The 70,929-nt window shown below is 50.8% G+C and overlaps 3 protein-coding genes and 1 non-coding gene across 4 annotated transcripts; 2 read left to right on the top strand and 2 right to left on the bottom strand.

The window, feature by feature from the left end:
* Positions 1 to 16,583: 16,583 nt before the first annotated feature.
* On the bottom strand, positions 16,584 to 16,656 carry Trnaf-gaa (transfer RNA phenylalanine (anticodon GAA)). The gene has a single exon. It is a non-coding gene; the product is annotated as a tRNA-Phe (tRNA).
* A 7,001-nt stretch (positions 16,657 to 23,657) lies between these two features.
* Positions 23,658 to 24,520, top strand: LOC128268173 (protein lethal(2)k10201). The gene is made up of 3 exons (XM_053005198.1): positions 23,658 to 23,827; positions 23,890 to 24,091; positions 24,161 to 24,520. Exons 1-3 carry the CDS (start codon positions 23,658 to 23,660, stop codon positions 24,518 to 24,520), a joined length of 732 nt encoding a protein of 243 aa, XP_052861158.1.
* Positions 24,521 to 24,634: 114 nt separating this feature from the next.
* Positions 24,635 to 26,752, bottom strand: LOC128268120 (delta-like protein 1). Its single transcript, XM_053005140.1, has 4 exons — positions 26,639 to 26,752; positions 25,304 to 25,793; positions 25,045 to 25,236; positions 24,635 to 24,984 (listed from the first exon to the last, which is right to left on the bottom strand). The coding sequence occupies exons 1-4, from the start codon at positions 26,750 to 26,752 to the stop codon at positions 24,635 to 24,637; spliced, it is 1,146 nt and encodes a 381-aa protein (XP_052861100.1).
* A 1,051-nt stretch (positions 26,753 to 27,803) lies between these two features.
* On the top strand, positions 27,804 to 41,229 carry LOC128269491 (autophagy protein 5). The gene is made up of 7 exons (XM_053006971.1): positions 27,804 to 27,968; positions 28,037 to 28,136; positions 28,199 to 28,304; positions 28,370 to 28,494; positions 28,559 to 28,656; positions 29,183 to 29,288; positions 40,732 to 41,229. Exons 1-7 carry the CDS (start codon positions 27,819 to 27,821, stop codon positions 40,842 to 40,844), a joined length of 798 nt encoding a protein of 265 aa, XP_052862931.1. The 5' UTR covers positions 27,804 to 27,818; the 3' UTR covers positions 40,845 to 41,229.
* Positions 41,230 to 70,929: the final 29,700 nt, after the last annotated feature.

Below are 70,929 nucleotides of genomic sequence, written 5' to 3'. Positions count from 1 at the left end.
CGGATCCCGGATTCATCCGCGGACAAAAAAGAAACAAAAAGCAATACACTCACAGACCAACCTTGACATAAGAAGCGCACGCACGCCAAGTGCCAACATCCGGCCAATAATTACTCTCGCAATAAATTAGTGGAGGCCTTTTAGGGTCCGGGTTTGTTTTTTTTTCGTGTGTAGCCGCACTACGCTTCCCGGTTGCCGCGTGAACCGCCGCATGGGGTCCGCGAAACATACGCACTCACTTACTAAGCTAAACAGCGGTAAGAAGCCTCGGGCCGGGCCGGAGACGGGAAATGTGCTCAGCTTCAGAAGTGCGATCGTTATGGGCCTCTCGGCGAATGTGTTTCCCCCTTACGGTTTCTTCCTTTTTTTTTTCTTGGGCCTCATGGGTCGATAGGGGCCCATCACTGACGCGATCAGCTAAAAATACTCTGCGACTTGTCGCTGCGCAAAGGGCCCGGGCCGAGAAACGTGGTGCTCGCTTTGCAGGAGGCCTCGGCACGGCCAACGACCACGTGTTCGAGTTGCTGCTTGGTTGGGAAAAAGGATTTTCCAGCAACCGGGACCGGGACCGCGGGAACACCATTCATGGGAAAATGGTTACGCGCACTGCGCATGGAAAATTCCTTCCAACGTCGGGTCTTCGAGGGAGCCGCAAGAGCCGAGAGCACAGCATTCCTGGAGAGGAGGGGACCCGTAAATATGTTTACAAACAGCTTCGGTGCTTAGCGGTGATAATCGACTGGGGCCCTGGGGAGTGAAGTACGGTGTTTATGATTTGTTTTAAAAATTCGGACCAGATTGGGTCATTTGTAGTCGAATTGTGTAAACATATTTATCTTAGCTCTTTCGTGGTTCTATTTTCAAAATAATATTTTTCCTCTTCTCAAGTGATTTGTGAGTTCATTTTCCTCCTTAAGGACACTCCAGGAATCGTATCTTGATCGACGGAGAACTACTTTCAAAGTGCATTTCCGTCGTCCAATTCCATCCAGAACCTCAACCGCAACTCGAGGGCTGTCGAGAAGTCACTTCCGGTTCCGGGGAATAAAGAAAAGGGTGCGTGGCGATGGCGAAGTCCTCAGCGAATCCCGTGGACCACAGGTACCCTACGGGACGACCCGCGTGACCGCAGCGCACACGTCTCGCGGCAGCCCAGCAACTGACGGACGCCGGTAAATTATGGACACCGCGCTGACCTTCTCCTGACGGGGGTCAAAGGTAAAGGAAGAAATCCGAAACCTTCCGCCTGTGCGATCTGTGACCTTCGATAAGAACCAACTGACCCACTCGCCTCGACCACTGTTCCGTCCGAAAATCTGCTAACCAAAAAACGGGGGAAAAAAGCAGAAAATTATTAACGCCGCCGTAGGATCCGTAGACCCCTGCAGGGAACCGTATGGAACCACCACGCCAGACGCCGGAACGAAGCCGGGGGCCGTAAAGAGGCTTTCTATGTTCTGGCACCAAGATTTATGGTGATGATGTTCGGAGGAGATAAAACGGTGAAGTCTCGGCGGCCTCCAGCAGCCAACCAGGGGACCATGGGACCAATAGGCGCACCCGCAGCAGCAGCAGCAGGCCGGAGCGACGGCCTGACGCTCCGAGAAGAGAGGCCAAATCGACACCGAAAAACCCGCCGACACACATGCCGTGGTGCGCTGTGCATGTGTAATTTGCAATTTCCTGGCGTCAGTTTTTGTTCCCCGGCCCGAAGAATGATCACTGTTTGGCGGATCCCCGTCGGTGTCGGTTCTTCCTTCCATAATTCGGGGTTCGGGCTTTGCTCTGTGTTTATGTTTGGCCCGGCGGAGTTCCAGTTTTTATGCTCACGCCGGCTTCGGTCTGGCCTTCGCCGTCTGATGCCCTTTTTCCGGTTTATGCTAAATTCTGTCATAAATGGGAACACAGCGACCGAGACCGAGAGAAGAGAATTTGGCAGGCAACCCGGGCCAACTCGTGGCCAACATATTTGAACCATATGTGGGATGCAAATTTTTGCGCTTTGCCTTTCGGGGTTGCTCCGGGGTCTTTATCGGAGACCGCAGCAGATGTGGGAGCATCGGTAGGCATCAAGGAAAAAGGCGCAACTTCTCGGAAACATGCATCGGATGTTTTGTTCAGCAAATTGCCTCGAAACATGCAAAGCGACCAAAGTGACGGCTAGAAGATACTATTTGGGAGTGGCTCGAGCCATTGACACATGGTTCTCATGGTCAGTCAGTCAGTTCAATACTCATTAATGGCCAACCTTCGGATTTCCAAAACTGTGCATTCAGCATTGTAATTGAGGTTGGCCAGGAACGATCACTGGATCTTGAACTCAACAGCTGGCTAGGATGAGTCAAAGGCGAAGCCACCGGAGGGAATTACCGGGAGGACCATCGAGTTTTATTCTACCCAAACCAGTCAGTTATTTCAATAAATCTCTATCAAACGAATTACGTCTCTACCGTTATAGGCAATTGTGCAGTTATTAGGCTGGTCTATCTAGTGTTTGACAAACATTCACTTGTTTTAGGTGCATTGGCTTCGCTTGCACGGCGTGTGTGTTTTCCTTACCCCAAATACGACAGCTTGGAAATAAGTTTATCCCAATTTTCTGCAAGCGTTTAGACATCTCATTTCGTAAATGTCAAAGTTTGTACTAAATATTTACAATTTCCAGAATGAAGTTGAATGTTTGGCTTTTAAAGCCAAGCAATCGGTCGTTTAAAATCCAAACACTAGATGGATCACCCTAATAACAAGAGCTACCTTTTTCTCAGTAATGCCAGGCAGTTAGCGGCCATTTTCACACCATTAAGCCACCCGTTTGCGGTATCTAAATTTCGCCACATAAAACACCTTCCGCCGCTTGTCTTCGCGGCCAGAAAGTGAATTCAATTTGAATATGTGATGATTTCTGCTCTCTTTGTGCCCGACAGGCCACCGTCAGGGCATTAACAAAGATTTGGGGGCTGAAGCTGCTACCGCAAAAGTGAAAGACCGTTTATTCCCACCAAAACGCTGCCAACGCACCGGACCGTTTTGTACCGAAAAGTGCCAAAAGGTTAATCAACAAAAAGAAGCACAAATTACCCTCTCGGAGTGCCCGCCGGAGTGTTACGACATCGCGTAATGAGGGGCCAAGGAGATGGAGCGTAAAAAAACCTAGTGCCAGAGTGCGACTTGAGAAGCGAAAGGAACTAGGCATGCGTTCACCCGCGCTTAATCGGTAAGTGAAAATCGCGGACAATACAAATTTGCCAGCCCGAAATCGGAATTGTTTACACAAGACCGATCTTTTGCTTGAACGAACGTAAAAACGACGAACCCGACGACGGCACGTTGCCCGCTGAGGTGTGGCTGAGCTAAATTACGCCCCCAAACACTCGCCTTCAACGAGTGGCCACGGGCGCGGGTTTCGATCACTGGCATTTACCAAAAAACAACCTAAAATAATGGATGCAACTTTGGAAGTGTCCACCTAATGTCGTTTCGCGTGCTCTACCGGCCGTTGAAGTCTTTCGTTTGGCCCAAGTGGCGGGCATGCGCCCAACCGGCTGTGGGCGTGGGCGACACAAGTACAGACACCATTGGAAGCGAACCAATCGTTCGCAGCTTCCACGGCGCGGATGCTACCGTGGGTCGAGCCGGCAGCAACTTCATCTCCGGTGATAGTGTCATCTTCTAAAAATAACGCCGAGGGCGACCCCTTTTCGGGAGCGCACCGGCACTTCGGGCAACCGGGAAAGAACGGAACGTATGTTTTCTAATTAGGAGCTGATTGGTTTATCACTGTCTACGGGTCCGAGCGGCGCGACCGGTGTCAGTTATGAAGTGGTGCGCGCCGACAGTTCGGCGCAACGGCGCGAAGATGAAATAAACATCTGTTTTTGTAGTGGGCCCGTGGGAACCAATGACGCTTCCTCCTCGCGACTGCCTTTCGTATGGTCGGTGGGATCGGTTGCATCAGGTTGACGGGGGGCCAGTGCAGTGCACGGATTAACATATCATGTTTAGAGTTGGGGAGTCTTTGGTTGAAAAGTGATAGCTTAACTACTTATTGTCCCATGGATTTTTTTCAGATTTATTATCAAACTTTACAAAATGTTTGAACCTTCCTCATCCATTTTAACTTATTGTTTTATTTTATCAACAGGATATAAATCAATTGTCGAGCGATGCCGGAAATGACGTCCGAAAAACCGTACCGCAATTACTTTGGTCCTTGCAGAGTCAAGGACTGATGGCTGACGGTCGCTGGCCGCTGATTGGCGAGGCCACGGTGAACCTTCGCGCAAGTATCCTTCTCTCGACCTCCTCGACCAGCACTCGTTACAGCTGCACAGAATGCACCCGAAAGAGAGATGAGCAATGAGCGGAGAGAGGACCCGGGAAAAATCTTACGTTCCGGGACGGCCACATGTTCGGCTTCAAATGGAAACGCTGGTCTCGCTCTTCCCCTCGCCACCAGCCGCACTTGCCCATGACGCCCGCCGCATCTGTACGTGAGGCGGCCGAGCGATGCGTGGGAATTTCAACATGTGCAAGATATTAAGGGGTCTCCCGGGGGCCCGGGGCGCATAAAGGAGAGCATAAAAAGCAGGCGAAGAAGAACCAAACCAAAGGAAAAAAACCAACCAAGGGAACGTCCTCCGTCCTGTTGCTGAATAGAGATTTCGGCGTCCTCCGAAGCCATCCTTTCAGTTGCCGTGTTATTGTTGTGATGGCACAATCCTTCGTCCTGCGAAGCGTTATGAATCCTCAGACTCAGACATTGCCGGACGCCTTTTTGCTTTGTCGTCGTCTACGAGGGCTCGTTAATGCAGCCTTTTTATTCCACACACACACACACGCACACACCGAGAGTGATTTTAATTGAGAACCACCGACCGGGGCTCGGGATCAAATCGGGCTGGCAAGGAATTGGCTTGGTTGTTCAAGGTTAAGGCCCGGCGAGAGCAATTCAATAAGTTTCGGATTTTACGAGGCTCCTTCTGCCGCAAGACCGTTGACTTGCATTTTTTATTCGTTGGTTTCTGTCCATTCTGGCTTCTCTTTCTAACAGCTTTATCTTGCCTCAAATGGCTGCTGATTGCTCTTTGCTTTAAACCGGTGGCATTTATAATATCATAATTAAAAGCCAAAGTCGTGATTGGGGACCTTTCAAAGGATGTATAGACAAAATGGATCCGATTTGCGTTAGGCGCAACAGGCATCAGGAATGAATCATTTTGAAAATAAGTCCATCCCCGTGACTTCGTCGTATAAGTAATATTCTAATTTAAGTTGCTTTCAGTTAGCTTAACTTTAAGTTCTATGGCGGGGATCTTCATCTTGAGGCTCAGTATGATTACAAACTTCACCACAATGCTGACAAAATCCACAGCCAACGGAAGTAAAACTTAATACGCTTCCGGGTTATGCTCCAGAGCTAACCTGCCCCCCAAAGACACGCACACACACCCAGACATAACGTTCCAGTGCGTCCCACTGGAAACGAGAGTGAAATCATGCTCAGCGTTCAGCCGCGGGTCCGAAAAGCGAAAAGAAATGGTCCGAAAACAGCAAAACGCATCCGGGGCGATGGCGGGGGGCTGTGGAAACATAGTCACGGACATGGTCCGATCAAGACATGATTGGATAATCGCCAATAAATTGATCACCCTCATCCCCATCGGGACCCCTTGCAGATCCTCGAACTTGTGGAGTGCGTTAACGCGGAGTGCGTGGCTCTCTCTCTCCCTCTCTGTGCGCCGCGTTCCCGGGGTCCACTAGAACCGCGAAGGGAGGGGCTGGAGCTGGACATTGTGGGGGCCCAATGCAAATTTGCAATCCGCCCAAGATTTTACGGCCGGATAAAACTCGCCGGGCTCGGCGAACTCCAGATGCAGTGGGCCCGGACTCCGGGAGTGAAAGGTACGAACGCACTTCGGCGCGAAGGTGAAAGGGGTCCACACCCAGGGACTCCCTCCCTCCCACCACCAACAGCCGGGCCGCGAGGAGAACGATAAAACGGCATGCAATAAAGCGACAGCCCTTAATAAGCCCCTCGTATCATTAACGCCATTGATTTACGGTTTAATTTCATCAACCATCATCATCATCATCATCATCAGCAGCAGCAGCAGCATGATCATCGCTGGGCGACCTGGGGGCCATGTTGGCTTCTGTGTAACGCTCCATCTCGTAGCTCTCGTCCCACCAAGGGAGGTCGCGCCACGGGACGGGACTCTTGGCGCCACTTGTCACTGATTCATGTCCGACAACGGCGGGGCTGTCCAGGATCCAGGCGTGATCGACGACCAGGACCGGTTCCCGGACCGGACCAAGACTCTTATACAATGATAATTATAATATCTCGGGCTCTCCATCTGTTTATTTGGAGCCAGCTTTCGCCGCAGTTCGCGGGGCTGGCCGTCCGGCCGTCCGGAGGGCGGCTTCCGGTCCGGTCGGTGGGCGATAAGCAAATGGCGCCAACCGGGCCAGCCTGGGCAAATTCGATTTAGCGAGAGAGCCCCACAGGACAGGACCCGCCCGCCGAAGAAACTTTCTTTTTGCCCCCCCCACCCCCCCCGCGCACTCGAACGTGTCCCGATCGAGAGATCGATCGATCGATAATCGTTAATTCGTTTGCCGGCCGGGTAGTCCAGGCTCCATGGGGAGAGCCTTCGTGGCAGAGAGGATCTGCCCCCATGCGTAGCCTGCGTGGTATCGTGCTATCTATCATCCGCCGAAGAACGGTCCGTCCGATGGCTTCCGAGCCGGCCCCCTGTCCGTTCCATTTGGGGTGATTTATGAAGAGATGTTTGTTTGCTGAAAAACGGCCACAGAAGGCCACCGATCGCTGGGGAACACGCTCCGTTAGATCGTGTTGTGTAAAAGGTTTGCGAAACAAAGTTAACTTAGCTACGGAAACTTTACCTTCCGTCATTCTCATGACATGACCGGCCCACCGAAGCCTGGCGAGGGGAGCGTTACGTCAGTTTTGGTTAGAGCCCATGCCTTAGATGCGTCTGATAAGCCTAAGTTTCATTGGAGAGCGAACGACCTATAATGTCTATGACATTATCAAAGGCCAGGATCTGTTTGAAGGAAATGGTCCTTGAAGTTACCACTCCAGAGTCCATCTGATCATCTGATCATAATTCCAACATTTTTGTCAGCCATGTATTTATCTATACCTTCCTCCAAAGATGATAGGAAGAAGCGTTACAATGGATGAATGATACCCGATGTTGGGTAATGGTCACGTGTAACCAACTCAAACGACGACCAAAAGTAGGTGATTAGGACACACCGATCGAGGGTGTTTGCCCTGCTGATCGACACCACCTGGCGCACTCGGTCATCCCTTGGGAAACTTGATTGCGTCACACGGATCATTCATTTGTAGGCCACCCTACAAATCGAGCGGCCCATTTTCGGGACCCCCAAAAGCGAATGTAAATCAAGTCGAGTCGTCCGCCCTGTCTCTCTTCCTCTCTTTCTAATCGCACCTGACATGCATAAGTCGGGCCCCACCGTCGGGAAGGTTAATTCATTTCAATTCGTGTCATTCATCGTCCATTCGGGATGGGGGATCCTCCTTCGGTGCGGTCAACTCTCACGATCGAACGGGGCGCGTAACGCCGCACGCGCACGTGCCAATTACAAAAGCAGAAGCGCAACAGCCCCTTTGACACACCAAAAGCCCCGATTTGATCCACTTATTGGTCGTTGCATCACACGAGTCGTCCGGCCGGTGTCGCGTGTCACAAAATCTAGTTCATCCCCGCCCCGGCCATCATAACCTCAACATGCACGCGTGTGTGTCGTGACAACTGCACGCGCCATAAATTGCGCGCCCGATCGGATGGATGGACGGACAGCGACAGAAGTGTAATTTCTGTGCGTCGGAAATTGCAATTTCGCGATCGGTCGGACTCAATCGCCATTTTAATTGACATTTCTGTTTTGTTTTTCCACCCCGGGCCGCGGCCACCTTTGATTGACAGCGCGGGTGTGGGTGTGGGCTGTGAATAAACAAATCGAACTGGCCAATGTGAAGCAAAAATTACGTTTCAATTGGAATCAGATCAGGCCCAACCGCACCCGACACACCGGAGCGAAAGTGAAATGAAAGCAAAAACTCGAACTTTGTCACAATTGTGGGCAGAAAATTAAAACGAGAGAAAAAAAACCCCGACACACGCACAAGGAAGGGATCGCGGATCGATCTAATCCTTTGATCGGTCACGGGCCTCACTCGGGGAGCTTGCAACACGCGGGGAATCGAATTAATACAGGCTAAAAACGCAAGGCAAAGGCAAGTCGGAGCTCCTTGGCCGAAGCATCTAAGCTGGACGCCGTTAGTCGCAATAAAGCGTTCATCAAAACGCCTTATGAAATTGCTCCGCAGGAGTGATCGACTGTTCAGCGTGACAACCGTAAAGGGGTTCCACCGCGACCGCTTACGGTGGGAGCTTTCACGGGCCCACGGGGCCGAGATGCGGAAATTTCTGCGGACCATATTGCGGCCCACGCCAGAGCGTCGCACGCGTGTGACACAACCTAGCCACGGTTTGCGCAATCCGCAATCGGCGCCTCCGTAAAGCCTCAAGTGCGGGGGCTCAATTGCTGACCATCGTTTGGTGGTGCATTTGGAAAGTGCATATGTTCGCTTCGATGCGCTGCGCTTTCCGTTTGGCGTAATGGGAGCGCGTGAGCGTCTGATGTTTCGAGCAGTGGGCTAAGGGCACTCGAGAAAAATCCCATTTACTTTCGCTGTTTTGAGAAAACAGCGACTGGAATTGTAAAGCCTAGCCCAACACACAGAACGTTCCTATTTTAAAGCGTGACAGATTTAGCTAATGGAAATAGATTTGTAATGACATCGATTGTTTGGAAGAAACGAATAAAGTCACTTCGATTTGGATACTACAGGGTTTTTTATTGTTAAGTTTAAAAAAAGAACACATGAAAAATTAAGTTTCTAAAACAATTTTCATTTTATTACAATGTTTGATTATGCGTGAAACACAATTCCGTTATTGTCGCTTCGGAATCAAAGGTAACAGTCGATTCTGATAAGATAATTTTCGATTACCTTTAATGTACATTTCGGGTACGGTACCTTGGCAATTAATTGGCCGAATGTTTTTTTCGGTTTCGGTAAAAGTTGACGGTGTAAATCGCATGATCTTAGTCGTCAATTGACGTTCAGTAGATTCGTAGATTCAATTAGTTTCAGTAGATTATGTGGCTCGTTGACTCGTCTTGCTGAAACCACATAGCTTCTAAGTCCATATCTTCAATTCCAGGCCAAAACAAATTTGTTATCATCTGGTGATAGTGCCCGGAATTGACGGTAGTGGTTCTCTCTACGGTCTGCCCTTTTTGTAGTAAGTCTTCATAATTTTAACACGTTGTTCTGTTGTTAGTCGTTTAATTTACAAAATGGCAGAATTCAACTAAAACTAAAAGACACTTGGATTACCAGATACATTCAGAAAATGTAAAGTTCCAGCCCTTTATCTACTCGGTGTCTATGCTGATCATTTCACCGTTTCTTCTACTTCAACGATCAGTCCTGTTTCTCTAGTATCATCCAATTATCAATAGAAACGTAAGCCCAATGGTGACAATCCCAAAAATCGATGGTGGCCCCAGGAAGAAACATTCCTGGCCAATTGAATTCTTCTTGTTTTTTGATGTGTTATGGTGTTTAAATTAGTTCAATTAATGTATATTTTTCTATTCCCCAATATTGTACTGCTAGACTGCTGCGGCAAGCCGATGGCGGAATGTGGATGTGGGTGCATTGGACCCCTCGGACCAGCCAGACACAGGGCCACTTGTTTCTGGCTACCTTCGGGGTGACAGGACACTCTTCGCCGGTTGTCGCGCCGAAGCCTTGGGCACGGAGAAAGACCCGAAGCCGGCTTGCTGTGCACACTTTCTGCGCGCACAATGGTGCAAACAACGGCGGCGGCGAACGGCCAACGGCCGCCCTCCAAGATGCGACAACGTCCTTTGGCGCGCAGTTTCCGCTGCTTGCACAGCGCAGCGAGGTGCACAAACATATCGCACACACTCGCACCCATCGGTTGATTGTTGTGTGTTTACCCACAACAGTGGGCGAAAAGATTGCACACCTACACACACACACACACAAGCTCTGTCACTGTCAGTGTCAACCCTTGACGGTCGCCAGACCCAGACCGAACCGAGCCGCGAACCGATTGTCTTACGCGATGCACATGCAGCCTTAGGCCGCTGCATCCATAATTGCAGGCTGCCGCAGGCAGGTCTACGGGCAGGGCGGCCACGGTTCATTCTCCCCGTGTGCGTGCGTGCGTGTGTTGGCGTTTACCGTTTTTATTAACACCATCGTCTGGTCCGCGTCGCTGCGTGTGTTTGCTCATTTGTTTGTTTATTTGTTCGCGAGCCGCGTCGATGCCCGCCAGAGCCGGAGCGCGGTGGCGTGGAGATCTGCGGCGAACGGCGACGCTTTCTGGTCGATGCCATTTCACATCTTTCGATGAGAATTTGCTAAGTTCAATGGCATTTGCGCGGCTCAAGACGGTCGGTCTACACACGCACACTTTGCGCTTCTTGGGCGTTAGGAACTTTGCATTGGATGTTTTGAGATCTTCTGGTTCTGGAAACGGTTGCATTGTTTAAGCCGCTCCAGCGAAGGTTTATGCTTTAATTCTGTGCATAATTTTAGATTAACATACGGCCCACGTTTCCGAATAGCATTCTGGAAGTATTTAAGCAGAGACTCTTTCAGGTTCATAGTCGAATAAATAGAACGAAGACACGAAGAGTACCGAGGTTAGGGCTACAAACGGTTTATTAAGTCAAGGTTAAGAGAGTAGTGGTTGGGAGTTACGTTAGTTTGAATTAAAATGAGTTGTAAAATAGGATAGGAATATATTTTTTTGGCAAAATCGATGAACAGTGAGTTTTGAAAAATGATTGATGATAATGATGATGATTTGAAATGATCGGTCTACTGTTGTCGGATCCCGGACCACTACAGTTGTAGCCCTAAACGGTGACCCAGGAGCGAACTATCGGCCTTTTTTGTTTCCTTTTTTTCAAACTTCAAACCATTTCGTGCGAGGAACCCTTCCCTAACTTCCGCCAAACGCAACAACTCTTGGCTAACGTGCGGTAAAAATTCTGATTTTCTGCCTTTGATTGCTTTCTCTCGGCGGCCTCATCGACGTGAAGATCGATCACCAGCAGTACCACCGTTCAATTCGGTTCTGGTTTTCTTATTTTTTCTGAAGATCGCTGCTATTATTCTACCGAATCCCGTGCAGGTGTTCCGTCTGTGTTGTCAGATTAGACTGGAGCCCGGAGAAAACGGAACGGAAACAGGTAAGGACCGCTCGGACTCGGGAAAAACTGAAACCTGAAAAGTGGAAAACAGGGTGACGCAGGAAGGTCGAAACGGGCGAACCAACGGTTGATTTATACTGCACACACACAGCACGAGGGACAAACAAATCTCCGAAAGGATCGTCCGCAGCACGGACCGAGAACGTCGAATACGATGCGATACGGACCCCCGTTGGACCAATTTACCGGCACCAGTTTTCTCACTTCTTGCGCCCGATCGTTCGGTGCAGGTTAATAAATTCGACCCAGCCCAACACCAGCGACGGTCGATCCCTAAAAAGCGACGACGATCCTCCGAGAGTGGGTTCCGAGGGTCCTTCTACTTACTTGCCGTTCGCCCGTAACCTGACAGCGCACAGAAACTTGTGATGTTTCGCCCTTTTAATTCTGCTCCTGATTTATCCTGCCCAAAAGAAGGAAGCGAGAACGGGACGAAGCCCACAGCACAATCGAAATCGATCGGAACAGATCGGGGCACAGAGCGATGGACAGAGTGGACAGATAGAGAGAGGGAGAGTGATCGAGCAAGGAATTAGGGTGTCCCTCGGGGTGCGGGAACCCAACAATCGACCCGACCCGATCCCGACGCAGAGGTCACCAATTTAAAAACCTCCAAAAGGCCCCGTGCCCGTGGCGAGGGTTTTAATTACGGCCTCCGTGGCAGCAATAAAAAAAGAATTAAAAGCGATCGTGATCGAGCCGGGTCGTCCCAATTTCGTCAAAAATCTGTGAAAAGGATACCCCCCGGACCTGGGGCCCAGGATGATCTGTCGAACGGTGAAGGATATAGGGTTTCCTGGCCCGACCCCCGAACTTTTTGGGGTTGTCTCAGCGCTTGTGTGTGTCGGAGCGCGTAACGGAGATTGATGAAGATTGATGCCGTGCGTCCTACTTGATAATGATTGAAGTTTGATTTTCTTCGGGATTTTGGACATGGGATTTTTAAGCTGCCAACCAAAAATGACGCCATGCATGGAGTCAAAACCGAAAGCCGAAGGCAGTTAATATTTTCGCACTCCCCTCATAGTGTGCCGTCCCCACGCTCGATCGCACGGGATCGCTAAAACGGTGCATCCCGCGGTGCTGCGGGACGTAGAATAAAATCCCATATTCATTGGCCGCGGTGTGCGCGAACCCAGCAACTCACCTCAGGCAAACGGTCCGATCCGGCAGCGCCCGGGCACTGTTGATAGTCAATCGAAGGAAATGGAATAAATAAAAATCTTGCGATCCGCTCGCCCCCTGGGCAGGTCAGCTGTGAGCTGGCTTGACCGCTCCCAGGCCCCGGGTGCTGATGATAATGGTAAATAAATAAACCAGACACGTCATAACATCGCCATCGCCGTGCGCCGTGCGCATCCTGTTCCATGTGCCAGAGATTGCCCGCCCGGCCGAAGGTGCCATTCACTGGAATATCAACATCTCTCGGGCTGGGCTGGGCTCGGGTTGTTGTTGAGCCACACAAACACCCATTCATACACACACACACACACGCAGCGGCGTGGAGTTGAATTCAATTAACAATTTAAATTACACATTAACGAGTCGCAAGCCATCAAAAACCGCTCCGCTCGCACCGCGATCGTTCCGCGGCCGGTGTATGCGTAGAATGTAACACGCTTGTCACGCGTCACTCGACGACTCGACGACTTTACAAATGCACAACATGTTGTGAACATTACCGGGATGAGCAATGGGGCCCGGGAATGGCCAGCTAGTGCCTCAAGAACGGGCATTTCTCTCCCGGTTCCTCTGGTGAATAGTCTAATGAACCTATAAGAATTCTGTTGGACCTCCGTTGGAGTCCGTGGAAATGGCGTGTCCCGAACGGGGAGGCTTCTTCGGAAAAGGGCTGACCAGAATCGTAAACGATGCGAACGTGCCCGGGTGGCGTGGCTTGGCGGTGATATTATTGCTTGCAGTGAATTTGATTACGGTTTTTTTTTTTCGGTTGGCGGGGTGATTCTGATGGGCGGAAAGAATGTTGACTGCAAACCGAACCTTGGAGTTCGCCGGTCCGGTATGTTAATGGGCGATGTGATTCATCCTCGCGATTAGGGGCTTGCGGATCTTGCCAGCGCTCTTGTGGACCATTTTTCTTTGCAGAATTGGATTCGAGTATTCGATTCCAAATCGGGCGAAAGCTGTTGACCGTAGTAAACTACACTAAATGATTAAATCAAAAACATGGTCGAAGGAATAGAATGAATCATTAGTTAGGAATTCGACCGTTTAGTTTGTAGTGAATTCCGTATTCTTGTTTTCTTTGGCTTGAAACATTTTTTAGTAAATAAATGGGATAATCTATGGAAAGGCTGACCAAAATACATTATTTATGAGACTTCTAATAAAAGACGGTCCCAAACAAAAGTTTGGGTTAAAAGAAATCCTTTATTTTTGCGTTAGTTTGAAAACATTGTTCAAGATGCTTCTCAAGAACTCTAGAAATCGATCCCAATATCTTATCACTCAGTATTTAACCGGTATTTAACAAAGAAACATAGATGACAGTAACATGGACGAAACATTTACTAAGAAGACATGAAAGCAAAAATATCATGACACTGATCAAGGAACATATTAAAGTAAAGAAATGACGAGAAACTGTTATACGTACGACCTAGAATTAAAATATTCTAAGAACACTTCAAAACATAATTATTCAATTATGAATCAATAAAACTAATTATTTCAAGATGCAAGCCCTAAGTGCATGATTGCATTTTTAAACCAAATTCTCCATTACTTCCGTAGGCTTGGTACCAGCTATCGTTGTTTAATTGAAACGGCCCCTTTATCCGGAACGAAATTCAACCTGCCATTCAGCGGCATGTACCGGTCGCAAAACGGTACCGCTCGACCCGTGGAATTAAACCATTCAGTGCCGAGGCCGGACACGGAATCGTGTGCGAAACATCGAAGCACGGTTTGCATACGCACGCCCGTTCACTTCCGACGACGTCGTGTCGGTGCTGCCGGAATTCCAACAAACTTTTGCCACCCGTCAGCCCGTCAGCTAAGTGGTCGACGAGGCTTACGTCGGGGCACTTGGCAAAGATCTTGCCAGCCAAGCCTGTGAGCCAATTCTCTGCCAGCGGTCGTGGGATGGACCTTTCTATGCGGAACGGTCTGATCGTTGGTGGGAGGTAGGTTAGGACCGGCAAAGGCGACAGTTGGCAGTCGGGTGTCTCGCGGGCACAAAACAGGAAACGTGGCACGACAGATTTGCTGCCGGCCGCCCGGCCGGTGGTCAGTTCCTTTCTAAACCGATCTAAGCTGATTCAAGCCGAGCGAGCCGTGCAAGGCAGCTCGAAGTGATCCAGGAACGAGAACGAGTGATTTGCTTACGGCCAATACACGGGTGGGAGTGCTGCAACAAGCTGTGGAGTCGATCAAACGAGGCCTATCGAGGAAATGAATGTTAAAAGTGAGTCAAAGTTAAACATTATGCCCTCCAAACTCCCCAGCTGATCAGTTTTCCCAAGTCTTCAGTTTTTTCGGCCGAATTGAAAACGAAAGCCCTCACGAAACCAATCGAAAGATCGGCGTCAGAAATAAAAACAGCGCTCCGAACCTTACATTACGCCACACGACGATGGCGCGTGTACGTGAGAAAGTAGCACCGCGTCAAGGACCACGATCAGGCACGTTACTTGAAGCACCGAAGGAACACCAACCCAGACAAGTTGATTGTGAGAAACTCCGAGATTGACACGCCAAACAACGCGCCCCGTCGCCGAGACCCTTGCGCGACCTTTGCGGGTAGGTGTTGTGTCAAGATGGGCTTAACTATTGTTTGTCCCATTACGCCTGGGGACCCTGGCGGAAACCGAGCGATTCGCGGGAGTTGTTATGAAGAATTTTCGTGAATCTCTGCGCCAGCCAATCCGAGATTGACTTTGAGGGACTTTGGTACGAAAACAAACCGAAAGACCAACAGAGTCCAACAAACAGTCAACAAACATGAGCCGCGCTTATGCTAACTTTTGGCGGATTTGCCAACAACCTGTTTGGTGAACCTCCCCCCCGCCAAGAGAGAACCATTCTCGAGTGGGGCCCAACAGACCTGACAGAAAAAAAACAGCAAGTCCAACAACCTCAAACACCGATGACGTCACACGCGAACAAGATCCGGGTCCGGGCGTCGCGTGTCACGATGGCGTGACACGCACACGAAAAACTGGCTCACCGGCAGCCAGCCAGCACCACATTTGTTGTTGAATCAGCTGTTGGCCCGGCGGGGCCGGAAAAAACACATTCCGTTCAGCGCCAGCCCCAGCGAGGAAGTTCCGTCTCGCCCCGCATGGCGGCGCTTCCATTTATCGTCCACCGTTTTTTTGTTTCGAATTTGAAACGTGAAAATGTGCCATTGTTGTGGGCCCCACACGACACACACACACACACACACGGACACACGGGCACGCGCCCAGTGTTTGGCGCGCGATGCGGAAAACCCACAACAATGGCCGGCGCCGCCCGACATGGGGCTTTGTTGTGCTTCCTCCTCACTCTGCGTGGTTCCCGTAGTGTAGACCCACCGCCGTTTTACACGCGAACCGGAACACACCACACATGCCTTTCTGTCGAACAAATTCATGACCTACTTCCGGTCGGTTCCGGAATCCTCACCACTGGTGCTGGTGCATCTTCCGCGGACCGGACCACGGTAAACAAAGTGAAAGTAATGGAAAATGCATGATTTATCGTTCAATAGACAGCAAAGAACCGGGGCGCTCGGGCTGGATTGGTTGCGGTACTTAATTACCAACAAACGACCAAAGTCGGTGTTAGCGAGAACGGGAAATTTACGAGCTGCGTGGACCCGGGTAGAACCGGAACAGCGGATTTAATGTCACTCGGTCGCCCCGGTACATTATGTTGTCATGGCGCTCCATATTACTCTCTAAACGGCTGCGGAACAGAGGCTGCTGCGATGGAGAATGACAGTTCTAATAAAATTACGGCACACGATCGTGTGGGGGGGGATTTCCCGTGCTTAATGATCGTTATGCTTTCACAATGGGAGAGTAGTAGTTGCTGAAAAGGTGGTCCGAAGTGTGACGTCCAGCTCGAAGCTGATGGCACTCCAGCATTGACCAAGTCTATTAAGTCCATTCATTAATCAGCAAGAATAAGGTCAGAGCGATGTGATCATTCAGAAAAAGGCTCAAGAGCTACGCGCTCATTAATCAACAAAAAAAGGGAGAATGTGCCGAAACCCGGGATTGAACCGGGGACCTTTAGATCTTCAGTCTAACGCTCTCCCAACTGAGCTATTTCGGCGCGGCTGATAACAGCGTTCCGGTGGTCAATCTTGTCGTTAGCTTGCTCTTATCAATTCTACAATGATACCCACACAACCATAAGCCCTATTCGACGTACCAGCATAAAATCAAAATAACCGTTATGGAACCGGGAGGGCTAACGGGTCCTGAGAAAAGCCCTCGAAAAGAGTAGCATTTCAGCACCAGATTCTTTGGAACGGTGATCTCCCGTATAAGTAAGTCGGAAGCAGGATTAGAGCAGGGCTGTCACACCATAGGGGTGGCATCGGGCCCCTGTGCAACGCGTGCTGGTCACGTGGGACCGTTTTCGCTACACTTCTCCCGTTCCCTGCCGATTGGCGTGTGAGGTGTTGTCCGCCATTCCCGTACCATATTAAGTGCCTCCCCCTGTATGACCGACCGCGCAGGATTCTCACCGGGATATGCGGGCCCGGTTCATTTATTTATTACCACAATGAAGTGCCATCCCATGAAGATCAGCGGAGTGGCACTTCAGAGGGATCTGGTCCATGTTTTTTGGCTGGGAAACTTGTCTGCCAACCTCTCCCCCTCGCCCGGGTGCTTCGGTAGTTGATTTTCCCACTTTTCGGCAGTTGACGATCATTAGAACCGTGGCCTTTTTTCCCCGGGAAATGATGAGGGACTAATGCGTGTAGGGAGGGAGAGCACAACCGCGATGACATGCCGGTGCATGAGGGTCATAATTAGTGCATTAACCGGCGGGAGGGTCCGACCCTAGGGCGTTTTAATGAAATGATGAGGACTCGAGTTTGCTATTCAAATATAAAGGTTTCGAAGGACTCATATTGAAAGACTATCGGACCTTTCACAATATCGGCAACCTTCTCTCAGAGCGCTCCGTTCCTTGGCGGTAACAGGTTCCATTAGGTACCCCAAGGACACGTCGGTATCTGATCTGATTTGTCTTCGGGTGACAATCAACATGGCGTGATTAATTTTCATTCCCCCTTATTAGGAACGGGCCCCGAAGTGTCAAGTGGCAAGATGTACTCCTTAGTACCAGCTCCTCTGCACGTCCGGCGCACACAAACAGGCGCCCTTGGCGTGGGTAGATGACTCGCAACTCGGCCGACCGGCCGAGGGAGTGATTGATGGACTTCGACTTAATTCGCCGCCTGCCAGCCGATCCGATCGTCTGATCCACTAGAACCGGCCGAAAGGCCGCTCTATCGATAGATCGTTCGGGTCGAAGCGATGTCATTTCGCGGAATAAATCTAGACGAAATGTTAATGTCCCCGAACTGGGTGGCACTAGTCGCGTTAACTGGTACTCGGTTTCGTGGAGCTTTCGGCACTTCCCTCGCTCATTGGTATGCTGAAGCTGAAAAGAATCGACCGCGGGTTTAATCGACTCACGCGGGCTTTCAACGGAATCATCTCTACCGAGTCGTAGAAGAACTCGGGAACTTAAGTGTCAGGCCGTGCCTGTGAATGTAAATGGCCATGGTGCGGTCTTCTAAAGTACCGGAGATAGGACAACCGTTGTGATAAATAGGATTAGAATTCCAATTTTGGATCCTGTTAAGACCAAATAAAGAGAACCCAACCCAACACCGAGCCTTTTCTTGTGGCCGAGTCCTAGTGACTGCAGATATGCGGTTAGTTCTCATTTCCGTATCGCCAGTCGTATAAATTAGCAAAACACAGAGGTGCCCTCCGAGCCCAGCAAGAAGACCAACAACCGACGGTCGGACCGACCTTCGGCGCGAGAATCTTCCGCGAGAGACCGGGGGGCTCGGCCAGTAAACTGAAACGAGGAAGCGTCCGAGGCACCAGCCAGGCGTCAGAACTTTCAATTTCTAATGCCGACGCCACCGCCGGGGTACGATCGGGTTCCGCGATTAGCTGGCCCACCCCGCGAACACAAATCGCGAGAACGAGTACTTGAGCCGGTGGCCGGCGCGCGGCGCTCGTGTGTACTTCCTGTAGTCGTGACTTGAGGCTCGGCGGCTGCGGCTCGAAACAACGGCCATAAATCCGTTTGCTGACGAACCGGGTCGGCTCGGATCGATCGTTGGGAACGCGCTCGGGTTGGGGAGTCCTCCATGTGCGGGTCGTAAACCCTGATCGGTCCCGCGCGTTTTATGTATGCTTCACGCGACTCGACTTGGAATGGTGTCTTGTCATTGCCTATGTCCGTCATGTTGTCCACGGAAACCGTTTCAGCAACTTGCCACTCCGCTCAAGTACTTCGAGTTGGGTTTTTGTTCTTTCTTTTGGGCTAGACGTGGAAAAACAAGGTGTCCATTTTATTACTTGGTGGCCGGCTCCATCCATCAACACCTAATTAGAGAATTGATTAGCCGCGGCAACAGGCAGTGTCCTCAAATGGTGTTTTATTACTCGTCGGGACGCTAGATTTCGAGGAATCCTAAAAGACAACCTCTTTTAGAGTAGGAGTAGCTAGATTTTGGGTTTATCAATGAAATCCGGATAATCTTATCAATAAGGCTTGTGGCCTTTCATTATCGTTGATCGTTTGTGGTCGTGTTTTTCTAGTAACGAGTAGCGCCGTCCGTTAGAAAACAAACTCCGCCATAGGCCTTATACTCATTAAACTTCTATTTATCATCGATGCGATGTGAGCACGATTAAGACACGATCCTCTGTCGGCCAGCACCCAACACCCCTGCTTAATTGTTTGAGTCCTTGGCCAACGCTTGCCTGATATTCCGTATTCCAAATGAGAATTTAATGGCTGTTTCCAACGGCCGAGAAAACCGTGACCTGCGATGGCCAACCCCTGGTCGATCAATATTTACCAACCGAGAGAACCGAGTTTTTTTATCCAAAGCTCTAAACTACATATCTCACGGTCCACTCGGCTTAGGCCCCTCGCGAAGGTCGGGGTCTATTTGTGGATCGCTCCGGCGATCGAGTTACGGACGACTGTCGTCTTCACAGACCCTCATTTCACTGGGGGGATTTGTCGCCGTACGGGCGGCGTTTGTCACCGACAAGTGCAGGCCTAATGATCCATCGCTAACCAGTTTGTTGTGTGTATTTGTGCTTGTGTGTGTGCCGCTCCTACGAGGCCTGGCCGTGTCCAATCAAAGCCATTTATTAAACGAAGCTGTCAAACGGGTTTACCTCCGACCCGATCGGTGGAGGGCCCCCCGAGAGTCACGCTGGCTGCAAGCGAACGAGTTGTTCGGGGCCCGCTGAGAGGGACGGCTGAGAGGCAAGCGCGATTGGGCAATGGCGCCTAGTGCCGAGTGGATTGCTAAGTGCAGTGAACAGCGACAGACAGTTCGTATAATTCAATAGATTTTTAGCTTTCTCCTTTGACACTCCGACACTTGATAGAACTTTCTACAGTTGAACCTTGAGAGAACCTGTGATTTGTAGAGAAGGTCAGCAATTTGACACAAGAGGTTAATGCTTCTATTGGAACGACTCCGATTCGACTCTTCTAGGTCGCCCGTTCCAGTAACTTATCGCCTCGAGCGTGTGGAGGCGCCCTACAATCACCGAGAGAGATTGAGGTGTAGTTGAAGATATTTCCTGAAGCTCCTTCCCTGCCGGACGCCACAAAACCCGGTAGCAGGAAGTATGCGCGGTGTCGTGGCTGCCCAGCTGCGATTAGACGCGGCGAGGCCACATGACGCGCTTGACATTTAATGCGTTTGATAAGCCGCAAAGGAAAGCCGCACCTTACGCACGGGGCGTAGTGGTGTTAATTAATGATGCCGCCAGCCAGCCAGCACCGATGATGATTGGGTGGCTTTCGCAGATGGAAAGTTACACGGCCTCCGGGCATAAGAAATCTCCATGTTCTACCATCTTGACATTCGGCCTGTTGTGCGTGCGTATGGGAAAATTTGGAATTTTCCTCTTCCCAGGACCCTGGGCCGTTTCCTTTTCTCAAACACCTCAAAGCGATCCGTCGAAAAACTCACCGCACCAAATAAGGGATTGGGTCCTTTTGGCGCGCACGGGACAATGCCAAGACCGGGTGCAGTGGCCAAGTGCGCCAAGTGAGAAATTGCATCCGACGACGACAACGACGATGATGCACCACAGAATGCACCGGCCGTGGGCCATGAATTGGATCCGTCGTCTTCCCGGTCTTTTCGGTCTATTTATTTTCGGCATTTCGAAGGGATCCGGGTGCGTGCGGGTGCGGGGGGAAGAGGGTCTTGGTTTCGACGTTGCACATGCTCAACGTTCCCACGCATCATGATCTCCGAAGATCAAGCCTCCGAGGATCAAGAAGAAGAGGCAACACAGCATCGGCAGCAGCTCGGAACACTCTGCTTGGGGTCGTGTCAGCTTCGCTTCTTACAGTTTTTTTTTGTTATTTCGTTTGCGTTTTGCGCATTCTGCTTGCCTCTTTCTTCTGGCGGGTTCTGGGTTGTGTGTTGTCAATTTTCCATTTTTCCCCGTTTTCTTTCTGCTTCACTTTGACCGTTTTGTTACTTTCGACCATTCTGCTTCATTTTTTGCTGTCCCTTTTTTGGTCCCATGTTTTTTCAACAGGGAAGTAAGCAAAGGAGTGTGTAATCGTGGAAAATGGAGAGAGCATAGCATCCAGAAGGTCCCGAATGTTGGCAGAACGTGTAGGGTATTATATTATTTTCAAAAGAACACGTGTTCAAAGCGTGTGGAGGTCTTCGAAGGATATGCGCGTTGAGCGCATCCAGAAGTCCGGCTTCCCGGCCGAGCGAGCCTTGGGAACGCAAACCTCCGTTATGTTGCGCCCTATCCTATCCGCCAGCCAGAGTCTCATACTCCCTTTCGCATTATATCCTGCGCACCACCCCGCAGGGACCCACGGAAGGATACGATCGGGCGAGGTGAAAGTCACCTAATGAGCGATGGCGTCACTAACTACATAACGGGGATCGTGGGGCAGTATAATTTTCCCGCGGGCAAAGCAAATCATCTGACCTTGCCCACTGGCCCACCCTTGACACCCCGTGATGTGCCCGATCAGTGGAGCGCGAAAATCCGGTTTGGCCTTTTCAGGCGTAAATTAGCGAAATTACCGGCCCCGAGAGCGATCCGTTTCTGCGTCGAAGTGCGCCGCCGAACTGCACGGGGTGAAAGGGGTTGCATAATTTGCTGTTCCTTGGACCGTCCAGAAAATCGCAGTTTGTTGCCGATCCGGCTCCGGTTTGGTGTGTTTTCCATCTGGCTCATTTTAAAATGTGGAAGAATGTTTTCCAAACAATGTATACACAATTCGTCCGATTTTCGCAAAAAATTAAAAAACAATAAATCTCAACTAGAATGAAATATAGTAGAAGAATAAAATCAAATAAAGAAAATTGCATATTTATAAAAAGAAAAGGAAAATGTGAAAACGCTCGTTGGCGCTGCAGCTTCTGGTGGAGCTTGCAGAACTTTTGTTACATTTTCGGCATTTTAGGATGGCCGGTCGGTCGGACGAACCGGTTACGGTGGCCAAATAGTTCTTCTTCAACGCTGCAATTAGTTGTAAAATTCCTTCACGCGTCCGCAAACCACACTATGCACTCGACAATGGTGTGATTAATGGCCCCGTACACTCTCCGCTCACCAGAAGCCATTTTGGAGCCATTTTTTTCTACCGTAAACAAAAGGCAGAAAGCCCAATTATCCGGTGCCTTTCGGATGCCCCAAGAAGGGAAGTGATCCGGCACCGGCTGTCACTGTCCTGTGCGCCACCAAAATCTCCCTGCGGCTGGCTTCCGAGCCCTTAACCCTGAACTTGAACCCCGCAATTAGTGTCTGCCAAAATGTTTTCACAGTTGCTGCTACCGTATTGTCCCTCGGTCCCGGACTCCTTTTCGGACAGTCTGCAATTTTGGTTCGCTGGCCGCTGTTGCACCACGGAACGCTGAATGAAACCACCAGGCCGGCCCTGTCTTACGCTGGCATGTCGGCGCTGGGCCACACTCCAATTAAGTTGCTTCCACCCAGAAAAGCATCATCAACAAGTGTCTGCTGTTCTTTATTTTCGGGACCATCCATCCGGAGGGCGGTCGGTGCGCCAGTGCTTGTGCGTGCTGGTTCCGGTAATTGCCCAACGATGACTCTGTCACTGTGCGGACGTCTCCGGTGGCTCCGGTGGCAGAAGGAGGATTGTGTGCCGTGGCAATTATAGGAAAATTTGGAGCCCCGTTTAAAAAAGAAAACAAAGCAGACAGCAGCCGCAGCACACGCATGTACCCTTTCATTAGCGCTAATCCTTATCCCAAATGCTTTTTACCGCAAAACGTGCTCTCCGGGCGGGGGTCAAGCCGAGCAACAGAATGCGTCGCTCATTTAACGTTAAAATATGGATGCGGTCAATAATGTCGATGACCGATGGAGACCCAAAGAGAGGCGATGGCATGATTCACTTCCGGCCAAGGCCAGAGGCAACAATGGACTGACTCACCTCAATTCCAGGAAATCGTCAGAACGCGACCAACAGCTTCAGCTTTACGCGTGGCCAACCGATCCCCGTTTGGCTTCGTCACCGTCGGGCGTGAATTATTTCCGGGGAACACCTCTTGCGGAAGCGATCGATCGCTGATCGTTTACATAAAAGATGTGCCAATTCGGTGGAACCACACGTTCAAGTGATGCAATCTTGGCAATGATGTAGTTATTAAAATACCCAATTAGCGGCTGTCGATGTGGTCACAGATGTTTACGATGACTTAATATGGGGGGATAATTATAAAGCTATGAAAAATCAATCTGATCAATCAAACCGTAGCCAACTTTTCTTAGATTTTTTCGTTTATTTCTATCCAAGTAGAAAATTAAAAGTTTAAACAATCGAAAATCATTCCCAAGATTAACGCCCGTTAGGTATGCAATATTCATTTGGGGCGACATCTGTAGGACGCTATCACAATTCTTCGTCGAATTGAACGAACGTTCAGTTTAGCAAATGTCAAACTTCGAGGCGCTATCGCCAGCTGTTTTTGGCGTTGTAAACAAACTATTGTGAACGCCGGTTTTTCCTTTTTCCCTTTTTCCCTTTGTTGGTCAGTGAAATAAAGTATGGAATTTACTCCGAAGGCGATTGTGTTGGAGTTACTACAAAAGTACGCCGTTGGTCGCCGTCCGCCAGATGATGAGTTCTTCCGGGAGGGTAATTTGTACTTCAAACCCTTCGTGAAGCTCGGAGTGTTGAGCGAAATACCGTCCACGGAAACAGATGACAAAAATGTGTAAGCAACGTGGAAAAATATTACCCCATAAAGTTATTGAAGCATGTCTTCCGTTCTTTCAGCGACATCAACTGCAACGTGCCAGATTGCACCTTTTTCTGCCAATCGGTTACCGACTACGAGTCCCACTACAACGCACTGCACCGGTACACGTGTGGCCAGTGTAAAAAGATTCTCCCGAATGCCCATCTGCTAGATTTGCATCTTTCCGAGGTGCACGATTCATACTTTGCTGCACAGGTTGAAGCCGCAAAGCATCCGATGGTAAGGCCACTTCAACTAAACACATAACCCTACCAGTTTTACTAACCTCAACCGTTTCGCCGTTCACAGTATGCCTGCTTCCGAGAGGAATGTCAATACCGTAGCAAGGACTGCGCTGAGCGACGGGACCATTGCATACGGGAGCACAAGTTTCCACACAATTTCCGTTTCGACAAACCATCGGAGCATCAGTCGCAGCGTTCGAAGGAGGCGAAGTCGCCTGTGGACAGCGGTGAAATGGAAGAACCGACACCGATAGACAGACTCCCTCAGGAAGATATGGCCCCGCCTCGTTGTAGGAAAAACTATGTCTTTGGCCACTCGCGCCAACGTACATTTAAGCCCACCAAATCGGCCGGCCCGAAGTGTGATATACTCGAGAGCAACCAGATGGTGGTTGACTTGCTGGAAAGTCTGCCGAAAGAATGATGCGAACGAATCTACATTTGCAGAACCATCCGTTTGTGGTTCGATTGTTTTGTTACATACTTAAGATGATTAGGGGAAATAAATAAAATGAATTAAAAGTGGAATATGATCGGTTTAGGCTTCGTTATCCAAATCCTCTGAGCTGTACTCGGCGCTGAAGTCCTCACTGGCGCTCGTATGTATCGTCGCATTTCGATAGGCTTCCTGGTTTTCAGTACCGGCCGTGGAAGTTGCCAGCTCCGGCGATGCTTCGCTAGGGTCCGAATCGGTGGCTGCCGACGTCGACGTTGCCTCAGTGGTGCTGGTGCTGGTCGATGTCATCATGGACATTGGTAGAATCTCACAATTCCGACCCTTGTACCCGGTTGGGCATTCGCAGCGGAAGAAGCCGTCTTCCTTGATCAGTGATTTGCATTTGCCATCGTTCTGGCACGTGCCTGGATTCTGTTCACAGTAGTTGAGCTCTGCATACGAAGAAAAAGCGTGGTCACATGATGCTCGTAGAAATCGTTTTAGCCACTTACCCTGATCGCAGAGCATTCCACCCCAGCCAGGCTTACAGTTACATTCCCACGGTCGTCGGCAGTCCCCATTCACGCAGCCAGGATATGCGTGGCATTTGGCGCAATCCTTACCCATCCAGCCAACCTTACACCGGCACTCGCCCGGGCGTCGACAGTATCCGTGCTCTCGGCTGCAGTTTGCGGCGCAAATCGCTACACGCCGAATGAAAGATAGGTTAGGCGCGACAGATCCTCATCTTATTCGGTGCAGTTTACTCACGTGTCTGGCAGAGGATTCCGGTCCATCCCGGAAGACATTTGCACTCGAGCGGTTTGGAGCATGTGCCATGCATACAACCGGGTAACACCTGGCAGTCTCGGCACGTCGGACCGGCCCATCCCAAGCGGCAACGACACTCCCCTGGCGCCTCACAGTACCCACGCGACGGATGACAATCCGCACGGCAAAGTGGTTCCGAACAGAAGATGCCATCCCAACCTTTGTGGCAGACACACTCGAACGAAACCTGGCAACCACCGTGTTGACATCCCGGAAGTGGAATGCACCGATTGCAGTTCTCGCCGTAGAATCCCAGCTTGCAACGGCATTCGCCCGGACGTTTGCAGTAGCCCTGGAGCGGATCGCAGCCTTTCTTGCAGATCGGAACATCGCACAGATCGCCATTCCAACCGGGTAAACATTTTACGTCGCCATCATCGTCACACACATAGTGCGAGTACTCGTTTTGTGGCGTCGGTAACTCACAGGCCTACAATCGCCACGGATAAAATACAAAAAAGCAGGGTCAGTTTCCAAACTAAGCCAATAAAACCGATAATAATTAGACCACAGCCCGGGGGTAGTAGTCATTTGTGAAGAAAAGAAAATTGAAAAGCAATTTCCAGGAAGGAAGTGGGCCAGAACATAACTCGTAGGAAAAAGGAAGACAGTTAGAATAATTTAAAAGTTGCACACTCATCACGAATCATAAATCTAGAAACGCGCGGAAGACCGAACAAAATAAGAACTAAAGCCCCCGAACCAAACCCGGGTCTGAGACCGTTAAGGGCGGAAAATAAACTTTGCGCCGCCTAATAGACGCCATTATAAAAAACAAACGGATGATGCCGAACGAGTTATTCAGCTGATGTTATGTCCACCTCTGGCGGTCCGGCAGCAACAGGGTCTCGGAAACTCGGATAATGGAAGAACGGCAACCTAACGGGTTTCCGACGGACGGCAACGTGATTCAGAAGGCTTCAGCCACTGTGTTCGGAGAACTTCGGCGGTTCCAAACGGGTTTCCAGTGCCCGGAGAGACGCATTTCCGAGACTTATTACGCGTGATCCGCGAGTGGCGCACTTCTTCTGGTGTTCGAGCGGCCAAGTTTCTCTTTAGGCAACATCCTCTGAACCCAGCCGATCGCGCGCGGCGTACTTTATAGGACAACGAATTTCTTTACTCTCCCACCACCACCAGCCAACGGTCTTTTGTCGGTCGCCGGTCGCTAATGGAGAAATCTAGGATCAGTGTCACTGCCATCGTTAATCCCAGCCACGGCGCATACCCTCCCGCGGTCGGTAAAAGTAGACACAACGCATAATTTCACTCAACCTGCTTCTTCCACTTTGGCACATAACGGACGGCTTCACTCGCTGGCGGCAGCAGGACGGCCAATTGCAGCAGCCCGGTGGCGACGATGATCTGATAGTAGAAACTGTGACTCATGACGATGATCCAATTCACACACAAACGAGTCGCGCGTTGGTCACTTCCTCTGCTCCAAAAAACCTGGTGCTAATCTTAAGCGATCATTAACCTTTCACGGAGTGTCAGGTGTCGCGACTTAGAACTTCTCGATGGGAGATCAACCCTTTGCCCGACCGAAACCAATCCACTCCGTTCGTCGCCTAGACGGAGACTGAAGATCGCGGCTTCGAAAGCCAGCAAAGGAACCGCCCCATAGAAAGACGCTTTCGGTCTGCGCAGACCACACAACTTCTTCTGCCCCCGGTTTGTTTTTGCTTTCTTGTTGCGTGCTTTCTCCTGCGTACCGCGATGCGGATTGCGTCTAGCGGTCAGCGAAGGCGAACCTGTTGGCCGCTGTTTGTTCGTATATTATCACACTACACATTGAACGTGATTCAAATATTATTGAAACTCACTCCTTCTGAATACTTGAAAGTGTTGGATACGAAACTTTGAAAACGAAATATTCTACTAGAAGAAAATGAGTAGAAACTTTAATTGTTTGTAGAAAGTTATCGATCAGGTTCTTCAACACTGACGACGATAATTTGTATGCAGCACATGTTGACGAATGGCGGCGAATCCCAAAAGTGGCATCGTTGAACGTAATCGAAAGAGAAACATAATGAATGTGTTGAGTAAACGCACGGGCAGCATTTGTAACTAGCCGACTGACGAAGGTGAACATTGAAACCTATAAAAATAGTTTAAGTAACTGTTCGAGTTTCTGTAATACCTGTTGGCAGTTCATCAAGACACTTCCGGTGTTCTTTTATCAAAATTTTGAAGATTACCAGCGAAACGCTTCAACTGTGAAATCGATTTGAAGCGTTAATCAGCCGGCCTAGCATCGGTAGCAGCCCTACCAAAAGATGGAAGCGTTTCCTGCAACTGTCAACAGCCGGATTTTGTTCGCTGTCATTCGCGATCAAAACAAATACGCAGAAAACATCTCCCGACCAGAAGCAGATTGCGGTGATTGTGCACAGATCCCGATTTTGGCGGCCTCGGAAGATTACCTGTGAGGCAGCCCCGAAGCGAAGGCATGGCGAACGATCGCGAAATATTGCGTGAAATATGGGAGGGCAAAATTCCGGTGCACTTCAAGCTGTCGGTCGACGAGACCGACGTAGAACCAGAAGAGTTTTTTCTCCTCATACCTCGACTAAGCTACTTCCCTCTGGTCACTGATAAAGTACGTGCGGTGAGTGTGAAGATAACGATGGCATGGCATTGAAACCCGTTTTCCCCCCTTTTCAATAGGTCAGAAAGCACTTTCTTCGATTTATCTCGAACGAACTTCAGGACGGCGAAATGTGGATGGACAGTAACGGAACACCGTTAAAGTGGCACTATCCTATAGGTAAGCTACCCCGCTGGCACAGGTTTCGCCGTAGTACACTTACCCTTTTCGAACATTCACAGGTGTTCTGTACGACATGCTGATCGGTACCGATGCAACACTACCGTGGCACATTACGGTACATTTTTCCAAGTTTCCCGATGAAATTTTGATTCGATGCGCCAACAAGTACGTATCAGGGAGGGCCCAGATCGCGCCGGCAATGCTTACTTTGGACTGTTCCTTTTTCACAGAGAAATCGTAGAAGCACACTTCATGTCTAGTCTCAAGGAAGCCGACGTCCTCAAGCACCGTGGCCAAGTGGTTTCCGCCATGCAAAAGAAAGATCACAATCAGCTGTGGTTAGGGTTAGTTAATGGTAGGTGTCCGACGTCGCGTAGTGTTTATTGCATCAATTTATCGATTGCTCCCCCCTCCCGCAGATAAGTTTGACCAGTTCTGGGCAGTAAACAGGCGGCTAATGGAACCCATACCCGACCAGGAGGGATTCAAACACATTCCGGTGCGGTGCTATTCCGAGGTGAGCATTCAGTTGCATACATTTAGGCGCTGCACACGGTGGAACCATTTCTAAACCCTTATGGAGGAAGTTAAAACCATTTTGAGTGCTCGTTCGATCGAGGTTTGGGTTTGATTCAATTTTCTCATTTGAATAAGGCCTTAAATAATGTAGGCCATCGTATCACATCATATTTTAGGCCATCTTTGAATCAATCTCTATGTTGTATGGCTAAGCTAACTACGCCTACTTAGAGAATTTACCGAAACAAAATAATTCCGTTTCTTTAAAAATGTTGGCGGTAACGTTTAAAAAAAATCAAATTGATAGCAACTAAACAAGTACATTTAAGACGTAAAATTATAAACATTTAGCTTAAAACATGCACCAAGCCTTCCTTAAAACAGGCCCCGGGCCGCACGCACGGGGCGTGATTTACGCAATTCGTACTCGATCAAAAATTATCGTCGCCTAGCGTCTTCCAACGGGGGCCTCAGCCGATCACTGGTCGCTAATTAACATTACTTATCGATTCCCCTCCAAACAGGACGGTACGTACCAGCAGAAACTAGTCGCACCCAGCAGCGAAACCGGCCAGAAGCGTACGTTGCAGGATTTGCTGGACGATTTCTCAACACCTGTTAGAAAAGCAGGTAGGACACCGCCGTCGACGGGCAGGGTTTCAGTTGTTTCATACGAGCTTGACCATTGTTGTCCAGTGGTGCATTGCTTTTCTCAGTACCCATCCCGGGGGCCCGTCACCTTGCCTTCGGTGCCGTTGTCCTTGCCCGGGCCCACAGCAAGAGATCAGCGTTCCTTTGAAATCACCATTCTATTCTTCGTATCCCTGCACCGGGGGCGCTATTGTCGGGGACGGGGCCATAACAATTATACCGTCCTGGGCCAGGTCGCTCGGGCGACCGTGGTCCGGTGGTGCAAAAGTGAAACCGATAGCATATGAATGGCAAACAAGGACCTAGGGTGACAGAGAAAGAGAGTGGTGGCGGGACGTGACTGTCCTTCCGTTAAGGATGCAACCTTCTCTATTCCGTACCCCCGGTGGTAACGGTGGCAGGTACCGGTCACGGAGTTTGGTTCGCTGCTAATTTGTTCCCAATCCGTCACACACACGATCGTGTTGCGCGGATGCTGACGAGAGATCTGTGAAGTCGAAGTCGGGTCGGACATCTGGAACCGGACGCGAACCGGTGTGTGAGAAACTTTCTCACACTTGTCACCTGGTGTCACCTTGGTGCCTTGGTGCACATCCGTTCGGTACGCCATTTTTCTCACCGGTAGCGACCTCGCCGGTGTGGCCTGCTCGGTTCCCGCCGATTGCCGAAATTGATATTTTGTTTACGGACTTCAATCACCGGACCACGTCCGGAATGCTAAATGGTGTTCGGAACCCTCCCTCACCGCCGTCGTCTTCCTCTGTCGGCGAGTCGCGTCCTCCTCATTAATATTGCTAACGAGCGGCGATTATATCTGTGTTATGTATTTATGCTTCGGTGTGTTTGGGGGGGTTTTTGTTTTCTTTTTCATCTCCAACCAAATGTCGGCCGCTGTTTGGCCAACCGGTGGCCGAACCAGCGGACGAATCAAAGCGGCCCGATTTGTCAGCGGAGCGCGGCTACTCCAATCGCTTCACCGATCGCGCTGGGTGCTATATGCAAATTGGTGTGTGCGGCCATCGAAAAATCGCGATTGGCCGCCGTCGTCGGGTCCGGGGCCTCTCTGTCCCACCACGCGGCGCACCTGCACCACGATGCGCGTCTGTTTGGACTCGAATGCGTGAACTTTTCGTGAAACATCCTGCTACATGAGCGAGCTCCCACAGTCCAATTAGGACACACGGCAAACAGGAAGCCAAATTGTTGCATGCGCTCATGCGGTGCGATTGGGGCCATTCGAATATGTCCACTTTTCATATATCATTCGAGGGAAATGTATGGGTCTTTAACGAGCTTCGGAACTGTTTGCTGTGCGATGCATTATTCTGTCGTGGAAAAGACAGGGCGTGTTCCGCCCAGCGAGGGGACCCACCGAACAGTTTCATAGATCAATCGACGGACGATCCTCTATCATTTCTTCCCAATTCCCAAACACTTTCCCATTCCGGTGGCATCCGATAATCGATAAGAGAGCAATCGAACCGAGAATCGGAATAATTGATCATCGCGACCCACCCCTCGCTTCGGAATGTCAGCGGACGGCCGGTTTTGATTGGGTTGCGTGTCTCTTGGCCAGTACGCTCACGTACGATCAATTAGCGAAAATTTGTCCACGAAAGAGGTGACCGACGACCGCCGCAACGTGCCCGCCGGTGACAGGCCCACGAAATCAGCGTCATCGCTCGTCACCTGCCATCGTGTCAGGTGTGCGATTCGTCGGCGGCACATGACCGGGGGGTGTCGGGCCACCCCGGGGATGGACGTGTGCCACCCGTGGTGGTGTGGTGCAGCGGTATTCAAATGCGGCGGCGGCGGCTGCGGCGGTGCATTTGTTTACTCGTGATCACCGGTCACGGGGAGGTGCCGTTCGATTCGTCCGAATTTTTGGGGTGTTGCAAAAACAGACCCAACCCAGTCACGGGCGCGGGTAAATCACATAACACACACCCGTGTCGGTGTGTGTGTGGGGGGGGGTTAGATGATTTCCTATTTCTTTTTTCTTGGGTTTAAATGTTTGCACAAGACGATCGCCGCGCGCGCGCGCGGTGTTTGATAAGAAGCCTATCACATGAGAGGTGTGGGACCTGATCGAGAGTGACGAGTGTCACCGATCAATTAGAAGACGTATTGCATCGCAGCGATACGAAAGACGCTTTCGGCGATGGATGGATGACCGAAACCCGTGCCCGGTTTGTGGGAAACAGAAGCCGACCGTAAGGCTGGCGTGTGCATTCCCGAGCCCCCGGGATGAAGATGGATGGTACGGCAAAAAGTAAGTGTCCGCGGCCCTGCTGCAGCGGTGCGGAGCTGCAATTAATAACACAATTCGGTGGCGGACAAACAAACAAATAAATTTCGTAACTGTGCGCGGCGTTGCTTCCGCCGTGTGACCTCGATCAGGCCGGTACAGGCATTCCGAGGATGCCAGACTTTGTGGCTGTGACAAACAATCCTTCGCAAGCAACGAAAATAGCAGGATACACTGCTGCGGGCGGGTACCTGCGTGACGTGAATTCCTAGGTGCCTCGTGATCGCGTCCTGTCGGGTGCGACGGAATGGCATTTAGCAGCCGTTATTAAAGCGTCGGCGCGTTTTTGGCAAACACGCCTTTGGCCGCTACCGGCTAGTTTAATATACTGTTTGCAAGATTAACTAGTTTAATGTCCGCACACGTCGCGCAAGGAATGTCTTTTGATCTCTCTGTTCCCGTGCGATGCGGCGCGAATTCCGCTGACCAACGGGCCGACGATGCAGAACATTAGCCACCGTACGTCAGCGATGCGCCCGAACCCCCGCCGACCGGCCGGCTTTAAAAATAGTCGGATGCCGTTTGGTCTGAGAAATTCGCGAGAATGATAATTTTCTCACATGTTTTCGGTAATTGAAAATGATGGACTCTTCAAAAATCCCGCCCGTGGGGAGTTATTTTTGCAAATGTCCGTGACCGATCGGGCGTTGTAACCAAGCTGGGAATCTTCTGGTCGTACGTACGTCCTATGATCGGTTCTGCGGCAGTCTCTTCTGGAACCACCGCTGACTTCATGTTGGTCACTAGCCGATCATCTTTGCCATTTTTGAACCGATTACTTTGGTTGCATTACAGATTGTGGAATGGTTCAGCTCCAGAAATCATTCGATTCGTTATTATTAAAGCAAGAATGGACTCCAAATGTTGCCGCTTGCTGGCAATAAGCCGGAACCTTCGCTTACACAACTTGTCAGCTGTGTTGTGTGCGGATGATTTTACACGCCTCGATCCGTTCCCAGGAGCCGCTGCCGACACTTGCCTTTCCGTTAGCACCTTGCCGTTACCATGTTATCTTTAACCGTGTTCAATCATCGCTGGATGGCTGGCCGGCTGGTGGGATGCAAATCAGGGCCCTCGCAGTAAAGGTTCCCACCGAAAAGGATCTTCCCGCCCGGCGAAACGCCATCACTCGGTCCGGGTCCACTCTCATGGTGCCAATTTCAAGGTGTCGGAGGTTAAATATTTTACCAGCGAAGTCGAAGCAGGTACCGGGTGTAGGGACCCCGAAAGGACACCGAAAACCAGCACCGAGAAGGTCCTTACACAAACAATCACCACCAACCTGCCGTCTTTGCCGAAAAATGACGAGAAAAAACAAAAGCTTTTCCTCTCGGGTCCTCGGTGCCTAGGGCCAGAAAGGATCACACGAAGTGTGCACTTTGTGCGGGGACCCTTCCTGGGACCGCCTGCGACTTAACCTGCCCCGGGCCCGGCAGCACCGCAAAAGAAGGATCCTTTTAGGGGTCTCCTCGCAGGCGGTGCGCTTACCTGCTTGGACCCCTGAAGGCGGCTGTTTATTCAGAGAGGTGTGAATATTTTATTGCCATCGTAAATGAATAAATAACGAAAACGGGCGGACGGGGCCGCCAAAGGGGCCGCCGGGCACGGGCAGTGGCCGCACTGGAGAGAGACAGACAGAGCGTGGAAGCACCTTGCGAAGGCCGCAAAGCGTTTGCGCCGCGCGCGTTGACTGTTATGACAAATGCCGCAGCGCCTCGGGGCAGGTTTGTCAGGATCTGTCCGCATGATGGCCCCCGCCATTAAGGACACCTGAGAGCTGAGCTGCGCGCTCTGCATTCGCCTGCGGGTTTTGGACCAACCTGCAAGGGGGTCACATAAAAAATGCAAATCTGCTCATCGGCCCTTAGACCGATCCGCTTCCACTACCTGCCCGACGGTCCCACGGTCGGCCGAAGGAACATTCCTTTGAGCAGTAGGGAGAAATTTGCATAAATTATGCGTACATTATTACCTTCTCGCTCTTGGATCGGCTGCTCTTTTGTTCGACCAATCGGCCAATCTTCTCAGACTCGGTCGCTCTCTGGAGCACACCCTTTCAGGTGCGCGCACCACTCGGTGACCGGCTTTTTTCGGGCTAATTGAATTCGGGGTCCGTACGTGCGTGCAGGTTTGGTGCGGAAAGAGTTAAAGATTGCCGCCAAAAGACGACTGTTCATGTGATCGTGTGCCGTTCAATGTCGATCCTGGCGAAATGATTTCTTTTCTAAAATACGCGTTGAAAGAATTACGCATTGGCCGATGCGTGATGCGTTCGTCGGAGCACGGTGGCCAGCCGGCCGGCCGCAGCTGATAACATCATCTTCGGGCAGGTTATTCGAACGCCAACGCTGATCTCATCGCTGCCAATTGCCAACCCTGTTTGAGTTTGTTTTCCCTAACGCCCCGGAACCAATTGCCCCGGGGCAAAGATCAGCCGCCCCACGGTCCGATAACGCGTGTGCCATCACTCTCTCTCTCTCTCTCCGGTTATTGCGGTCGCTGCAAAGGGCCCAAAAGTGTTGCCGCCACTCCGGGCGAGCGGTGACTTTTACTTCTGGTCCTTGGGCACCTTCACGTGACTCAAGGCGACGTGCTCTGCTCTAATCGCTAAAGTTGCAGTTGCGTTGGCCGCAGCCGCGCCGCGATAAGGGCTAGGCTCGAGAGCGTTATCAGTCACAGCCGCGCTCACAAGCAATAGATTATCGCGTATGATTCAATTAGAAGCGGTCAGCCCCCCCGATAATAGCCACGCTGCCCAATGTCCAGCGGACGTCAATGGGTCCAGGGGACATTTTAATTCGCCCCCCTCCGGTTTTGCTGGTGACGTATCGGAGTCGGTAGGTTAGGTGTTTTGCGCCGTTAGAAAATGTATTTTTAAGAGACTCAATTTTGCTTGTAGATTGTGAAATAGTTGCATTCGGTGGGGCTGATTCAACGGCCCTGCCGTTATCGATTCCGCTTTTACGCAGTTCGATAGCCATTTCAAAGACCCTTTTTAACAAACAAAGACTGTGATGAATTTCCGCGATGGCCCATTTTAGTTGGTGAGTTGCCTAAAACATGTCCCCATCAGATTGGTCAATCTCTCGCGCGCTCTACTTTGGGCGAATTATCAGAAGGCTTTCGCAGCAGCGCAGCTTCTACTTTCTAATCACTTTTAGATGGCGCTGGCCGAAAATGTGCCAAAATGTCGGAATGCACCACAACAAAAAATCCAGAAGCCAGAAAACGTGCACCGGAGCACGGCGACGGCGTGCGCGCCCCGATAACAGACGCCCACCGAGCGGCCCCCAACAGTGAGGCCGGGCCGATTGATAAGTAGTAGCCACCCCGCCAAAAACCCGCGAATCTCTTTCTATTGCTCCGGCGTGGCCAAAAATCGAAAGAGGGCCCGCGCGGCCCGGCGCAACGGCAGCGGATTGTGCGAACCCGGCAGGGACCCCTCCAACATTGTTGGCGAAGTGTGTTGCGAAACACCGGCAGCGGCACGGCTTATCATCCCGCCGACTGCACTTTGGAATGCTATCCTCGGCGTGGCTCGGCCAGGCCACCCGACGCGACCAGGCTGCTTATCGCCCAGGACCCAGCGCACGGTTCCGTTATCAGAGTGGCCGCGGGCGGCCACACTAAAGCCGACTAGGCGCCATTAGTTGGGGCGGCGGGGAGGTCGCTTATCACCTCGCGGACACACACATTCCGTCATCATCGGTTAGTAGTTTGTTGTTTTGTTTTTTTAGGAACCCGCGATGCCGTAAGAGGAACCCACCGCGTAGGAGAGGGAGGGTGACAAGCTACGTAAGAAAGAACCGGAGACGATGCCAAATGTGCGCCGCTGCTACGATAAACCGAGCCGAGCGCCGCCAAGAGCCAACAGAGCACACGCGGGCAGCTTAGGCGGCGCGGCGCAACAACTTGGCGCGAGCACGCGGTGGCCAACATTTCTTCCGGATGACATCATGCGCACGAAATAAAACAATGACCTAATCGGTGCGGTGCGGTGGCCCAAAATGGCACCCCCTGGTGGCGAGTGGCGGGGCGGGGAGCGCAGAGATTAGCCATCGAGTCGCGCCCCACAAAGCGCCTCGCAAGGCCCGGGCGCGAAAGTGAACCTCGCTTTCGTGTGCGCGCGCGTTGCGTGCGAAAGAACACGTTGCGTTTGTCGTTTTCTATTTTTTCTGCCCTTTTTTTTTTGGCCGCTGCCACTGCCACCGATTTACGGTGCAACAGAAATTTGAAAATAAACCGGCGCTCGATCGTCAATCATCGGTCGGGCACTTAGCGAAAGCGAGAGAGAGAGTGCGAGGGCCACTGGCACTCGATCTCGATCGCATCGATCGTCGATGCAAGGCGCACCGCTTCTTCTTGTGGTTTCGGTTTCGGTTTTCAGTGCAAAGTTGGGCTCATCCGCCTGGGCCTACGCCGTTTTGCAGCCAAGTCGAAGTGCCATCTTTGTTCTTTGCCGCGGCGTGTACGCAAATGAGGTGTGACGACGCGCGTCACGGTCCCGAGACATTCCTGGCCCCGAGAGCCGCCGCCCCGCCACGGACAGCCAAGTTCGTTTGCCGCCAGCAGCAGCAGCTGGGCCACGAATTTCCCATGCTGCAACTCGCTGATTTTCGTACGGCTACATGGTTCGCTAGTTAGTGTGCCCTGGGCGGCCAAAGGATGCTCTCTCCGGGAAGGATTACAACTGGCTCAGAAAAGGGTTCTTAAAAGAGGGGCGTTTCAGTGTGTCAAGCTCATCGTTTCCTAACCCACGTAGCAATGTTTGTGTATTTTCCCGCTAAGAACGTTCGCAAATTGGCGCAAAACTTCTTATCATCTCTTTCCGAGAATCGAACCCAACGGCGTCACCCTTAGAAGTCCGATTCTCGAATTCGCATCGAAAGCGGCCGATGGCGTTTTATTTTCGGTGTTTACTCAGAGTGACCCAATATTGTCCCCCTTATTCTGGCCTCTGCCTGTTATCACGACGCGCTCACAATGATGATGATAGTGCACAAAGTTTGCACTCTTCCGATTAGAACAGCGTTTCCGTTCAACTACCGCCCTGTACTGCGTGATGGCGACTGATAAGTTATTAGTCAACGCCCGACCCGGCCACCAATATATGGCGGTCCCCATTCGTTTTGGCACCGTTCGGCACTTGGTGTTGCACCAATCCGCGAAAGGTGGTGAATCCATTGCTAAAAATAAAAATGGCGCCACCGGACACCCAGATTGCTGGTGGCCCAGATTAACGGGATCAGTGAGCTACGAGCCTTTGATTGGATCCAAACCGAGCCTCGGAGGGCTCGACCGGCATACCGGTCCGTCCGGTTCGGTCCGCTGCCGCGTAGTTACCAGTCGCTAACTTCTCGTTTATTTTGGCAAGCCTCAACAACAAACCGACGATGCCTGGTTGTTGTTGATTTTTGGATTATTTTAGGTTGGCCCGGCAGCAGCACCGGTGGCAGTGAAACACGGGTGGTGGTGACTCAATCGGTCCCAAAATAAGTCCGCGCGTCCGTCCGCGCGGTGAACGGAGGGACACACCCACCCGAGTGCATCGTGCTCCCGCCTGACCCGGTGGTGGTTCCGATTCCGCGAGAGACCGCGAAGACTGCGCGTCGAAAATAGCCCCGTAGTCGGCGCGACAACGGTCAGCAGTAGTAGCGGCAACAGGATTGGACATCAAACGTGTCCCATCCCACCCATCCTGTGTGAACCCGAGCAATGACCCGACGGTGGATCACGAGCTCTCCGGACCACCGGTCACCACCGATTAGCGAGATGGCAGCAGCGTGGCCGAGCCTCCGTTTCCCTCGGTGGTATCCGGGCATGTCCCGAAACGTCCTACGGATGTCCTTCGTCCGCTGCCAGCCAGCCGGTTGGCCGGCTGCGGTAGACAATGTGTCTTCAACGGCGTTCGGACGGACAATTTTTATTTTTAACCCCAGCAAGTACGTTCGTGCGCCCGAGTGGGACGCGCGAGTGTCGTGACCTTTCTTCCGCTCGCTCGCTCGCTCGCCGGCGGTACTTAGAGTTGAGCGTCGCGCCCTAGGATTCGTTTTGTCCCCAGCGGTGGTGGTGGTCATTGGTCTCGGAATGACGTACTTGCGCCCGGGGACGTTTTGGATGGAGGCAGGAAGAGATGACGCCGGGGTCCGTTGTCAATCCGATGAATGGAATTTTCCCGAAAACTTGACCTGACCGTTGAGAGTCCCTCTGACGCAGGTGACGCCGGTGTCGTACTATTAACGGTGCGAGATCCGTCAACGGGGGATGATCGGAACAGTATTGAGGCGGCTGCGACACTCGATAGGTTCGAGGATCTATTCGGGAGAATGTTACAACCAACCGTACTAAATGTTACCTCGGTTCTTCTCGGTCTAGAGCTTTTTACTGAAGGATTTCATCAGATCAGTATCCCCTTTGAATGGGGTCTTCTAATTGCCTTTTACTTTCAATTTGGAAGCCAAAAGGATTCACTGTTCTTCGCGATCGTTGCTTTTTAGGGTCTTATAGTAGTTTTGATAATTTAATTATTTTAATTAAATTTTTTAATCGAACTTGACCCTATTCTGCGCATCTGGTGGCCACGATCGATGTACCAAAGCTCTCCACCCATGGCCCATTGATTATTGGCGCGCGTTATCGTCGAGGTGTGAAGTTTGCCACAAAAACAATATCTTTTTCTCGTACTTTAGTGATGACCAGTGGAGGTCTGAGTTAATCATGGGGCCTACATTGGCACCATGTCACATGGTTAGCGGTTGGCGCCAAAGCACCCAAAACACCTCCCAGATTGGGTAGTGTTAATGGATCGCGATCGCGTAATAGCTGCCGCGTCTCGCGTGAGTCAGTCGCCCAACAAAAAACAACCCTTGACGGAGGCCCCACCAAAGCGCATGCAAATTAGCTTTTTTGCCATGACCAGGCCAGCCGGACCAGGCCAGTTTGGCCGTTTGGCCCGTGAAACCTAATCTAATTCACAGACCGCTTCCCAACGGTGGAGGCTCCCGAAAATTCCTAATCCCGACCCGACCCGACCCGGCCGAAGGAGGAGTGAATGGAATTTTTCAATTTCAGCCAGAGCCCATCCGTGTGTGTATCCCTTTCATAACGAAAGCTAACGAACGCTTGAAAACAACGCAACGAACGTGGCGCGTAAAGTGGCCGCGAAGGAGCAGCTAAAAATAATATCTGCAACGGGCGGGGCGGCGGGCCTCAAGACGCCGCCGTTGCCGCTGCTGACGCCGATTGACAGGATCTTCCAATCATCTTTTCCCCTTTTCCGTTTTCGTCACTCTTCAGGAGAATGATCTGCAGAATTGTGGCGACCGGCGAGGTTCGCAGAAGCGCGCACGCAGCCGCTCGATCGGGTGTAGTTCTACGAAGAGCGCGCTGCTCCTGCGGTCCTGCGGCCGCGGAAGAAGATAGATGGAAATGCCAGATTATTTTGAATGATTCTCATTGTGTCTGCTCTCTTACAGCTTTCGGGCCCCCAAAAATGGCCTCGTGCGCTCGCTCGAGTGCATCGTATCGGGTGGGGACCCGGCTGCGAAACGTTGCCGGAGGCACTCCAGACGGGCGCACATAATCTTCCATCTTCGTCGTAGTCGCTTGTTGGTGCCGCTTCTTCGTCCATTTGTCCGGGGCGCCCAAATTGCTTTCGCTTCGGCCCCAGGAGACAGGCAGGCAGGTAGGCAGGCAGGGACCTCTCGGCGCTGGGTCCACAAATTAACACTACGACCCACAAAAACCACACACCGACTGGCGGGAAGAAAAGAAAAAATACGGAACGTAATGAAGCCCGGACCCGGGCGAAGCACCGAAGAAGCAGACAACGACCCAAGACTTTAGGTTCAGGCCCCCCACCCCATCAGGTGGGCTCCGGGACGTCTCGCGGACGTTATTCTGACTCGCTCGCTATCGCGCCTCTTCAATCTCGCTCGCTCTCGGGCGGCCGGCCAGCGTCAACGACTTGGCGCATAGCCACCGCTCGGCGTGGCGTGGCTTTGGGTTGGCATCATTTCGAAACAATTTTCAATCATTTCCGATCGCGATCGGGGAGCGAACTCCGCGGGAGACATTCGGGCGATTCGGTGGCCCACGGACGCCGCGTTCTGGGACTGCGCTACAATTGGGGACCGGTTATTTTTGTGGGTTCCTATTCCGGAGACCGGTTAAGCTTTCGGGGTGTGCGGATAGACCACAGGGCGGGCGATGGAATATATAGGAGACACACTCACGCACGCACGCACCCTCTTCTTCGCGTGAGATCGGCTGCGGCGGCGGAATGTTTTCGATCCTTTTTCCGAACCTGGAACGCTGGTGCGCTCCGGTTGTTCCGGCTCCTTTTGGTCCACACACACACATTCCACACTCGGTGCTCGGTTTGGAGTGGAAAACCAAGTAACTAATTAAAAAATTCTCAGAACGCGCTCCCTGTCGGTCGGAAGGGTGATGCTGGGGGATTGGGATCGCACACTATACGCACGGCGGTTGGCCTCCGGTGGGTCGGCCATTGAGCATAAAGACCGTGTTTTATTGGGGTCTGGGTACGTTTGCGGGATAAACGAAACAGCTCTGAAGGATTATCTGTGGCGCTATTATTTTACTGCGCGAGGCCCAGCTCAACTCAAGCAGTGCCCTTGCGTTGGCCCATTCAAGGTTGCTCTAGGGACAGGCACAACACAAACAGCAGATGCCGCCGGGTTCCTTTTTGTGGTTCACGCATCTCCATGCAGGGCCAAGAAAACCTCTGTACAGCAGGATAAATGTAACATACTTTAATGTTTTTGAATTCAAATCGCTCGATTGGCATATCGGATTGCGTTTTGGGACGCTAAATTCAATAGGCAAGGCACCCGAATTGGCATCCAAATTCCTGTTCTAATATTTATCCGAATGACACCACAAGCAGAAACTCTCGGGATGAAAGAATTTAACATACGCGCATTGTCATGTAAACCGGTTACCGTGTCGTAGGGGTCGTCGTATCATATTTTTCGGTCCCCACCCGATCGGGTGATCCTAATTGGAAGGTGATCTCTGTCGGTCGGATCTGAGGGGGAGAGATTTGATAACTAGCGTCTATATTCTCTCTCGATCTCCTTGTTTCGTTCGCAGTGGAGGCCAGAACCCATGGCGTTACGATCCCAGAATCGACACCGCTCCAGTGGCTGTCGGAGCACCTCAGCTATCCGGACAACTTCCTGCATCTCTGTCTGCTGCACGCCTAAGCCCCGGGCCGGATGCCGGACCCGGCCGTATGAATCAAGCCAAACACGTTTATCATCATCCTTTGCTCACCGTCGCCCGCCTCACACTCGATCCGGTGTTGCCGTAACCACTTTGGATCGTAAATTCATTCTAACTCGCCGACGATGGCGTCATTCCCACGCACACACACACACAGCTAGTGCGCCAGTCAGCCAGCCTCGCGGCGTAGACACCGTGGAACCAACAACCACAGCAACAACGTGAAGCCCAGCACGCGAAGTGAGAGGTCCGCTCGGCGGTGAGATAACTTTCCGCGGCGCCGCTTCTCACCTCTCGCGCACGCGGCGCGCTTGACATTAATGTCTAATTATACGATTATCGTTTCTCTTTTTCGCGCCATATTGCCCGTGTTTTAATTCGCGTTTAATATTTTTCGCATTTCCAGCGAAAACCGCCACCAGCGCCAAGTGAAGCATCATTAATGTTGTCATAATAATAAAGGAAGGCAAACAAACGCGCAGCAAAAAACTGTACGCAACGCAACGCAACGTGGTGTCGTGTTTTTTATGGCGCACTTGAGACCGTGCCGGAGGGGGGTGCAGGGTGCATAAAAGCGAACCCCCCTCCGGGTGTCGAACATTTTATGGGCCCGAAAGATTTAATTTATCCGAACCGAAGTGCGAACTCCTTGGGCCAGCGGGATTCCGATTTCCGGTCATCCGAATCGGATCGGATCGAAAGTGGCACAGGTGAGCGACACGTGGCGACCACCCGCGATGGCCACCGGATGTTGCCTCGATGTGTCTGTGTATTGGCATACAGGTGAGACTTTTCGCAGCATCCGGTGGCTTTTCCCGGTCTCTGAGGCGGGACGAATTAGCGCGACGAATATTGGCGGGCGCTTGGTGGGTGATAATTTGATAAAAAAATCAGGATAAGGTGGAGCACAAACTCAGATATTTTGGGCAGCTTTAGGTGGCGATTTTCCCGCGAATCCCGGCCAGAGAGATTAGGAACGTGTTGGATGATCATTACGGTCGTCATGTTATTACGGAAAGGCGTACAATGAAATAAAAATGATGCCCCAGGAAGTATGAAAAAAATGGTCGGAAGTATGGTAAATCGAACGGTGGGTCGGCGTTCGGTGTTCGGCGTTCGGTGTTCGGCGTTCGTGGTCCTGTAGCCGTATCGCATCGCGTCCGCCGTTGCCCCTGGCTAGCTCATCCTCTAGGGTGGTCATTGAGCCAGGAGCGCAGGATGCGTTCATAGACCCAGGACCCAAGAAGCTTACACGTACCGGGTTTATTTTGGCTCACTCAGATGGGTTTCGGATCGGCTCACTCAGAGGCTAGCAGCATACACACAGTTCCGCCGTTAATAATGATAATGCCGTTTTGCGCACCATTTCTTGTAGAGCGACATTTAGTACCAGACCAACAGATGTAACAACGGTAACGCCGATGCACTCCATGTTGATGTGCGGAATAAATTGAACCTAAAACAATAAGCGGCAATTACTGACAATGAAAATTTGCTTTTATTCTACATTTGCCGAAAACTAAGACAAAATCGCAATCGAGATCACTTTAAAATATTAACCGAAACCGTTGTGAAAAATGATCGATTCAATTAAAACGTCAAACTCGTCCGTATCATTTGACACTAATTCTGACAGCGCGGTTTTTAATACTGTTTTGATCTAGCCGGCTTTGCTTCTGATCGTCTAAAATACAAATCAGTTTTTGCGCAGAGAACATTCGTAGAAAACATGAGCCTCAACGATTTGCCCGATGAAGTAAGTGATTCACAACATAAAACAAATGTAACTATCTAACAAATGTTTGTTTTTGGCAGGTTTTATGCCAGATTTTCGATCACCTCGATCTGTACGAGTTGAAGCGAGCGTCGCTCGTGTGCCGTCGGTGGGCGGAACTTACTTTTTCCGGCCAAAGAATGGACCGTGTTTGGTTGGTGCAGCCTTATGGCGGATGGGAACTTCTGCTAAACACCCGCAGGAGTTATCGCAGCATTTGTCACAAGGATTTTTCACGTACCAAAGGTCCGTTTGAACGCTTATCACGGTTTCTGCAAACGATGAAGCTTCCTGTTCGAAGGTTGAAAGTTGATTATGGATTAACTTTCGAAGAATTACGGTTGATCCTGCTAGAAGCTCCTGAAGTACAATATTTATCCATTAGAAGTAACATTGACTCCAACTGCAAAATGAACGAACCATTCCCGATTTTAACGAAGCTAAAATGCCTCGAGCTGTGCGGATATGAAAAAAATCAATTTGATTGCTTCCGAATGAATGTCGCAAATTTGCAGAGTCTTTACATGAGCTGCGCGACAGATCGTGCACTGGAAGCATGGAGACACCTGAGCGGGCAGTTAAAACTCGTTCACGTCGATCAGTTCAATTCAACCTATATCTCCCAATTTCTCGAGCTAACGTTCCCACATCTAGAAGATTTTGCCATAAAAGAATTTTGGAGTGGGACGACTGAAAAGGAAGATATAATTTCAAGCAAAGGGAATGATTTTTTTCGAAGACACTCCTTGCTTCGAAGACTTTCTGTCCCCGTGCCTATTTCAGTAGAATGGATTCGAAGTATTACTAGCCACTGCCCTGAGCTGACGTATCTGTCCCTTGTTTTGAAGAATCCGGAAGAAGGTACTTTAGAATCGCTGGTGCAACTAACTAAACTACGGGTAAGCAAATGAAACGAAAGAAAAACAATATTTTACTCAATATGTTATCTTTGCAGCATCTTTCATTTCTCAGACGTTCAAACGAGTATTTCTATCGGAATAGAAGTCAATACACAAAACTGGATACAAAACTGTTTCACGGAGCCATCAACTCACTCGAATCAGTTGAATTGGGAATGTATCCCACTCGCGTTTTTCTCGAGAACCTTTTCGAAGCTGCGCCACAATTGAGCTGCCTGAAAATCAACGTATATTGCGAGTATCTTCAATTGGATATTGAGTTCATCTGCGAGAAATTTTCGTGTCTTCGACGCTTAGAATTTGACATGTATAAACAGGTAAATTGAATCGGCGATTTAAGATGTTTGGTGCTACGCGCCATTTCAATCGCTTTGATTTCTTTCGCAGACACCAGCAGACAATTCTGTTAGAATTGACAGATTGGAACATTTAGAGGAACTTAAAATATGCAACGCTGACAGCATTAGCTTCATTCATCGCAATAACGTTCGGTGGTTGACACTAAGTTTTCCCAAGGTAAGCATTAGGGACAGTAACTAAGGCTTATAATCGTGATGTTCAATTAACCCAACTTTTTCATCGCCAACCGCTACATCATCGACGCTTGAAGATAAAGAACAAGGATCTTGGCCAGATAGCGGAAAAGTTCCCCCGGCTGAACAGATTGACCATTGTTTCCTGCCCCGGGGTTTCTGTGCCCGGGATCATATGGCTACATAAGATGATCCCCTCATGCAGAATCGACTTCGGTTCGCAACGTTTCTATCCACAAGTCTATCCATTAGAGCGTCGTTCGGCTCGTAAGAAAGCCCGTAAGTCTTAACCAACGCAAAACCTCGTATTGTGAAGGCAACACTTTCAATAAATGTACTTTTAGGCATCGTTAACATTGTTCTGCTTATTTCCTGCGGACCGTAATACGAGCCGCTGTTTGGTAAAGACAAAACTTCTTTCACACATCCAAAACAGAGTCTCTTACTTATTATTTCTTTCTCTATTACTCCGTCCGCCCTCGGTAGTCGGTTTTGTGGGCCTTTCGGCCTTTTGTGCAACACCCGCAGGTGGTATCGCAACATTCGTCAAAAGCCTTGTGCGCCGCACGATGATCAGTTTGACAGCTTAGCACAAAACTCGCTGAAACTTCCTGTTCGCAAGTTGCACATACTATGTAGCATTACTTCTCAACAACTACGATGCATTTTCCTGGAAGTTCCTGAACTACAACATTTCTCCATTAAAGGTGCCATTGACCCCAAATGCACAATTTCGTTTCCGGTTCTAACGAAGCTAAAATGCCTGAAGTTCCACTATTCAGCAAACAATCAATTGGATTTCTTTCGAACGAATTTCTTAAGTTTGCAACGTCTTGCCATGAACTGCTTGACAGATCGTGAAATGGCAGCATGGAGACACCTGAGTGGGCAGTTAAAACTCGTTCACCTGCAACTGTTTAGGGTAACATATTTCTGTCCGTTTTTCGAACAAACGTTCCCACATCTAGAAGATTTTATCTTGGACAGATTGTGTTCTGATCAAAAATAATTGATACGGAAAGTCACGATTACAGAAACAATTTTACGCAGATGCGACTTTTTTAGCCGGCACCCCTTACTTCGAAGACTCTTCTTCTCCGTGGTTATTCCAGTAGAATGGATTCGAAGCATTACTAGCCACTGTCCTGAGATGACGTATATTCACTTGTATTTGCTGAATCCTGAAGAAGGATTACTAGTGTTTCAATTGCTTTGATTTTCTTCACAGATGGCAGACGACGATTCTATAGGATTGGATAAATTAGTGCACCTGCAGGAACTTGTCATGAGGAACACCAATTGCATTCGTTACTGTCATCGCAACAACGCTCGATGCTTGAGAATCCTCGGTTGTTCGGTAAGTGTGCCAGAGAGAGTAACCAGCCGGGGTCATAATCGTGGCGTTTAATCGCATTAATTCCTGCCATCTTGCTTCCTTCCATTGTCAACAACTACATCTTGGACGCTTGAAGATATCGAACGATGATCTCGATCTGATACCGGAAAAATTTCCTCAGCTGAACACATTGACAACCGAGACTCGTGATCGCGTGTCAGTGACTGCTATCAAACGGCTACATAGATTGATGCCCGCATGTACAATTGATGTTGATGCTGATCGTTATCACAAACGTTTCTATGCACGTGTGTCGAGCCCACACATGCGTCGATCTTCTCGTATCGAAGCACGTAACTCGTAATGTAGAGGCGCAAAACCGCAAAAGCCTTTGAATAAATAAATTTTCTGCAACAACAGAGTGATCATTGTTTGGGAAATTGTGCGTAGCAATGGATAGTGTGTGCGTCGTTCCTTGCATTCGCTTTTAGACGAATGTACTGTTGACCCGGTCTGTGGTCAATGCAACAGGAGCAGCGCTAATGCGCCCGATTTGAGTGTTTTGTAATGCAGTGCATTGTATACTGTGTGGCGTTAGGATTTGCCTATCCACTACCTCCGTGACAGCGGGACAGTGAGCCTGTTTTAAGCGACGAACGGTGTTTGTGAAGTGCTTTGATTGTGTCCCGGATCGAGTGGTTAGCACCGTGGCTATTAGTGCATTGTTTAATGAGTCCGACGCCCTCTTGGTGTTCCGCTACGTACAGTGGTTAGCTTACCTGCCTTCTTCCGTCTATTTAGCACATAATTCTGATAACCATTTGACTTGCCTTCGGTCAACAAAGTTTGTTACATTTTACAGTCCCTGTCTGACATTTTTTTTGCAACCTGACGGTGTTTATCGCTTAAAAGGCGTATGTTGTAAGTGATTCGATATAGAAAGATCGAAATATCGAAAAGTTTTTAATCAGGTTATTGAGAACAAAGCTAGCAAACCGTCGCGCGAGTATCGAAAGATCGGCACGGGAAGATCGCCTTAACGAGGCACGACTTCACCCTTGGTTTTGGCTACAAGCTACAACTATGATACTTAGTCACCATATGCCGATCTTCCACATCAACCAACGATCAAAAGTGCTTTGAGTTCTGGCCACAGCTTGCATGAGATCAACTGATTTATATTAAAAAAAGTAGGCACGATCGTAGTGCGCGAACATCCTTACGCCGGTTTTCGGTTTTTCACCGTGCATTAACAACCCGCCGTGTGATGTGCCGTTTATGACCCGACAAGCCGCTTAGCTCAGCTGTGCCTTAATTCGTTTTACGATCTGCCAAATGGGCGATTAGATTGCGGCCGGTGCTGGCTGTCCGGGTGTTAAGTTCCTGGAGCAAGCGAAGCAATTAGCATACGTTCTCCGCCGGGGCCGGGGCTCGCGGTCCATCTCCCGGGGGAGCAAGTTGATGTCAAACTACCGCCGGATTATAAAACAAGTCCCTCGCCCAGCGGGACATCCTGCGAACACCGCCCGATGGAATGTCCGCGCGCGCGCGGCTCGTGCTCTAGTGCACACAGGCACTGAACATGGTCGTTAAGAACCATATTTTATGGACATGCCATCTCCACCGTCGCTGCCCGCCGCCATCCTGACCCCATCCTGGGAGTCACGCAAAAACGGCACAACAATCGGCTCCCTTCGCCGCAGCCAGGCGCGCGGTGGACACTCCTTGGGGACTAGGACCATGTTTGGATGGCCAACTGCGCCTGCCAACTTCGCGCTGGCCGTCCGGAACTGCATTTGTATGTTTGGAATGACATGAATGGAATTCTTTTTCTCGGGCCACGCGTTTCGAAACATCCCCCTCCCTCTCAGAGGGAGAGAGAGAGTCCCGAGAGTTGTGCTCTGGGTTGTGGAATTGGGAGTTTAGTGACACTCCGTGGAACCGCCGTCCCTGTTGAGCACACTTCGCTTGGCCTGCTTTCGGGGCCAGTGCCGATCAATCGGTACTGATTTCTCCCCGAACCTCCGGGTCAAGCCCCGAGGCGGTGGCCCGTCGTTGGAGACAGCATAAATCTTCTGCCCGGCCCGGCCTATCACCGGGTGGTCCACCGGGGCCATTGCGCCATTGCGTTGCTTGACGATCCTGCCGCTAGGAGGCCTCCTATCAGGCGACCGCAAGCCATCAAAATTATCTTTCTCAAGAGCCCATTTCCAAGAGACCACCCTACGGCTGCGCAGACTTTTATGGATCGTAAAAATATTGAAACTCGTCGGCGGCGGTGGCGGTGTGTTCTCCGAGGTTATCAAAATCATATTAAAGCAAAATGGAACGGAACGGGATGTGTCTTTTTACCGAAACTCTCGACGCATACCAGAGCGGGGCTTAATGGTGGCTGAAGACCTTTGAAGATTCGCGCTCCCCCGGGCGCTCGTCCGATTGTTGGCCATAACTTTTAATGGCCGCGACTAAATGGGCGTGAAATGTACGTGTCCCCGTTTGAATAAATGTTGCCAATAATAAGCCATTCGAAAAATGATCTTTTCTTTTGCAAAGCGTCACCGCCCGCCCATAGCCTGATGTTTGAATTTAAAATAGGTTCACCGGAAGCTCGAGGATCACTTTAAATTCGCTCCACTCGAATGTTTCAACTCGACATGTTCAGCGAGCGATTCATCTCTTTTCTGAGACATCTTCCCGCATTCCAGTGCATTTTTGTGGAGATCGCTTTGAAGATCGCTTTGAAGAAAATTACCGAAGTCGCACCGGAGTTGAGAGACCTACCCAGAAGTTCGATCGCTTTTGATCTACGAGACCGAAATGCGAACAGAAGTCACCAGCTTTCAGCCACGGCGGCGGCGATCTGACCTCCACAAATGCGCGATGTGATGATCGACGAGCCAAACATGGGGCACGGGGTCCGCGAATGCGTTCTGTCGCTGGCGGGTAGCTTCCTGGCCACACGTGTGCGTGTCTCACGCACCGAAACACTGTGCAACACACGGTCTCGGTTGGCCCGGCCTGGCTGCGAGCCTCCCGCGGTGGTCTCCCGAGGGCTTTCGGAGTGCACCGAGCAGCGCAACTGCGCGCACCTCCGCTCGGTCGCGTCGGATGTTCTAATAATATCTCGTGCGTTTAATTTTCCGTAAAACACTCTTTAATTGAATATGCTCGTTCGATTCCGATGCTGTGCAACCCCTTTTTTGGTCACCACCGGTGCACCATGCTGCGTCGTGGGACTTCCTTTCTCGGCCTGGCCTGGGGCCTGAACCGTTCGGGTTCATCGACGAACGATCGACTACTTCGCTGGGTTCGATTGAGTTCTGCGAGATATCGTTTGGCTCTATCTTTTTGGTTGTAATTTTGTGGGTTCGCTTAAGATGTCGTCATATCGTTTTGTGTAAATATATTTGTATATTGATTATAAGGAATTTATTAGAATTTGTCAAACTTTGTCTCAAAACAACCAACAAACGTTTAGCCCAGTTAGCCCGGGATAAGGCCATTCTGAAGTGGAGGAAATGCCACATATTGATTAAGATAATCTTGTTAAGTTAGATTAAGACAACTTTTAATAAAATTTAACAAATACGTCCCAGTCCGTTCTTCTAAGATTAATGAAAAAACCAACAAACCTTTGCATAATGCTCATTTGATGGTGTCTCTAGCGAAGCCGGGGAATTATGTTATCCTGTCGATGTGCTGAATCCTTCAGGGGATCCTTATTGTTGTCTATGCCTTCGTTAGCATGACAAGAGCTGAAGAATAGTTATAAGATTTATGTTTTATTTCAAACTCAATGCTCAACATTGATCCGCTCTCTGGTGAACATCTCAATAATCGATCGAGTACTGAACCAACTATGCACCGATTTCTCCCGGCCGTGTTCTATTTATGGCTAGTTAGCGCAAGCGAACATAAAATGGCCAGGACATGGCAACCGAGCCACGCACACCGGGCCATTATCACGCAGAAGCCGGCCGGACACCGGGGCCGTGTTTGTTGACACAAGCCGTACGGGAATGTTTTACCGAAACACTCGCTGTTTAATGTTTAATGTGCCAATCAAACGACCGACCGACTGGCCGCCGGACAAGTGAAATAAATGCACAACGCCATCATCTCGCAGTGCCCCCCTCCGTGATGGCGATCGCGTGTAGCGATCGCGCCCGAAGCAACATCCTGCACCATAAAACCGTGGCGGCGGCGTCTTCCGTTCCAATCCGCCGGGGCCCCTGAGGCTTTACGGAGAGAGAGAGAGTGAGGCAGAGGGGAGGTGCACCTCGAGGCGATAAAGAGCCCGGCGCACGCGAGATAAGACGATCGAGATAAAATGGAGATGATAAAAAGACACGAAGTGACGAGAATTTAGAAAACGCTTCCACGCCAACGTCGCGAGTCCCGTGAGTGAGAGAGAGATGGGCGAGATGGCGAGCGAGTGAGCGAGAGAGTGCGACGAAGAAGAAGAAGCCGCCAGTCGAAGAAGCGCAGCGTCGGAAAGTCTGGTCCGGTCTGGTCTGCTTCTCGCTCACACACGCGCGCGCGCTCTCTCTCTCTTTCTCATCCTTCGAACGCAGTTTCTCTCTCCTTTACTGTCGCTCGCACGGCACTTCGCTTCTCGGTTGGCTCTCGCTTGCCCTTAGCACGCTACCCGTCTTGCGCGGCTACGACTTCCGCTGCTCGGCTAGACGCGGTGGCACCGACCGCCGCCACCGCCGACGCCAACTGTAAACAGCGCAATAACGCGCATTTTAACCCGTGTCCGTGTTCTCCAAATCGACTTCACAACACGGAAAAGGGCGGATCAAATAGTTTTGCTTGGGAGCAACGAAGAGCAACACACGGAACATGCTGCGTCGGTTATGCTGAAGGTTAGCTTTAAGGTTTAGCATCCTTTAAGATAAGTCCTGAAACCTTCGTCTTCAAATTTTTAATTGTTTAGCTATTGTAGAAAATAAAATTGGTGTCGAGTTTGTACATCAACCCAATCGAACAAGTCCGATATAACAAATGCCCCACTTCATTGAACTTCAAAACATTAGCATCTTTTAATGGACGGCTTTAGGTTATTAATTAATACGGCCCTTGGTTCAAACTTTTCGATCAGCCCTTCCGCGATCCCCACAAGCATACCATTTCCGGCTATGCTAACGATGGCCATTGGTGTGTATACGGGCGCAGCATCAGCTTAGCCGAGCCTTAGCTGTCGATAAACGCGATCATGGTTGTTAAAACACACCCCAGCACACACACCCGGTGGCGGCTAGACGACAGATGGCGTGGCGGCGGATCCATGTTCCCCGAAGCCACACACAGCGCCCCAGGAACGCGGCAGCAGCAACATAACCATGCGCTGTGCTGTCCGCCCCCGGTCAATAGCCTTTTCGGCAGCGTGCAGAAGATATTTCTAGACAGCCTCTGAGGTCTAGACTGGCAGTGCGAAAACAATTCAGAGGTGGTCAGAGTCAGAGCTACTTGGGAAGCGATAACCGGAAGCGACGATGACTCATCGACAGCAGCAGCCAGCCAGCCTTGCGTTTGAAGATCAAAAAGAAAATCCGGATCTAACCATCAGATCTCGCGCGCAGATCTCGATGTTGTTGCGATGCCAGTCTGCACAAATGTTGTTGCCGGCGGTCGGCGTTGGTGGGCGGGTTAAAGAAGTACCAAGAGAGAGAGAAGGTGCCGATGTTTGTGTCTCTGGGGTTTAAAATTAATTTTACGACCGAAGCGCGCGTTATTTTGCGGGCACAAAACACAACACAGTGGAGCGCTGCGCGAAAAACGGGAAGATGATTGTTTTCATGTTGTGAAGCTAATAATAATAGGGCAGGATTCAATCGGCGGTCTAATTTTACTTTTCCCTGAATCCGAACACATGTATGTATTTTGGTACGGGGGAAAAGTTCGCCGAATCGAGTGGCGAACTCAATGTTTAATATTCCTATATAAATATGTCAGCAACAAATAATGTTTGTCAAATAATATTGGAACTTTCAATCGAATACTTCCGAAAAGACTACGTGACCTGAGAACTGACACATTTCAGCCCACTCTTCTCCGACTTTTGTTTCGTTGTATCTCCTAGTTGTTGTGGCTGTCCTTTGTGTCCTCAAACGGTAGAGTCAAGCGAGTTCCCACCAGAATTAGGTGTCTGCATTGCTGAAACAATGTAGACGTACCTAGCAGCACATTTGTCAACCCCCGGAAACGTTACGATTAAAGCCGGAGGCCCAATCTGATCTCCCTTTTCACAGATTATGTTCCTCAGCCACAGCAGTATCCGCATCACCGCAGATCACTTTCCGAGCGATGGCTGGCGGTTTACCCAAGGGATTACAGGACAATTCACAGATTTGCCAGGCAGGCGATCTACGGCTCTACGGCTCTTCGGCTCAAGAACTCCGCGGCGCGGTGTTGATTTGGTACCAAGGCGAAGGATCTCCTCCGCTGCCTTCCGGGCCTTGTTACGGCGGGCCACACAATCCGGTTCTCTTCTGGCCTCTCGAAAGCGGGGCTTCTGGAAATCCACCCAGTTGACTAAAGTTCGTGTGGCTCAGGTCGTCCACACGCCCCGGCCCGGGGCCCGGCCAACAGCCAGCCCATTCCGCTACCCCCAGTTCGGAGGCCGATGGGCGCTACTTATGCTTCTTCTTAATCAGATTATTGTCCGACGATTTTCGGGTCCGTTTCGGTGCCCCGTTCGGGCCCTGGTGCGCCCGATCTCCGCACGTTGCCGTCCACGTCCCCGCGCTCGTCCACAACAGTAGCACCACAATGTTGAAACATAATGTTGCGAGCATGCCACCTCCGCCGGTACCGCCACCACCACCACCGCCACTGCCCCCGGGGCCGGAGACAAAAGAACTTTCGAAAGATGTAGCCAGCAGAACGGCGGCGGCGGGGAACGAAAAGAACGCCGCCCGAAAACTTCGACTTTCCGTGTCCCTTTCCGACTGCCCGTCCGTCCTGCCGCCCGCGCCCTACCGCCCGTTCTGCCACCTTGGCCCGTGACCGAAGCCCGGACTTCTTTTTTATGCTGTCACCGCGCACCATCCCTTCTCCACCGGAATCCTTCGTCCGGAGCAGGGCGGAGCAGGCGCTCGCTCATCAGCGATCGACGCGGCGTTCCGAGAAAAAGCGGAGAGCGCAAAGGTAAGGCTAAGGTTTCGGTTGCGCCCTTTTCTGGTGCCGTTTTTTATGCTGTGTTCTTCTTGTTCGCTGCCTGCCTGCCACCTCCTGTTGTCTGTCTTCCTTTGGATTCCTTGGAAGATTCTTTTTTTTGGGAAACGACACACCGAAACGAGGACTGTCGACTGTGTTCCCTCCCAGTTCCGCACCGCTTGGTCCCCGAGAGAGGTCCCGACTTCTCGGGCGCAGAGAGGATCATTCTTAATGTGTGTAATTTTTTTTTGCACCATTCTTTCTTATTCCGTTTGTTGGTTTGTTGGGCTCGCTCGCGTCTTTGGTTCTGATTTTTTGCTTGCTTCACTCGTCGTCGTCGTCGTCGTCCTCCTACTTTTGGCTCCAGTTTGGCTGCCATTACCCAGTTTGACTTTTAGGATTGGCGTTCGTTGTGTTTGCTTCGCCTTTTTTGCTTTGTACCAAAGTTGGCCACCAACTCTCACACACAAACACGCGCGGGTTGGTGTTGACGTGGTCGCGTCCTCATTATTTGTGAATTCATAACAGCGAACGATGGAATTCATAAGATTCGGAAGGTCTCTCTCCTCGCGTGGGGAATGGTCCTTCCGCCAACCATTTGGCTGCCGGAGTTTGCCGTTTGCGCCGTTTCTTTAGATTTATTCTCAGTTCTTAGCTTCTGCATCCTGTGCGCTCCTTTTGCCGGCTGCAACGATCAGAAACATCACTGGAAAGCGATACGTTGGGTGACGGTGTGGACAACAATTACAATGTGACTTTTGTTGTACTACAAACACTATCCAAAAGCCAAGATCAAGATCTTTAAAAACCTGGCCACTTTGGAGAGTATTCTTCAAAACACATTTTGAAATTATTTAAATTGTGATGAGGCTCTTAACATGAAAAAATTTAACAATATTAAAATAATTTCCAATGATAATAGTCTCTATCCTTGGTAGACGTCGAATTCCTCTCTGAATCTGGGGCTACAATTTTGTTCTTAGTTCCGAGACCATCCCTATAAACCCAAGTCCACCAAACAGCGACACTCCAATCAGCGCTGTCCGGGCCTGTCCCGGGCGGGATTCGAAAGCCTTGTGGCCGGCCAACGAAATCGGCCATTTTATTAATAATTAGACGCAGAGACGACGCGCAGCGCGCTGATGATGAGGAAATCATTAACGGTTGTAATTATGAATTTATTGCTCAACAGACCAAGTGTCACTCAACAAAACGCACATTTGGGCCGCGCCGCCGTCGTCGCGGGACGCGTTGTTTGTTTTCCTTTTGGCTCACGCTCCCCGGTGCCGGGCCCCTCGCGGTCCAAATAAACCAGGAAACGGGCCCGTTGGCTGGCTGGCACAACAACTCCGTTGCGGTCCTTATTAGCAGCAGCAGCACCAGCACCAATTTCTAACTAACTGCACGTATCACGTACGCACCCCGGCATTCCCGGCTTCCCGACGACGCTCTCCCGGGGGTCCCGGGGTTCGAAAATAAATCTCAGACACTCCAGACAGCATGGCACCAGGGCGCGGAGGATTTCAATTTTCCACCACCACACAACCCAGGGCCAGGCCCAGGCCCAGGCCCAGGCGGCCCAGGAAGGCGGCTGCCATGTTTGAGATCCCCTCGCACCCCATCGCACCTCGCGCCCCGTCCGTCCGTCCATTCGAATCCGTCCGCTGCCAGTCTGTCTGCCAGGTCTCTGGCACAGGGACCGGCAACCGGCGCTGAAGACAACGCCACAACGAAGATGCGAGTAAAAGGCGATCATCATGTTGTGTTGATCCGCTTTGCCGTTACCCCTACACCGCCGCCGGGGCCACCACCAACCTGCGCTACGCCGATGACCTGACCGACCGGAGGAGGGATCCCTTCCCAAAGCCTTTCCAAAACGCCCGGCCCGGCGAAGGAAGAAACGAGAGGCGAGACACACACCTTCGGGACGGACACGAGAGGGTCTTAGAGGTCGGGTGGGTCAGGTGCCTGGTACCGCAGGAGGAACTGGCGGGACACGGCGGCGGGGGGGGGACTTAATGATTTCTTTTTCTGCCCTCTTCCACCCGCCACCGACCCGCGACGGAGTTTTACCGACAGAGTGTGAGAGAGAGGGAGAGACACGCAGAGAGTCGAAGATGGTCGGCTGCCAAGAATTCACCGAAAAAGGGATGCGATACGGGCCCTGGGGCAACATCACATACACACACACACACACGCAGAGCATCGATCGATGCTGCCGATTGTTGCCGCCGATGGGTGGACGGAAGGACGGGTGGCGAGGCACTCTGGCGCACACAGCATCACAGGCCGCCGGAGCATAAGACGCGCAAACAACGCGCCCGCGCCCGTTGCCGTGGTTGTCTTGCCCAACAGCACCGGCCGGCCCGATACTCGGTACAAAACCATTAAACGTCCGTGCTCTGCGGACGAGCGAATAATCAATGGGGAGCAGCACGAAGAAGAAGCGGCGGCGGTGGTGAAGAACGTGAACGGGAAAACTTCTTTGGCCGGAGAATCGGTCCCGGACGGGCGAGATTTATCTCCTCTCAAGACATGTTCCATCTTGGGTTGGGTTTTCTGTTATTTTTACGCTCGCTTCACGCTCAACTAAAGACAAAACGCCAGGCCAGGGATGGGACCAACAGGGATACGATACTGGCCGGGCCAAGGTTCCCGGGATTTGGCCAACAATAGCTGGTAATCCAGTGTTTCTCTATAACCCGGACGATCGCACCAACCTACAACAATTCTCCTTGAATGTTCTAATTGAATATGAATTTTGTTATTAATTGTTCGTAAATGTTGCTGGTCATCTGTTGATAACCTGCTGTACTTACTTAAGAACTTAAGATATATTCCCAGCTGGACATTAGCTAATGGCCAATTTACATCTCTCCACATTCGAAGTGGTCTACTTGGCCAGAGGTTGCTGGGATCTGACGTCGCTGTACATAGTAACGTAGGCGGTTGCTACAAAAGTCTCTGACGTCATCCATGGAGCATCTAGTAGCCATGTAACATGAAGACATAATGGATGTTCTGAGAAAATGGTACAGAGTGAAATCGTTTAAAAAATTTCCGTTGTTAAGCATCTTCGAAGCGAAGCGATCGAAGAAGGCCTACTGGACAGTGCGCAATGGACGCGCGTACTTGACGACGCCCCGAAGGACCTACCATAGCCAACGAGCGATCGATGAGGTTTCGATTTGCTCTCAGGTGCCTCTCATGGAGGCTTAAGTGTCGGTGTGTGTGTGTGGGTCACTTTTGGCTGGCAATTTGCGCGATGGTCGCGTTTGGCGAAACCTGACTACGCACACACGGCGGGACAGGTAGGCCCAGCAGCTCCTACACACCCCCAGGCGGCAAAAGCACCCGAAAGGGAAACGATCGCCGTAGGGGTGTGTGCTCTCTGTGCACGGCAACCCGGGTTCCCGGTCTATGGTTCGAACGGAGCGAGATGGCTGCGGCGGCGCCCGTAGAGAGCGCGACCGACGGCCGGGCCAGACAACCCGTCGCCAGTCGCTGCTAGTAAAGGCCGGCGGACGACTACACGGCGGACCCGGGCCTCAGAGGGAGGTGGACGGGCATCGGGTGGTGAAACACTGCCGAAGGCTGACCTCTCCGGGGAGGAATTAATTTTAAAAGTCAAGCTCACTTCACTTCTCTCTGTCTCTCTCTCTCCCTCTCGAGCACCTCGCGTGATACATTTCCTGCGCTGACCTCACCGTGGCCGCCACTAAGCCGCCAGAAGCCGCGCGTAACCATGGCGATGACTTGGGTGACTGCGACGAGAGCTGCGTGTGTAGCCGAAGGGCATAAATAGCCAAACGGAGGACCTGACAGAGAGAGAGAGCGAGAGCGACCACATTGTCCGCGGCCACTAAAATTTATGACTCCAGGAACAAGATTTGTGGCGATCAAATACCATTTTCGGGACGCCTTTGGGCGACGATCCCGCGGCCACCGTTCAGTTCCCAGACGGGCCTACGGACCCCGCGGGCATTTATCACCGCAGCGCCAGCGCGTGGAGAAGCGTTGCGACGGCGACAGGTGAATCCTGCCCAGGATCCACCGATGCAAACGATAAGGTGCTCCACATATCACCAGCCAGCTAGATCAGCTAGAAAATGGCAGATCTTCGTCCCGGATTGGCGGGGAATCTCACGCGGTTCTTTCAACACCTTCTCGGTTATGATTTTGCTCGGTGCTTATAAATAAACGCCAAATGAGTAGCGGAGTTTCAACCCAAGTCTGCTCGCAGCATAGGTCAGCATGGCCCCCTCGTTGTGCGCTGTACCCACAAGACAGACCACGATGTTGAGCGCGGTGCATAATTGGTGATTGATAGCGGCATGTACACCATGTACCCCTTGATGCCTTCTGAAGACTCCTGCGCTTCATTTCAGATTTAAAAAGGAAACCCACCGAAAAAGGGGCCCAAAGTAAGCCATTTGGCGTTAAACGGTGTCCACCAAAAACCCGACCGGCGAGATTTGTTGTTTAAATGATCGATTGAATGGTCTCTAAATCTCGCGCTGCCCGTGAAGTGACCACGATCTCTCTCTCCGCGCGATCGATCATCACAAAACCTGTCCCGGAGACCCCAAACGAGTTGCTCTGCGTGTGCGGCCCCCAGGCCAGCCACACCAGGCAAGGCAAGTTGATGCCTATAAATAGGTCCGGCTGTATATTCTGCCCTCTCTGGCCGGAGTCAACGATCAACACCTTTGGGGCAGCGACCGACCGGGCCGCCGGGTTGTATGGCTGTCAAAAATCCACCATTTTGATTCGAAACGGTTCGGTGTCGTACACCGACGAACTCCTGGCCGGGCAGTAATTAGACGCACTAATTATGTGTAGTAGTATGGAGTTGGCTTTTGTCAGGTCGAGCTTTGAACTTACGCCAGGCGATGCGGTGCTCCGGTGTGACGCTGCGACGATTGAGCTATTCGCTCCACGGTTCCATCTACGGTTTTTGTTTGACTTGACTAGCCACTTCCGTCCGGCAAAGTTTCCATTAACTGCTTGCCGGTGGCCCTACAGTTCCATGACGGTGTGTGAGTGCCGAAAAATAATGATTAATGACACACCCCCCCCCAAACCCATTAATCGTCGTCACTGCGCAGTTCCCATCGGGTCGAGCCGCCAAAACCAAGCGCCGCTCATTATTTTCTTCGACTCCGATCTTATCGGCACCGCGGCACCGTGGACTCCAAGCGGACCCATGGACCAGTCCCCGAGTGATCTAATCCAATAAAAACATAATGAATTTTCGGATTTCGGTGACGGCGGCCGCTTATCGGCCGACCGCTCCTCCGCTCTGTCGTCCGCATCTCGACCAGAAAGCTTTTCCATCCATCCGCCCCGCGCGAGATGCTGATCTCTAATTAATTCCACCACGACGACGACGTTCGAGGCGGTTTCTTTTTTTGCCCCAAAGGCTCTCGATCTTCTTCTCGATTCCGCCGTTCACGATCCGTTCCTGGGTCGGGCCGGGCCAGAAGAGGTGAGAATCGGAATATTTTATTCATAAATTTTCTCTAGATGGCGTCACCCGTCCGTCCCACCGTGGCCCAACCGATCGCCCGCCCGGTATCGGGAGGGGCGCGCGCTTTTTCCGTTCGCGGCACGGCGTTTTAAGGCGGCGCGGCTGAGGTGCGATAAAATTTTACTGTTTGATCCGACACTAGCCGGGGACCCATTGGGGGGCCTGTGGGATGCTAGTTTCGAGTTGAAATGAAATTCAATATTTATCGATTCTACGCGCCGCGGCACCACCACGAGGTTCGTGGCCGCGAGTCGGCGCGAACCAATCGAAAATTCAAATTATCACCTGCCCCGGTGATTCGCGGGCAGGGAGGGAGAGAGGGACTGGAGCGCGGGGAGATGCGCTAGGTGGCAACCTTTCCTCCTCCTTCTGAATGGAGTTTTTGAATGAAAAAGAAGCTTCAACGTTTCGGTCGGTCTGAGGCCACATCGGAGCAGCGTTCGGAGCTTCTCGTGGCCGGCGTCGTCGACGTCGTCGCCGTCATATGCTAATGAAAATTAGTCGTAAAGTTCGACAGTTTTTCGGCGGATCAACGACGACGACCCGCGCTGACGGTTTCATTAGGCTCGCAGCAGCGAAACTTTTGAGTGAGTTTCGACAAACAACCCCGTGGCAACCGGTCGTCGTGAGTCACGTTGTGGTGCTGCGGTGCGAACCTTGTCGGAGGCGATCCGTTCGCGGCTTTTAAATATTTGCCAACCGGTGATTTTGTTGTTTTAGAAATTGACAAATGTGTTGCGTTTACCCGGAGTTTGCCGAAACGCAACCAGCGCACCGCGGACGAGCTTTTACTGATATTAAGGCGTCGTCCTTAAATTATGTCGCAAGGGAGGAACTGAGGATTATCTTAAAGGAAACCTGAGGAGCAGAAAGTATACATGAAGCCTAATTAATATAAATTCGACTAACATGAACCGTGTAATTTCATTGGAATTTACTAAATCCTCTCAGATAAGGATGGAGGCGCCCAGTTTTTCAGTTCTAGACTAATTACTTCCCCCGGTGATTAGTGGCACCTATCTGGGCGTCGGTTTAAGACTAAAACATCCCCAATTAGTGCCATTTCTCGTATAATGGCCACACGGGCCCAACATGTGTAGGTGACCAAATGACCCACTTCCCTGGCTTGATGCTGTTGCCGAGGAACCGGCACCACCGATAGTTATCGAACCCAACGATGATGATGATGATGATGTCAGCCCCGAAGCGTTGACCTACGTTACGCTCGCGTAGCTTTTGCTGCCCGCCAATCACGCATCGCGGTGTTAGAACGGTCCACGCGGTGACGTATGACGTGACGAGTTCCGAGCAACAAACCCCTGCGACCTATTCGGATCCGGAATGATGAAAGTGTTCGAAGCGGCCAACTCTGACAGGCGCCTGAGAAGCGCATCATCTGCCCGTTCGACATCTGTCAAACAATTCATCAATCAGTGCGAGCCAGGCGGGCAATGGATTGCCTCCATCGTGATCATCGGCTCGCTCCGACGGCTAATTGGAATAGGGCGCGCACCAGCCCGGGAATGTGGCAACACGCCACTCTGTTGCCGGCCGGCCGGCGGCGATGATGCCCTTCATCGGGGGGCGTATCAGTGACAACATTTGGCGAATGCATGTTCGAATCCAAGGGGCTCGCTTATCGCGCCGGGAGCCGGTTTCCGGCCGGGGGCCCCAGGAGCCGGTCGATTTGGTAGAAGCCAATTTGTACGGTGGCCCCTCCCAAGGGTTGCTGTTGTTGGGTGATAAAATCGCTTCTCGATCGCTCGCTCACTGGCCCTCAGGGAACATTGAATAATTGGAAAACTCCCGGCTCACCGAAACCGGTGCTCCAGGTGCGTCACTTGCACCGGCGACTCTAGTGGAACCGAATGCTGTCGATTGGTATCGACAATTTGTTGCTTATCTCGGTTGCATCTGTCTAACTTTGTTAAACATGGCGGACCGAGTGCCCTGAGGGTGCGGAAGATTTGGTACCTTACTTGCGATAGGTCAGCCAATTGAGAGTTCGTAGAATTCGTAGAAGGTTTTGGAGATAGCCTCCAAGATATTTGGCTCGAATAGGATCTAACGGCAGACGGAGAGTACGCTTTTAAGTAATTATTGAATATAAATGGACTTTTAGTTCGATCATTTCCGTAACAATGTTAGATTGGCAAAGAGAAATCCACCATTTTCTCGGTAGCTGGCTGTAGTGATCGATATCTTGTGAAGTATTGATGATACAATTTCAAGTAAATGCTCGTTTTCAAGCTGACATTTCACTCTAAAAACTATTCTTAGACTGTTTTTGTTTGTTTTATTCATTTGTGTATTACAGAGTTGACGAACCAGGTCTTACGGCCAGAAAGATTCTACTGTGTACTTGATGGGACTTGAAAGGAATCATTTATTATGAGTTGCTTCTACCGTATAGCCACCATATAGATTGCTGAAGTTTTTCGCCAATAAGGACCAATACTTCTATAAGAAAAGTATTACGAAGATAAGGTATAATGGCACCAAATTATACAGCAAAATGGTGACTCTTTACGGCAAATTGGACCATCGGAAACATTTTACATAAATTTTGGAAAATCCCATTAAATTCAATGCTTTGTGTGACTGACCGTATGAAATCCTTCGTGACTTACCTCGTGATCTAGCCTAGTACCCGTCAAACTTATAATCTAACGCTGATTATTTGTCGATCGTAAAGTTGTTTTAAAACAGTAGAAGGCATCGCTTCTAACACGCTGTAATGACCGTTCCTAGTACTTCCCCGAAGAAATCATTCGAAAACCCCCCCGCACCCGGGGGCATAATGAGGGGCAATTCCTCAATAACTTCCCGGCCCGGAGATGTGGTCGCTTTACCCTGGAGGAAACTCTTAATTGGCGGCAGCCACAAAACCCGTGCTCATAAGAACCGCGCAAATTACGGCAAATTATCTACCGATCGATGATGCCTGGGACAGTACATCGGTACGGTGCGCGTACGGGGAAGTCACCACCCCTGCTGCATACCAAACAGTCCGTGCGAGAGTCCGTGCGTCCAAATTGAGAGGAGTTGAATGAAAATCAAAATTCCGTGACTCGGGTCGCCACGTTGTAACCCGCGGAAGGAAGCCGAACGCGCCGGCGGCTTCAGAGCCGCCTCCGTCCATTAGCCCCGGCCACGGCGAAGACGCGACTTCCACGCGTGGGGGTACAAACGGGAAAAATTAATCATAAAATAAATAAATGACTGTGCCAGTCAGTCTAGCGCGGTAATTTATTATCGCGCCCCGTCATCTGAGGCCGGGCTCCGGGGAACGCGAGAGCCCCCCTGCAGACCCACCCGGCCCGGCGATCGTTCGGGGTCGCCCCCGACTTGAGACTTGAGCTGGTGTTTGTAAACATCACCACCCCTCGGAGGGGTCTTTCGGTTCGGAACGAGGCGACCGTTGGCGTCGGCCGCGCACACCAATTCACACCCGCGGTGCGTGTGTTTGTTGTTTCATTTTCGGTGAGTTTTCGGTGGGTTTCGTGGGCGTCTCGGCGGTGGAGTCTCGGTGACTTCAAGAGTCACACAGCACACCACAATGCAACAAATTCGGTTCTAAGACTCTCACTCGATGCCATCTTTGGCCACGTGGGATGTGGCGTTGGTCTTTCAAATTATTCCGTTGACAGTTGCCGGAACGGACACCTGTCGGTTCCTCTTGCGTTGCCTCTTACTTTGCATTCCACATGATCCAGAGCTCGAAGCAGACCTCCAAACCTACAGGAGCTACAAGAGCAAGAAAACAGCCCCAAACAACAACGCTCTAATCGCTGTTAGACACGCGCTTAGACACGTCCAGCCAGGCTGGATCATTTGTGTAAACAGTCCCGAAACAATCTCTCAGCCAAGGTCCTAATGATAGCCCGGGCCCGGAGCCCCACCGAAATCGAACGGGCGGTGGCGACCACTTGTCTGGCTCGGTCTATCACGCGGCGCAAAACCCGGCAGCGGCGGCGGCGCTCACCATTCCACTTGGCGATTTCACAACATTTCATGTCACTTTCAGGGGTCGGTGAGGCCTCGCCGGGGCCGGGCGCTTTCGCACGATAAGTCTAATCAACGGCCAAGGTCAGGCGGGTCGGTGCCTGTCGATGCCATTGACAAAAACACTTGCCACCGGTTTTTCGGGCCACCGTTCGTTGTCCAAAGGCCATTCGAACAGTGATTCGGTCATCGAAACATTTCTGCGAAATGGCTTATCACTGCCCCGAGCCGAGCCGAGCCGATCCGGTCGATTACGCGCAACGCGCAAACCTCGCCGCAGTCGAACCTCTAGTGGTGGGTAATTTTTGGGATGATTAAGATGGATGCGAATTGCGTCGATTAGAACTGCGCAAAAATAACTGCAGGAATGGAGGAGCGCGATGGTACTGGAAATAGTGTCGGAAGTTACATCAGCCAGGCGGCGATCGTAGGCCTTTCGATGGTAATCGTACGATGGGGATACTCAGTAACTGTTCCATCGTCTTGGGGTTTAGGACCTGAAGTCTTTTACTACAAAGCGTAGCACCTTAAAAGCATACTAAATGATGCGTTTCGACACGATGAGCCGCAATCTGAAAGAATAATTGAAAGGAGTGCGCAACCTAGCACATGGGCTGAAAAATCGCGAGCCTAAGAAAGAAAATTGGCTTGTTTTGGCTCTAAAATTGGCTTCATTCATCAACTTAATCTCCTTCAATGGACACACAATCCGATTGCAGCATCGCTCTTACATTTTAATACCACTTTTGTGGAACGATTTATCTTTTGCCTCAAAATAGGACTCAGTTTCTACGATCACCTCTTAGTTTGAGTAAAATTTCTTACCGGTGCCGTTATTGAAGTTTTCAAACGCTCCAGAAACACTTCTTAATATTCCCTGTGCATAATATTTCCTTTCTCAAGATAGTCGAAGAATGTTACCATCACCTTTCCACTCAAATAACGATCGTTTTGATTCCGGGCTAATGTGATGGATCTGTGTTTTATCCATTGTCACATGTCGGAGCTAAAATTCCGGTTTGTTACGTTTAAATATGGCCGAACACTGCTCAGAATCTAGATGTTTTTCGCCATTTCGCCAAATTGTTCGTGATCGATTGTTTTGAAAACAACAATAAAAGTGTCATTTTAACAGCTTTCTTTCGAATATTAGGATTAACAGAAAAACCGATGAATGCAATAAGACTAGCTTACGAGCTGTGCGTTAGGCTCGGTACTTTTTAGCCCGCGTGTTACATAGGGATTGACCGCCATTCACTCAGAGTGTGGCCTCTAATTGCCAAACAACTTTCCGCAACTTGTCACTCTGTCACTCCGTGCGAATGCTTCCTGAATCTCGCTGTTAATGGCCACCGGGCATCATTATCTGTTGGAGGGTGAGTCCCTTGATTCTCTCGGTACTTTCCCAAGTAGTATGTTTGTGCGCCATTCAGTCTATCCTGGTTTCGAATGCGTGACCCAAAGCGTTTACGTGCTGGTCGGAGTGGTCAATTCGAAGTTCTGCGAAGTGTAATTGGGTTGTAATTACAAGAATCCGAACCAACCACCCAGTTCGGCAGCACTCATTAGAACGGGCTACACCCGTCAATTCAGGCAAATGACCGGCCGTGTGGGTATCGAGAAAGTTCGCCGCCCGTTTGCGGGATGATTTAATATCGTACGATATGTGTGATTCACGGCCTTCCGAACGGCCTTGATGACAGTGGACACAGTTGTCATTTTCTGCGCGCTTTCGCAACGCAACGCAACGGGGCACTTATCGGGCCCGAGATAAGGCCACGACACGCCACGCAGCACGCGGAATCAATTTTATTTCTGTAAACACCTCCTTCGGGGGTTGATTCAACCGCCACACTCTGAAACAAACAAGGTCCAGAAGGTGTAATTTCAAATACCACCGAGAGTGTCACACCGAGTGTTTGCACGTTCGCCACCCTTTCACTTGCCGGCCAACACCACCTGACCGCCACCTGACAGCACCTCTTGTCAATAGATATTGCGTCGATGGCGCTCCGATCGCGTGGCCGCGCGACATCCGCCAGAATCCGCGCTAATGGCGGCCACGGCGATGTGGGCCGCCACCACGCGTCTGAGTATTTGGGACCATTTGGACGGCCACGGCCCGTTCTGTGCTGGTGGTACTTTACCCATTAGCGGCCACGGGGCGTGCAGTTACACTCCACCTTCGCGGAAGCGGTGGCTCTTTCGGTCGCAACAATTACCGGCAAAGGCTCGGCATGCAATCTTCCAAGCGGGGATTTACGCCACACCACGGTGGGTGCACCCGTAATAATACCTCAACCCCCGAGAGAAGGCGCTCTAGGCCCTCTGCGATCGATTCTGACGATCAGTACCAGTCGAAGTCCCACGCCGAAGCGTCCTAACACATCGTTCAATAAGTCCCGAGACTAACTATGAAAACAACATTTTATCGGCAAAATTCTTTATTATTCATCAACATAATCTTCTTAAAGTGTAATACAACCATTCCACACTTCTCTATTTTTTCAATTCCATGTTTGTAGCACGATTTGTTTTTTGGCTCAAAATGAGCCTCAGTAGCAGCGATCACCTCCTCATTTGAGCCATATCTTTTTCCCTGGAGCATCTTTTTGAGATCCGTAAAGAGCCAGTAGTCGCTAGGGGCCAGATCCGGCGGGTACGGAGGATGAGGAGCAGTTGGAAGCCTAATTTGTTGAAATTGGTCATCGTTTTGATTGAATTGTGCCATGGTCGCTTTTGTTCCAATGTGCGCAAACGCGGCACCCATTTGAAAAAAACCTTTTTCATATCCAATTTTTGGTGCAAAATAATAAATGTACTACTAGTTGATTGTTCATCATCTTAGCTATCTCATGCACTTTCATTTTGCGCCATTTCTACGCTAGTCTCGGGACTTATTGAACGATGTGTTATCTAATGATTTCCCAAATGGATCGAGCCGTGGATCGATTAGCAGGGGCAACAGGGATCTGAAACGGGTTTTGTCGAGGCCTATCTCGCCCGACAATCCCACGTGGCTCACGGCTACTGCAGCAATGGCGATTGGCGAAACGGACGGAAACGAAACTCAATCGATCGCAATCGGGCGCGCGCCTTCGAGGTGTCAGTATCCGTACTTCGCGCGCCCGCGGTTGACCAACACATCTCCTGACATCTCGCTGCTGTGAACGCCCACTTTGGTGGGAGTTTGGTGGCCCCTTTAATTGATATAGGCGAGCTGCTACCGGTCAGCCGTCGTGGCCAACAGTTGGTAGGCTCTCGCTCTCTCTCTCTCTCTTCCAACTGACAGCTTTCCATGGCATAATCCGACGACCGTCTTGTGTGGTCCCTGTCTCTGGGGGGCTTGAAGATGCTGTGTGTGGTGAGGGATCCTGATATTTATTTGGACTGCGAGCGACTGCGTAACGCAAACACGCGCACGTACTTGTGGGACCCACGATCGGACCGGGCTCTGTTTGCAGACCACGCCGCCCCGGTGTCCGCGTTCTTCGAAATTCTGTTTGAAGACGCAGCCGTTCGTGCCGGGTTAGGTGCCAGGAAGTACAATGTAAGCATCTGGGGGGCCTCGGCCGACGGCCGACGGCTACTGATGTTACGATTCCTTACGACGACGCGTGTGGGTTCAACGGTGACCACGCATCGTTGGTGATCGATTTTTACCTCCAAGTCTAGCGAGGCGGTCGGACGAAAGTCACGGGCCCGACTAAACGTAGGTAGGTAGTTCGGTGTCAACAAATGACACCCAACAGCAGCAGCCACCGGACAGCGATGGTCAGCTCGCGCCTCGTGTACACATGCGAGGCACGCAAATATTTACGACCTAATTACCGGTCCGCAGCCGAAAACGGGTGTTTGATCAAATAAACCATTTCGTTCGTTTGAAGCGCGTTCGACGACGGGGTCCATTAATTGGAGATTGATAAAACAAACCTCGGATCGTGGATCTCGTTTTGAAGACGCGTGGAACTTGGAAATCCAAACACCAAGGCGTAGTTCTTTCGAGAAGAAGACTCTTTGAATACGCTTTGCATACACTCAGCGCGAACGCAGGCTGGACGAAAGTTAATCCATTAGACCCACCAGCAGATCCTGCCACCAGTACACTCCAGATGGACACACTAGACGTCGATCTTTGGCCACTGTTTTTCGGTAGATTATTCAGAAAGGACCATATTTTATACTATTATAGGTGCCGAGCGATCCGCCGTGATCCGCCGGTGTGACAGGATTTCGCGGTGAACTGTGAAGGTTGTGGCGCACGTATTAATTTAAATACGCTAAGCGCTCGTAAGTTACACCGTTTTAAAGGTTAAAGGCGAGCTTTTGACACTGCATTCGGCGACAAAAAGTGCCAATAATTAGTTTCTCATCGGTCATTTGGCTTTGTTTTGTTGAATTACGTTTACAGAGTTCGCAAATTGCTAAAATATACAAAATCTATGCTTGAATTCCGAAGTGATTTCAATATTTAAACTGCCCCATAACAACTGATGTAAACTGCAAGAGCTTTCCTTAATTCAAAATATCGTTACAAAATGGCATAAAATTTAATCCGGTAGATTCGTTTCCGATCCGACGAAACGGCGAACTTTTCTCACATATTTAATTTTATTTCACCGACTATAATGACGGGAAGTGGACAAAAACCCCAACCGATGCCGATTGCCGATGTTTATTCAAATGGGCGTCTTTGCTAAATCATGTTCCAGCATTATGAGTGTGTGTACCGTTATGAATCGCAAGCCACAAGCCGCAAACGACCGCAAACCATTCGTAACCCGTTCTGCGGCACGCTATGGGAAAATATGAAAACATAAATGCATTCGGGTGTTCAACCTTTACCGGAGGTGGCCGCCCCGATCCGCTAATCGCTTTCCTAATCGCTTATCCATGTTTTGAATGCCATCGATTCGGCCAATTTACGATGATGTTTGACTGAGCACCGCCGTTAATCAAATGTGTCCCGAACCGGCCCGATCAAATGTCATCTCATAATACTTAACTTTATGTGTTTATTTGCCCTATCCAGGCCCGACACTAATCCGCGATCCGCGGGTCGACCGGTCGGTGAGCAAATCGGCGCACCAATCGACGACGATTCCCGGAACCAGTCGGACACCTGTCCGCGTGCGGCCAAATTCAACCCAAAGGTCGGCCGAAGATTCGGTTCCCACGCATCGGAAGCTCCTGCCGGGGCACCTATTTAGTTCTACTGCTGCCAAAAAAACCAATCCTGAATGTTGTGGCCACACAAAAGCCTTCAACGAAACTACCTCTCCGATGGCCCAGCAGCAGCACTTTCTCCTCGCGCGGGAGCTTATGAGTTACGGATCGTGCGCGACCTGGCACGGGCTCCTCTTTCGCGGGGAGGGCGAGAACATAAACAACAATCAAATTGATCGCGCACAGTGCCGCGATTCCGCGAGGCTTATCAGGCCGGCCACCGGGAAAATCGGCCCGGGATGTTTGTCGCAAAACCCCCGGCCGCGGCTACCCACTTTCACGCTAATCGTATGCAAACGATCTTCGGTGCTACTTCGCGAAATGGCCCCCGGCATGGATCGTCGGAGCGACCAAACGACCTTGCCCGAAAGCGCGCCACGACCTCCACGTTGAAGCCGAGCTCGAACTGAAGCATAACTGGCACAAGCCCCCGCCATCAGGGTAGCATAAAGTGTGGGCCTCGCGCCGAGAGCGGCCCATAATGAACCGGTGGGCCATATTTTATCGTTTTCAATTCAATCATTATGCTAATCTTTATGATGGGGATGTTTCGATGCTGATTTTGTGTCCCAGAAAGTCCTAGTTTGAGCGCACGGATCGGCACACGGCACGGCACGGATGCGGACTCTGCCAGAAAATATTGCTTAATTCTTTAACAGTGTTTCATTCTTTTGACCAACATTTTACCGAGGTCTTAAGAATTGGCCAAGAGCCGACCAAATGCTTGTTTGCGAAGTCAGAGAACCGTTGATATCGTTGGAGGATCAGTTCATCCGATGATTTACTAAGTAGACTCTAAAAGGTTTCTCCGCCGTTTGAGAACGCTACGCGGCCTGCGTTAATTTAATTTAAGTGCGCATTAACAATAATCTCTATTGTGTCGTCCGCTGAAAGCTTCCCGGTGGAGCTCCTCGCCAAACAAACCCAACCAATCTGGGGATAGTCTCTACTTCTCGCCGGTCCGGTTGATCCGGTTCTGTGCGGGAACTAATCGTTCGGAGGATGTGGCCGCTTTTTTGCCTGTCGTTTTGGGCCCGAGATGTCCACTCCGACTCCGACTAGTCACTGGTTCTTATTTTTGGCAGATGATGTAACGATGCCGGCGATGCTCTTTACTCGATGCCTACTCGATTGTCGTTCGTCGCCGCCGGTTGGCCCCTTTACGCGCCTTTTTTACAAATCGGCGGTGTCCGATACAAGAAGCGCTTCGTTAAACAATGTTTTTACAATCCATTAACCACACACAAACAGTGGTGTGGGCAGGCAAACAGCCACAAGTAGCCACAACAGACCGCGTCAAAGCGCCAAAACGGCGGCGTGTCAGCCAATTCAGCGCTTTCGATCGCCGCCTACGTTGGTTGGGTGAAAACAAACGGCACGAAATTAAACAGGAACCGGGTAACCGAAGAGCTCGCGTGCCATTTTCGTGTTGTTTGGAGGCGACTCAGGCCACCGGTGGATGATGAGTTGAAGTGCGTTAAGTGGAGCGATTCCGGAACCGCAACCGGAAACCGAATCTGGCCGCCGCCGCAACACCGTAAATCCAGACACTCGGTGATAACATTTGGCATTCGATTAACTCAAACTCCCATCGCCGACTTAGATCTGAGACTACAGAAAATCACAGCAGGCGAAGTGGCACGCCATGGATACTAATGTTGAAAAATGATTCACTCGAAATAAACTCATCCGATTGCAACCCTCAATTTGCTGTTCGCTTTCGTCGGTGATCCATCTTTAAGCATACAAACTGTGAATCAAAGTACACGAAGGACACCGGGAGCCTCCGGTGTGTGTAGCGCCCAGCTGGTGTATTTATTGTTTAACGTTGTCACTCCGATCCCAAGCCGCTTGTGTACTACAGCATTCCTAGACACCCCCCCGGGCGGGGTTATGTGACAGGCAAAGTTTGTCCAACAAATAGACAGCACAATCCGGGGCCCCTGGTCTCTGCCGTGTGTCCAGCATCCGACAGCAACAAGTCAAAGACACGCTAACCAGCCGGACAAACATTCATCCCCTGCGCCTTTATGAAGTTGTAACCGCCCGACCGACCGACAGACCGACCGGTGGCGCAAAAGCTTCCGCCTGAGCACACAATCCGCCATCAGTCACTCACCACCGGCCCCGGTGATGATGATGGCCCCGCGGCTGACGGCAGCAGCCGACAGACAGACGGACTCGTGCTGTCAGACACGATGGAGCCAGGCGCGGGAGACGATGAAGGGAGTAGCGCCAACAGGCAGTGGGTCTGTGTTTTTTGAATCCTTGTGATTGATTTCCCAATATTTGCTAGGATCGTGTTTTTTCAACTATTTAAAACTTTGGTTTACTACAATCTCCCGGTCCAGGTCGAAAAGAAACTTACCCAAGAGTATCGCTCGAACACATCCATTCGCTTAGCTCGGTTCCAGAATGGCTGCCAGGCACTGCTGGGGGCGACTCATAAATGCCTATTCCGGGAACTACCCACCCCGCACCCGCGGGAGGTTCATCCAAATTACACTGTCAATCGATATGACTCGGTCATAATTTCCCGAAGGAGGTCAACCGCTACGCAGCGGGTAGCAGGAAACCCATCCACGGTTGTACCACGCAATAACCTCGGCACACTCGCGGGAGACACTCTGGCGACACCTCTCCAATAAGGCCGGGTCGGGTCGGGCCCACGCGACGACGGGCGTAGGGAGCCCTTTTTCCTGCAGTCGGTGCAGTTTGGCGGTAATTGGATTACGTGCCATCCGCGTAGCGTACCGTACCGGCCCGGCAGTCGGCATGAAATTTTCAACGAAAGCGAAACCGGACAAAGCGCGGAAAATTTAAGGCATACCCCCCACCCCCTCCGTCGTGGTCATCGTGCACCGTTCGTTTGTGCGTGTGCGCGCCGGTTTGGGTGCGCCTCTCCAACTTCGACCCGACGTCTCCAGTCCCCGGTCCAGTCCATGCCGGTCGCCTTGAAACCTTGCTCCAATTAGTTGGAAAACTGAAACTTGGAAAAGCAAAAGACGGACGCGCGAACCTTCAACCGTAACGGTTTGCTTCCTATCGAGTAGCTGGCCGGGTCGCTAGGTGGCTGCTGATGACGCAATACAATTGGCTAGAAAATGGGCATTTAGTGGGTCGTTTAACTGGTGTTTTAGGTGTTTTTGTTTTCGCTATTTGTCACGATTTACGCAGTCATTTGTGGGGCTCTAGCGTCAATTGCTTTCATGTCGATTCGATTTGTGAAACTGTTGGGGTTCAAGATTGAATCGAGGTTCAAGTACTGGCACTACGTCTAAGCATGTGGAAATTTCCTGCTTCATTTCTTAATCAGGAACATTTTTTTATCATAAATCATTTCTACACGCTTCTTTTAGGTTTCATTCTATTTGTTTTTATTTAAAAAAAAAATATTTTACATGGACCTTATAATAAACCGACCTTCTTACGATCGCGATCGTGATGTTAGCTTTCAGTTCTTCAATGGTCTTCATTTGGCTGGCATAAACTTTACTCTTCAAATAGCCCCACTAGGCAAAGTCTAACTTTTCAACATCTGGCTGATTTGTAAAAATCGACTGACAGGTTGCGGAGTTATC

This window comes from Anopheles cruzii, chromosome 2 (assembly GCF_943734635.1).
Source record: "Anopheles cruzii chromosome 2, idAnoCruzAS_RS32_06, whole genome shotgun sequence".
Classification (NCBI taxonomy): domain Eukaryota; kingdom Metazoa; phylum Arthropoda; class Insecta; order Diptera; family Culicidae; genus Anopheles; species Anopheles cruzii.
The sequence above is the reverse complement of the archived record's forward strand: the minus strand, read 5'-3'. Positions and strand labels throughout refer to the sequence as shown.

What these genes read in the sequence shown, in the direction of transcription:
- LOC128268120 (XM_053005140.1), bottom strand. Translation starts at nt 26,752, where the DNA reads ATGAGTCACAGTTTCTACTATCAGATCATCGTCGCCACCGGGCTGCTG. An exon ending in TGCCAAAGTGGAAGAAGCAG is followed by an intron (nt 25,794 to 26,638) that starts GTTGAGTGAAAT and finishes TGGCGATTGTAG; the next exon opens with GCCTGTGAGTTACCGACGCC. An exon ending in TGGAATGCTCTGCGATCAGG is followed by an intron (nt 24,985 to 25,044) that starts GTAAGTGGCTAA and finishes CTTCGTATGCAG; the next exon opens with AGCTCAACTACTGTGAACAG.
- LOC128268173 (XM_053005198.1), top strand. Translation starts at nt 23,658, where the DNA reads ATGGAATTTACTCCGAAGGCGATTGTGTTGGAGTTACTACAAAAGTAC. An exon ending in GAAACAGATGACAAAAATGT is followed by an intron (nt 23,828 to 23,889) that starts GTAAGCAACGTG and finishes CCGTTCTTTCAG; the next exon opens with CGACATCAACTGCAACGTGC. An exon ending in AAGCCGCAAAGCATCCGATG is followed by an intron (nt 24,092 to 24,160) that starts GTAAGGCCACTT and finishes CGCCGTTCACAG; the next exon opens with TATGCCTGCTTCCGAGAGGA.
- LOC128269491 (XM_053006971.1), top strand. Translation starts at nt 27,819, where the DNA reads ATGGCGAACGATCGCGAAATATTGCGTGAAATATGGGAGGGCAAAATT. An exon ending in GTGGTTAGGGTTAGTTAATG is followed by an intron (nt 28,495 to 28,558) that starts GTAGGTGTCCGA and finishes CCCCTCCCGCAG; the next exon opens with ATAAGTTTGACCAGTTCTGG. An exon ending in CGGTGCGGTGCTATTCCGAG is followed by an intron (nt 28,657 to 29,182) that starts GTGAGCATTCAG and finishes CCCTCCAAACAG; the next exon opens with GACGGTACGTACCAGCAGAA.